General features: G+C 37.6%; 1 pseudogene; it reads right to left on the reverse strand.

The window, feature by feature from the left end:
* Positions 1-9,960: 9,960 nt before the first annotated feature.
* Positions 9,961-49,993, reverse strand: LOC122300244 (annotated as a pseudogene).
* Positions 49,994-72,089: the final 22,096 nt, after the last annotated feature.

Raw genomic sequence — 72,089 nt, forward strand, 5'->3', positions numbered from 1 at the left:
GGCTAACAACTAGATTTTGACATGTATCAGTCCTGAATTCCATTGGAAATAATATCAACCTCCATTTCCCTGGGCAATGCTGCCCATTATTTCAAAATAAATAAAAATAGTTAAGTTTATTGGACATATTAAACTTTGTAAGGACAAAAAGAACTTCCCGGACATAGTTTTTATTGGTAGGGGTTCTATTGAGTCTTATTGAGAGTTTCCTACCTCATACAGTCAACAATACATTCTTTTGGTGTCCTATTTTTTTAGTTTACCATATATAATTGAAAATTGAATGAGATCTGAAAAAATAGGATTTTGTTAAATAAGTTTTTGATATTCAGTAACTTCTGTTAAAAAATAATTGCAGAAATCCGACATTTATCTATGCATCCGCCTAGGACTTAGATCTGAAGTTCTTTTGTTTAACACAAGTTTGTGAATTAGAGCTTTAATTTCATAATTTTTTTTTAATCAAGCTTAAATCCATAATTAATTCTCACTATTTGTCTAATTTTTATGATATTAGTTAATTTTATGATGGGTACAATTTTAAATACAGTTTATTCAAACTAACACACACACACACACACACATATATATATATTATGTCTCTCACACCTATCAAAAAAATTGTCTCACTTAATTTTTTTTATTAAAAGTCATTATTTTTATTAAAAATTTTATCTCACCCAACTAGGTAAACGTGTGCAACACGTTGTCCTGACCTAGTATATATATAACTATGTATAACTAGTGATAAAAAAAGTTGACTTTCTAGAAGTTTGATGATAATGGAGTTCACTTATAAGGGCGGCACCAATAATTTCTATAAGCCAGTTGCCAAATTCGGAAGGTTTTCTGGGTTGTCATTTTATGAATGAGTAATGTTACATATAGTTAATTTTATATATTTTTTACGCACTCTATTGATATGATTGACTGGATCAATTTTTTTAATATACAATCAATCATATCAGTGAAATGCACAAAAGAGTATGCAAAAGTGACTGCACATAATTTTTTTTTTTATGAATTGAAAATCATATAGTCACACCCCAATTTTTTTAAATATTAGAGGTGATTCACAATGTTAACTTAAACAATAATTAAAAAAAAAAATTGACATAAAAAAATTCATATATAAATTGAGTTCTAAACATTTATACACCAGCTCAAATTGTTCATTCATGTATAAAAACTTCCAAAAAAATTCTAATCATTCGATTGCTCTCATTCTAACCCTCCACATGTCCTCTAAGCCTCTTTTTTGGCATGCTCCTCTTTAACATTCGTAAAATATAAATTTTTATAGGTAGAAAGTAAGTCCACAGTCCAATAAGTAGGATTGATATTTAAGTTGGGTGTAACATATGAGCCTCATTTATTAAAAAATAAAAATAAACTGATAAGTAAAAATAAATGATAACTGAAATTATGATACTTATTATATAAAATAAAATTCATGTACCATGTAAAGACACTTCTAAAAATTCTTTCTCATAAACTCCTCTTCATTGAGATCTACACATTTTCAATGTCATTCGGTGTACTTATCATTCCTCTTTACTTTTTCGTTTAAGATCTACATTTTCTCAATATCCTCTAGTATTGCAGTTGTCATCCTCATACATTCCTCATTGAATGGGTTTACATATTCTCAAAGTTCTTCAGAATAGTTATCCTTTGTCAAAGCAATAAGCAACACTCATGCATGCAAGACCGATATAGAGAAATCACCATCACACCACACTGTTGCAGCTATTGGAGATTCTCCACACACCACCATACAAGAGCACTCACTACAACCTGTAAGAGCAGCCTCCACAAATAATCATCCTTTGGAGCACATGCATCACTCATGTACTGACTGTACATTCTGTTAGGATAAGAATATTCTTTCATACCTTGAATATAAATGGAGGCACTACCTTAGTGTAATAGTTGGCTTGGAAAATATATACAATACCATTTTCAACATGGTATCAAAGTAGTAAAAAGGACTCACTATCCATCATGTCTGCTCAGTCTTCTTCTTCCTCTACTTCTTCTTCTTCTTCTTCTTCTTCTTCTTCTTCTCCTTATCTCTGAGGACAACCTTTATTTAAATATGTTGATGGCAGCTGCCCACCTCCCCCAGCCAAGCTTCCTAATAACTCACTAAACCCTGATCATGAAATCTGGCTACAACATGATCAATTTGACCTGTCTGTTTTGATTTCTTCACTTTTCGAATCCATCATTGCTCAAGTTATTGGATGCTCCTCTGCTCGTGATGTATGGTTGTCTATGGAATCAATGATGCTTCAGCATCTCAAGCTCGTGTGATTCAGACACAGCTACAACTTGCATCCCTGAAAAGGGTGCAGACTCTATTCAAGCATATTATCAAAGAGCCAAAATCCTTGCCGACACCATGTCTACTGCTGGGCATCCCTTGCCCTCCTACTAGTTTGTTCCTTTTTTTTTAGTTGGTCTTGGACCATATTATGATGCACTGGTCTCATCTGTAATTGTTCAGCTAGATCCCATTTCCACAAAGGAGTTGCTTGGACACCTCCTTGCATGTGAAGCTTGACTGCAACACCACACAACAAATGCAGCTCTCTTTTCCCCACTGGAACCAACTGCAAACTTCTTTGCTCGTGGTTTACCTGGTCATGGTAGTCGTGGCTTCCGTAGACGCAACAATGGAAATCATAACCGTGGAAATCGAACGTCTGCTAATCGAGGTTGTAGTACATCTGGGTACTCAGGTAACAACTCATCTGCCTCTCCTAATCACTTTACTAACAATTGACCTATTTTTCAAGTGTGCAACAGAGTGGGTCACATTGCTCTTATTGGCTTAAATCAGTTCAACCAAGCACACACTGCTCAAGCCCCTCCCTCAGCCAACTACAGCTCATCCACTCCATCCTATAATGGTGCCTGGTATCCTGACACGGCAACTACTAACCATGTTACCAGCAAGTGAGCCAATCTGAATTTATAGGCTGTTGAACATCACGATGATGAACACCTCAAAGTTGGCAATGGCTCCCTAGCACAAATATCTCACACTAGTTCTGCCACCTTCCCTTCTACCTCACCTAAATTTCTTTTATCCAAGTTATTATGTGTTCCATCATTTACCAAAAATCTCATCTTCATTCAACAATTTTGTGCTAACGAAAATGCTTACTTTCAATTCTTTTCCCATGGTTTTTCTGTAAAGGATTGCACAACTGGGACAACTCTACTTCAAGGGACAACTAACAATGGCCACTACACGTTCTCTCTGCCAACTCCACAAGCCCACTCCAGCACCATCTTATCTCTCTCACTTTGGCATTCAAGACTCACTCATCCCTCCTTTAAAGTCATCCAATCTGTTCTTCTTCAACACAGACTTCCGCATGATAAAATCTCCTCAACTTTTTTTGTAATGCTTGTGCCATGGCTAAACACCATCGTGCACCTGCTCTCACTAGAGTTACTAAGTCGTCTTTTCCTTTTGAACTTGTATTCAGTGATCTTTGGGGACCTTCACCCCATATTTCATCGAAAGGTTTTAAGTATTATGTGTCTTTTGTTGATGGCTATTCAAGTTATACTTGGTTGTTCCCTTTGTCCCAAGCACTGTCTGTCTTTGTCAAATTCAAAGCATGCGTTGAGCTACAATTCCATAGTAAAATCAAACAATTTCAAATAGCTTGGGGAGGGCGGTTCAAGTCCTTTGCTGAGCTTCTCTCCACCTTGGGCATTAATCATAGAATTACTTGCCCTCACACTCATACTCAAAACGACATTGTAGAGAGAAAGCACAGACATATTGTTGGTTATGGGTTAGCTCTCCTAGCACATTCCTCTGCTCCTCTTCATCTCTGGCCTTATGCTTTACAACATGCAGTTCACATAATCAATATTCTACCATCTCCTTCTTTAAAACATCGATATCTTTTTTTCCTTTTACACAACACTGAACTAGATGTTTAAAATCTTCGCGTGTTTGGTTTGGCCTGCTGGCCATTAACCACACCTTTTAATCGTCACAAGTTTGACTACAGGTCACTTGAGTGTGTGTACCTTGGTTCAAGTCCAGCTCACAAAGGCTTAATTTGCTACCATATACCTACACACCGTGTTTATGTCTCTAAAGATATCAAGTTCAATGAGCATCATTTTCCTTTTGCTCATTCCACCAAGCCCACTCACATCTCCTCCTCTGCATCATCTCATGTTCCACTCCCCCTCATTGATTCACACATGGGCTCACTAAATTCCTCACAATCTATTCTCGGTCCCATTCCTTCCTCTCGTCCTTCCTTTCCAAGCTCTTCTCCAACTAACTCTCCCATATGCCATGTTCAATAGCCTACATGTTCAATATTGACTCGCTCACAAATTGGTTCAGCTCCCCATGACATTTTACTGATGGCACCATCATCTAGCCCCCATCCCGTGCCCATCTCTCTCCTACTCCTGAAAGCCCCTCATGCTTCTCTGTTGCTCAAAAATTTATAGAATGGGGATATGCACATGAAGAACCAAATGTTATTTCTTGTAAATGGGTTTTCCAAACTAAGTATCTTGCAGATGGTACAATTGAGCGTAGGAAGGCTCATTTGGTAGCTCGCAGTTTTCTACAACAATCAGGGATCGACTATGATGAAACCTACAGCCCTGTCATCAAGGCTACAACCATCCAACTAGTCTTAACACTTGTAGTCACAAATAATTGGCTAATTCATCAGTATGACTTCCAGAATGCTTTTCTTCACGGACCACTCACTAAGACTGTATAAATGGCCCAACCTCCAGGATTTGCTCATCCACAATTTTTCAACCTTGTGTGCAATCTTCGCAAAGCAATTTACGGACTTAAGCAGTCCCCTCGAGCTTGGTATTCTCGTCTCAGTGAAAAGCTTCTTGATCTTGGGTTCACAATTTCTCTTGCTGATGCCTCGATGTTTGTTCGTAAATCTAGCGATACTGCACTACATGTGCTTGTCTATGTTGATGCTTTATTAGTTACTGGTTCAAACATGCACCTCATAACTCAGCTATTCATGCACTCTGCATAGAGTTTCCCATAACTAATCTTGGTCAATTGCACTTCTTCTTAGGCATCAAAGCCAACTACACTCCAAAAGGTTTGGTACTAACTCAAAAGAAATACATTGAATATCTTCTTCAACGCACCAACATGCAATTCGCTAAACCCGTGAAGACTCCCATGGCCACTACAGAAAAACTTAGTCTACATAATGGTAGTCCATTTGAAGATCCATCTATGTACCCAAGCATGGTGGGATCATTGCAATACCTTTCCTTTATGAGACCTGACCTTGCATTTATTGTAAGCAAGATATTTCAATACATGCATTCACCTCGGGTTCCCTATTGGCAAGCCGTAAAAAGGATACTCAGGTACCTAAAAAACACAGCTAATCTCAATCTGCTCTTCTCCAAATCTTCCTCACATAACCTCAATGCCTTCTTGGATGCCTTGACAATCGAAGGTCTACAAGTGCATATCTAATATACTTTCGATCCAATCTCATTTCTTGGTCATCTAAGAAACAACATACAATTGCAAGGTCCTCAACAGAAGCTGAGTTCAAGTTAATTGCAAATGCTACAATCGAAATTATCTAGATAAAACATTTGTGTAAAGATCTTGGCATCACATTGACCTCACCTCCCAAACTCCACTGTGATAATCTCGGCGCAATGTATCTTTCATCGAATCCCATATTCCACGCATGGACCAAACACATGGAAATCGATTTCCACTTCGTGAGGAGCTGAGTTCTAAACAAGTCACTTGCAGTTGCATTTATTTCTGGGCAGGACTAATTAGCTGATGTACTCACCAAGCCATTATTTGTTGCAAGATTTAATCTCCTATGTTCAAGTCTGAGCTTATGTCAACTGCTGCTTGACTTGAGGCGGCCTGTTAAAACAATAAGCAATACTCATGCATGCAATACTGATATAGAGAAATCACCATCATGCCACGCTGGTGCAACTGTTGCAAATTCTCCATGCACCACCATGCAAGAGCACTCACTACAACCTGTCAGAGCAGCCTCCACAAATCATCCTTTGTAGCACACGCATCACTCATGTACTAGCTATACATTCTGTTAGGATAAAAATATTCTTTCATACCTTGTATATAAATAGAGGCACTGCCTCAGTGTAATAGTCGGCTTGGAAAATATATACAATACCATTTTCAGCATCCTTCCAAACATAATTTAGTAACGGTAATGTACTAACGTAAATTTCATATACATTTCATGAAACCATACTATAATTCACATGAAGTTTTAAAGATAAGCGTCTATAAATATGCCATAGCATGGAGTGTGATTACTAGTGAGATATCAAACGTCAAAAGGCTGTCTCTTGCTGACTTATGGGTTCTAAAGAGTATGGACATTTCAGTTGTGAAGTAGAGGCCGTTGAAGGTGAAGATCGTTCGCTGGTTAAAGCCGTCTACAAGCAGCTTAAAATTAGATTTAGACGGTAGTTGCCTTGGGAATCCTGGGTCTAGAGAAGGTAGAATTCTTCAAAATCAGGAAGGGAACTTATTGTTTGTTTTTTTCAAAATATTTTAATACATGCTTGAATAATGAAGCTGAGCTTTGGGCAGTCGTAGAGGGAATAAAAATCTGTCGGCAAATGGGTTATTTTTCAATTGATATAGAATGTGATTATTTGATTGTGGTTTATTGGTTGATGGATAGAGCCTACACAGTATGGTATCTTTGGGATTTTTGGGTAAGTTGATGGGTTTGTTGGTTGATTTTGATTTCACTCTCAAGCATATTTATTTAGAGAAAGGTACAAAGTTGCCAATGAATTGGCTAGGCTTGGTGCGCTGGGGTAGGGATTTACTTTCTTAGATGCTCCTCAGCTTCCACGTTGTTTGAGAGGCTTGTATAGGTTAGATAAATTGGGTACGGCCTATGTTAGGCGTAGAGTGTGATGTTTCTTTGATTTGGTTATAATGTTTTGTTTGGTGGGAAGATTGGGTTTGTAGGGTCTGTTTGGTTGTTTTCAAGTTTTTCTTCACTATAAAAGAGGATTTAATAAGTTATAAAGGTGCCGTCCTTATTAACCCAAAAAAAAGAAGAAAGAATCAAATTTATACATAAAATATAATAAATAATTTAATTTTTTTAAATTTAAAAAAAAAATATTTTAATAATATTTTATTTAATTTTTAATTTTTTTTATTAATTCATCTCATTTTAATTCACTATCCAAATTTCATGTAAGTGTCACCGTTTCACTTAGGCGCAACAACCACTATATATTTATATATATATATATATATATATATATATTTTAATGTTTTAACATGGACTAAAGAATCGATGCTGGGCTTGGGGCAATAAAACCATGCTTTGAGACCTCATCCAAACATGCACCATTCCTTTGACTTAATGACTTGGTCTAGGTTGGATAGAAGGGTTGCGTATTGCATACTTATTGGGAAGTATAATCTTCTATAATATGTATATTTATTAAGAATATAATATAAATAATTAAATTTATCTTTTATTATAATCTTAAATTTTTAAGATAAGTGATAATTTCACATAGTCTTAAAAAAAAAAAAAATCTTAAGTTCAAATCCTAACTCTACAATCTACCTTACTAACTGTAGAGTTATTATATGAAACAATACATGTTACTATACTAAAATATTACATATTATTATACTAGACTATGATACTATTTTTTAAATTACATGTTATTATACTAGACTATTACATATTACTCACTATTACATGTTCTTAAGTATACTTTTTCTATACTTCATTATATATGATAATAATACTATGATGTGTACATATATTAGACTATTAGTGTATTTCTATTATAATATAAGTATATTATTATATAATAATTAACACATGTTAGTATAATATTAAATTTAACTATATAAGTTCTAGATATATATATATATTTTTATCAAAAAAAAAGATATATATATATATATATATATGATCAATATACAAATAATACATCTTTTTATAACTTATGTATACTAATATCGGAATTCGAAGTATAAATCAGAGGCGAATATTGGTGCAGAGTCGGAGACGGTCAAAAAACAAATCCAACTCGGATTCCAACGAAAATAACAAAGAAACCTCCAACTCGCAACTCGGTTTTATCATACCTCCAAGGTGTGGAGTCAGATTTTTTAATTTTTGTACATCCCTTTTCTCGGTTTGTCTATTGCTCCTGTTTTCAGACAGTTTAGTTATTCTCAGTTTCATTTTCTAGATCACACACAACATAAATTCACCTTTATATACCAGTGAGAACAAGTACAGAACGCAGGCCAGGAAAATATTACTTCAATTGCTTAGTATGACTCAAGTGGAAGAGAGACATAGGCCAAGTTCTTCTATCTTCTATATATAAAAATTGTGTATGAAACGGAAAATCTTGTTTTAACGGTTTTTCTTGTTTTTCCGTTAAAGTTAACACCGTTTGTTTTAACGGTTTGACACATAAAATGAAGACATAAATGTTAAGAGAGATAGCATTCAATGTTGTTATATGATTTATTAATCTCAATAATTATAATACTTAATAGTGTATATAATAATGAGTAATTAAAGATTAGTTATTATATTTTTCTCTTTCTCCTTAACATATACACGTGTATTAGGTGTATAAGATGTGAATCTCTAAGTATAATATACGTGTATTATACGTTTCATTAACTCAGATTATTGAGTATTCCAAATTTAAAAATCTCATATAATATATAATACAAGTGTGTTTAATTAAAATTTTTTTTTTTCCCATGGTAGTAGGACGTAGCTTCCGCTAAGTTATATTCCATAAATGGGCTTGCTATGATAGGCATGTGACAAAGGCCGTGATCCTTGAGCTAATCAAGAAAGAGTAAATTCGGCCAACAATTTCAAAATATATTTTATGATTTATATATATGTTATATATAGAAAATATTATACCACAAATTTTATAAAAAGATTATGTTTTAACTTTATGTTGTCCCTGATCGACTCAACCAACAGCAAAATAAGAATTTCAATGTTGTCTCTATTGATTGTCTACAGGATGATATAAATTGATGAATTATAATACAAATATCAAACGACACATATTTTGAACTACCGTTTGTGTTAGACTTTTATTAAATTTTTCGTATACATCTTTGCTAAAATTATAGATGTTATAAACATGTATTGGATTATATGATACTTTGAACTAATTTTTTTTATTTTCTCTAATATGCCTTAAATTATTAAGTGACATCAATAATTTTTATAAAATATATATTATTTTTTACAAATAATCATTTCATAAAATTAGACAAACGTGCTTTGCACGTTACTCCCACCTAGTAATATTTATTAAGCATTTATGTGTGCAGATTTTCGTACAATATTAAATATTTAACGCTGTACTAAAAGTGTGAAAACCCATCTTGAAAATAATCTTTATAAAAAATTGGCACGTATGAATTACAACATGATCATGCCACTTCAAGATGACAAGAACCATACGTTTCTCAACTCTGGACAAAGGGTCAGCCTGACATAACCCCAAAGAACAATACTAACATGTTCACAATGTGCGACATGACATTCATGTAGCCCGTCCGGTGATACAGAGTGAAAGAAAGCAGAGAGAGAAGTCTGAAATATCAAATAAAATGAACTAAAACTGAACTTTATTCATTCGTACTTATGTTTGCAATCTAAATCGTTTGTATTTATAACCAGAGAATAAAAGGAGGGAAGTAATAGAAATAACAGAAAGTAAACTAACTACTACATGCATCAAATGAAATTATTACACGTGTTGCAGTATATCATCTATCTATTATCTATGATATCCGGCAGATATCTTTTTTTGTTAAGATCGCAAACTTTATATTATTTTCTTAAAAAGGCAATGTCAACTATATAAGATTTGTCGTTGAGAACAAAATCAAGATGCTGAAGGGAATGTTTGATATGGATTGCTAAACGCAGCAGCATTGCCAGGCCTGGAGAATACAATCTGCATCGCATCAGGCAAAAACATGAATGTAATATAATTGGTGTTGGTTTTTTTTTTAGTAAATAATATTTATTAGTAACGTTTTTGTTTAAGAGGTTATTATCGTTACTTAATTTCCTTAATTCAGTCTTTATTTCTCTTCTTTCGGGTGCATGTACGTATATAGAAGGTGATTTTATAGCTGTTTGCCATCTTTTACTATTTTGCCGTTGATGTGTGAGAGCTCATTAAAATATCCATTGGTGGTGGCTGATTTTTTTTCTTTCAGTTTAGAGTTTTAAATGTTGGCTTTTTATTTCTTTCTTTCAATTGTCCTTCCGTTGAAAAACATGATTGTTTTTTATCTTTTCATTCAATAGCCCAACTGAACCTTTCAAAAATAAACAACAGTCAGTTAACCTTTTCTTTTATGGCTCTTTACTACACTACACATTACCAAATGCAATAAATTAAGTTTTTGTTTAAATTTTGATGAACGTGAGCGTTCGTCGGTGATATGTGTTCGTCCTAGCTAGTGTGGTGTGTCTTTCTTTCATGTAGGGGAAGTACGTAGATATATTTTTAGACTATTTTTCAGATAAAAGAGAGGTGTTCTTTGAGTGGAGCTTTGAGCTCAACCACTTGTGCAGAGTTGGTTCGGGCTATACGACGATCAGTTGGCTGTTGTATCCTGGAGGAGTCAAGTCAAAAAGAATTCTGCTGCACCGGTGAATTTGAGACTTTGTACACCGCAGAGGGCTTAAATCTCCTTAAAGAAAGCAAGATTTCCTGCCTCAGTCCAAACTGGTTTCGTTTATATTTTAACTTTATTGTAATTTTTATTATATTATTGTGTAATTTCACCAACAATTTTAAGGAGATTCAAACATGGAGCCTACAACTGAAAAATCCACGGAAAGTATTGGAGATCTTAACAAGCTCTTCCACTTCAAATGAGCCAATTTCAAGAGATGGAAGTGCAAAGTGCTCTTCTATCTAAGCCTTCTGAATGTCTCTTATATTCTCACTGCAAAGAATCCTAGAAAGATCACCACCGAGAACATGACTGAAGTACAAGTGAAAGCTCATGAAGAAAAGATTGAAAAATATACCAAAGATGAGTATAACTATCGATGCTATCTTTTAAATTGTCTTGCTGATCAATTTTATGATTACTACAATACTACTTACACTTCTGCAAAGAAAATTTGGAAAGCTTTACAGAGTAAATATGATACGGAAGAAGCCTAAGCGAAGAAATATGCAGCAAGTCGCTTCTTTCGATATCAAATGATTGATGGAAACTCCGTCGCAGAGCAAGCTCAGGATTTTCAAATGGTTGTAGCAGAAGTTAGATCTGAAGGCATCAAGATTGGAGATAATCTAATTGTTTGTGGCATCATCGACAAGCTACCACCTTTATGGAGAGAGTTTCAAAAGTCGATGCGCCATAAACAAAAGGAGACTTCCTTAGAGACATTAATTACACGTATTCGCGTAGAAGAGGAAGCTAGAGGCCAAGATGCATTGGTGTTTCAAAATGGTAATGAGGATTTCATGACAAAGGTAAATTTAATTTCTGAAAATGATAGCTTGCCCAAGAGTCAAAATATGAGAAATAGTTATTTGAAGCCGCAAAGAAAAGATTTCAAAAAAATTTGGTAGACCTCACAAAAAGGGCTTTCAAAGCCAATATGATAAGAACCAAGGACCCCCTTCACAAAATCAAGCTTGTTTTGTCTGTGGCAAAAGTAGGCATTTTGCTCGAATTTGCAAGTTTTGGAAGCGAGAAAATAATCCTCAAGTTAACGTAACTGAGGAGCCGTTTGTAGCAATGATTACAGACATTAACGTGGTTGAATTTGTTGAAGGGTGGTGGGTAGATTCTGGTGCCAATAGGCATGTCTGCTATGATAAAGATTGGTTCAAAAATTTTACTCCCTTTGAAGAAGAGAAGACTATCATGCTTGGTGATTCAAGTAAAACCAAGGTGATTGGGAGTGGTGAGGTCGAGCTGAAATTCACCTCGGGACGTATATTGATGCTCAAAGATGTACTCTATACACCGTCCGTGAGGAAGAATTTGATGTCGAGTTTTTTACTCAACAAAGCGGGTTTCAAACAAACTATAGAATCTGATCAATATGTGATTACAAAAAATAGAGTTTTTGTGGGCAAAGGCTATGCTTGTGATGGAATGTTTAAATTGAGTAATGAGAATAAAGTATATAACGTTTCTCTTTATATGTATTATTTTTTATATGAAAAGATTTTTTTTTTTAAATCCAAAAATTAGTGGGGGCCTGTCAAGTTTTTAGAATTTTTTTTAAAGGATTTTGGCTTGTACGTCGTTCTTCAGTTTATTTTAAGCTTTTTTGAATAAAGCCGATTGTTATTAATTTTTTTTTGGTGTTATACGTTTTTGTGCATTTAGATTCAACTTACTCAAACAGTTTAATATTTGTGTGGGTACATCTATTATCTTTATTGGATTTGTTTAAAACGTATATGGTGTTTATGGTCGAACTATTTTGGCTATTTTGTTTTTGTTTAAGCCGTTTTAAAATGTAAGAGATTCATTGCATGTTTTGGCTGCCGTATTTTTTTTCCCATGTCAACTATGGAGTTTAACTATTTTGGCTTCAATAAAGAAGCAAATTAGTTGACAGATTTATTCTTTCATGGGAAAAATCAGATTTAACCATATCAATTTGTTGCGATAGTACTACTACAGTTGGTAGAGTACAAAACCGTTATTATAACGGTAAATCCAGATCTTTAGAGGAAAAACACAGTACTGTGAGATTTTTTTTATTGATGGTGTTATTAAAGTGGATCCACTATAGAAAGCTTTGACAAGAAAAATTGATCTGGAATACATCGAGGGGAATGTGATTAAAACCCATAATTCAAGAGCCATGTATGAGGATACCCAACCTGAGGACCAAAGATCCTGAGAACTGAGTTCAATGGGAAAAACGAATCATATGATGGTCGTAAAAAATGCACTATTTATTTTATTTTTCATTCCTATGATGCGAGTGCATTTATCCTGTAATGTTGTGGAGGATGAGTTTTTAAATAAACTTTTAATGAAATTCTGTAGCTCTTATGAGTAGGGTGTAAGAATTATAGGAGCACCCTTGACAGATTTCACCTATGTGAGTGTGAGAGTGGGGCCGCTCTCTATGAGAATCGGGTTTATTCTCAAATACACTCATGAAACCGGGATTAGCACAAGGCCGTAATGTGCTCGCTAATAAAGCTCATGTCAACACCTGGGTTATTATGTGTGAGTAATAATTCTTTATTTCCCTTAAGCAGTCATAGTTCAAGTCTGAGACCACTACTGACTCTGGAGTAAAGGTTGTTATTTCACTAAGTGAAGGTTCAATGCAGAGCACACCTTCATGATACATAATAATCATTCTTTATCTGGAAATATCTCTCTTATTTATATTTGATAAAGGGTTAGAATTGCATAATTAAGTTGTTTAAATGAGTGATTTATTTTATCAAATAAGGATTGAACACTTAATTATGCATCAAATTCTAATATTGAATGTCAAATTAATTGATGCCAATATTTTTGCACATCAAAGTCTCATATTTGCCCTTGAAATACTTAAACTATAATATCATTTCATTTATATATTGTAGGGCATTTATGGAAGGAAAGAAAGAATGGGACGTATGAGAAAATAGAGAAATTGATTATGGTTTTATGGAATCTCATCTAATAGAGATCAAATGCAACATCATTCGGATCACACCAACTCACACATGCAGAAAGAAAATCATTCGGACAGCAACCACTCACTCGGGCACCACATGGACAGCAGCCACTCACACTAGCTCACACAAGCTGCTACAGCAGGAGAAGAGAACTTACACATGCAGCAACAAACCCACTCGGCCAGCACGTTACAGTAGATTCACACATGCAGAAAAGTGCAAAGACAGCAGCCTTCGGATAGCACTAATTCAAAATGCACACATGCAGAAAACATGGGATCAGCTCACACATGCAGACCAGCATGCAATACACATGCAGACCAGCAGAGCATTCGGATTCACACATGCAGGAACACAGCACGTTGCAGAAAAAAGAGCAGCCACTCACACCAGCTCACACATGCTGTACAGCAGCAGAAAGACACCCATTCACACATACAGCAGAACACTCATTCGGACAGCAGCAGAATTATTCTTCTTTTCGGATGTTTGAACGTGCAGCTGCAGGAGATCACATGGGAAGACAGATGGGCTCTTTACTTTTCAACTTGTTTTTATTCGGCTGGAGGTTTTCATTTCCTGGAGTTCGGTAGCTCAGTTTTTGGGGTATTCTTGCTTTGACAGTGCAGTAGCTTAGCTTGTTTTTATTGTTTCTTTCATTTTCATTCGGCTACACCAGAACCTAGCTTAGCTTAGAGTTGTTATTTTCCTTCATTTTGCTTATTTTTTTGTTTAAGCTGGAAAACAGCAGAGGGGGAGGCAGAGACAGTTGAGTAGCTTAGTTTGGAATTTTTTTTACTTTTCGTTTAGACCTTGCAGTAGCTGGTTTTGGATTTTCTTCTTCGTTTCATTTTCATTCGATAGAGCAGCAGCAGAGTGAGCTTTGAGTTTCATTTCCGTTCTCTTCCGATTAGTAGCAGGCGGCTAGTTTTTTTTGTTTCTTTCGTTTAAGCTGGACGCATTATTTTTCTTCTTTTTTTACGTTGCAAACGGGAGGTTTATGCATTTTTTTTCTTCTTTTTCATCCTTCGAACAGTTCAGTAGCTGAGATGAGAGTTCTTAGTTTTTCTTTTCTTTCGAATAGCTTCACTTTGCTTTTCATTTTTTTAGATGCTAGCAGCTGTTTTTTTGGTCTTACACACATTTATTTACTTTGTTTCTTTTGGTTTAGACGCTAGGGGTAGCAGGAGTAGAGAAGTCTTTTGAGTTTTAACTTCTTTTCACTTTGCATTTTTGTTAAAGACGCCGAGCGGCTTAATATAACATTTTTTCTGCTTCGTTTGGTTTTCGTTCGGCGTAGCAGGAGTAGTCTTGAGTTTTTCTTTTTCTTTTCTCTTCGTTTGATAGGGAGACGGTATCTTTATTTTTATTCGGCTGCTTCTTCATTTTTTTTCTGGCTTGCTCTTCATTCTATTTTCTGCACTTTACGTTTCAGTTTTCATTTTAGTGTTTGTTCTCCTGCGGGTAGTGACAGCATCTTTAGGATTTATCTCATTCGGATATTTTCTCAGATTTTGTCATGACTCAACTTAGATTTATTTTTATCGCTAGAAACATCATGAGTAGCTAATTTCTAAAACTTGGGTTGTGGAATGGGACGTGATTTGTTTTGGATTCTAGATCGATGCAATATTTTGTTGATAATTGTTGATTTCACTATGTTACTAGTCGGATTTAAATTGAAAATAGATTGCGACTCTTGCTCTTGTTTTGTTGTTGACGTAAGGCATAACAAAAGCTTGAAAACTATCAAGGCCTCTCTCAGTTGTTTGTTAATGTGTGTTCGGCTAGCAAAGTAGAAAATCCCTTAGGAAAATATTGTAAAACTTGAGCTTATCTTTTTATCTTCCGATTATCAATGCCTTGATTGGGTTGTTAGTCGAGAAAATTATCTAAAATCCAAAATAAAGAGTCTCATGCCCAACCCAAGTGTTCGTTAATTTGTTTTTTTTAGAAACTCTAATTTCAATTTCGATTATCTTTTTGCATTGCATTTGAATTTTATTTTCATCACTCATACTTGATTCATTTGTTACTCACAAATCTCCTATACGCTTTGATAACCCATTGTCCCTGTGGAATACGATTTTGGACTTATCCTTGATACAACTTGACACTTCTACACTTGGAAGCACATTCGACCACGAGTCAATATTATTTTAAAACATAGTGGGGGAATGTTGGTTTTTTTTTAGTAAATAATATTTATTGGTAACGTTTTTGTTTAAGAGGTTATTATCGTTACTTAATTTCCTTAATTCAGTCTTTATTTCTCTTCTTTCGGGTGCATGTACGTATATAGAAGGTGATTTTATAGCTATTTGCCATCTTTTACTATTTTGCCGTTGATGTGTGAGAGCTCATTAAAATATCCATTGGTGGTGGCTGATTTTTTTTCTTTCAGTTTAGAGTTTTAAATGTTGGCTTTTTATTTCTTTCTTTCAATTGTCCTTCCGTTGAAAAACATGATTGTTTTTTATCTTTTCATTCAATAGCCCAACTGAACCATTCAAAAATAAACAACCGTCAGTTAACCTTTTCTTTTATGGCTCTTTACTACACTACACGTTACCAAATGCAATAAATTAAGTTTTTGTTTAAATTTTGATGAACGTGAGTGTTCGTCGGTGATATGTGTTCGTCCTAGTGTGGTGTGTCTTTCTTTCATGTAGAGGAAGTACATAGATATATTTTTAGACTATTTTTCAAATAAAAGAGAGGTGTTCTTTGAGTGGAGCTTTGAGTTCAACCACTTGTACAGAGTTGGTTCGGGTTATACGACGATCAGTTGGGCTGTTGTATCCTGAAAGAGTCAAGTCAAAAAGAATTCTGCTGCACCGGTGAATTTAAAACTTTGTACACCGTAAAGGGCTTGAATCTCCTTAAAAAAAGCGAGATTTCCGTGCCTCAGTCCAAAGTTCAAACTGGCTTCGTTTATATTTTAACTTTATTGTAATTTTTATTACATTATTGTGTAATTTCACCAACAATTGGCATTTTAGATGAGTTGATGATCAGAACCGCTTCAAAATGGGATTTGGCCAAATATAAATCTTTCAGCAAGTACCTGATAATTTCCTAGTGTGGGTGTCTTAAAACCAGCTGCACGGTAGTCGAAGTAATATTCCCATGTCCGAATGAAATTTTCATTGAACCTGAGAGTCAAGATTTTGCTGAAAGAACAAGAATTAATGCCGCAGATCCTATATTATATCTGATATCGGCGTTGCATGGGAAGCTTGAGATAAATAACTTGCTTTTTCTAGCCGTGATTTTTCTTACCTCTGCTTCTCCAGTAAGTTTTTTCTCCAATATCTGAGTGTTTTGTAGTAATGAATTCCTATGTTCTCCACATCCTCCACACTGCTTTACCAAAAATCTATTAACATTTTGGAGGATAAATATCAGAAATAAATGACAATACAGAGTAGATTTTGTACCAGAATCTAGATGCAGCAGCCATAGCTGATGTTACCCTACTCAATGAAGGTACGCATCCACCGGGAAATATATGCTCCTTTATGAAATCAGAACTTTGCCTGTACTCCTCGTAACTTTCATCTGGTATTGATATCAACTAAGAAAAGATCAACCGCCTTTAATGGTTAGCATGATTAATTTAAACCCATGAGAGAGCTAAAAAGAACAAGGCAAAATACACTTTGCAACCATGGCAGTAAAATCAAATTGGGAATATGGGACACTAGTTCTCTCGTCTCCACCATTACCTGCAGAACAAGAAGCCCGTCTTCTCGTAATACTGATTCGCAGCAACAAAAAAAACTCTTCCATGAATTCATGGCCAACAGCTTCTAGCATCTCACTGGAAAAATACCATCATGTTATTTGATGGGAATGTTATGGTCAGATATAAATTGACTGCCAAAGGAACTTACCATGATATTATTCTGTCATATTTGTTGGTATAAGGTAACTGGCGGTAGTCACAAAGAATAAATTTAATGTGGTCCTGGTAACAGGGTTGATCAGAATTAATTTCAATTAGGTGTTCTCATGATGAGAGAAGGACCAGATAATGGCATTTGCAACTCGCAACTAGACAGCAACAGATTCAGACATCTTCTTCTATGAAGCACAGGTAATAAATTTATATAGTTCTTTATGCTGCTTTTTTCACTAACTATTCCTCGCAGGTTCCAACTTCCAATTCTTTCATATTTCTTGAAAAAGGGGAGGCAAGTTGGTCAAACACAAACTATGAAAAACATATCTTATAAGGTTATTGGAGTGAAGTTAAATATATACAATAGTATAAAATAAAGATCACAAACAACTTTTTGTTTCACTCGGCCACAAACAGCACATTTCACCTTCCAACATTTTCTACTTGTATTCAATACTCATGATATAGACTATATATAAGCAAAGTTGCATTCATCAAGTTAATACCTAAAGCCCAACTTCTCTCACTTTCTTTTCTGCAAATTTCAGCTGCTCCTTTGAGAGGGTGATGCTAGTGTACTTGCATCCTCCTAACATGAGAAACTTCACACTTTGCAAAATATTTGAGACAAGATCTTGCTTCACACATGAACATACTAGAGTTGCTCCAAGCTTCCTTATCTTCTTGTAATGCCTTTGTAACTTGCAAGGAGTCCCCTTCAGGTACAATCTTTGGTAGTCCCAAGTCCAGTTCTAGTTGAGCAGCTACAAGTGCTCCATATGATTTTGCCAGAAGGGGGTCAAGAAACATCTGTTTCTTATCACGCATGGTGGCTATGACCTGACCCTTGGAATCCCTGATGACTACACCTATGCCAATCAGTCCATTTAATTTATCCACAACACCATCCCAGTTTACTTTGAACCATGTCGATTGGGGGAGGGGGGGGGGGGCTTCCAAACTTCACCTGAGGGACAGAATTGGTTGTCTCTCCTATTGCTTTGAAGCAGCAGCTCCCCTTCAGCCATCATATCCATCATGATTCTAGTGTCTTGGATAATTATAGTAGGGTGAGAGAATTCCTTCTTAAAAATAAAAGAGTTCCTTCTCCACCACAACTTCCTGGCTACAACAGCAAATTCTGGTAGTTCCTCTTCAGATAAAGCCATAGTTAGAGCTTTAAAAAACGGCAACATAGGGGCCTGGGAGAGGCTGCACTTCTGAAGCCTTTTCGAGTATTGATCCCACACATCCTTAACTGCCTCATAGGTCCACAAAACATGAATGACCGTTTCTTCCTCCCTACAGCAGATGGGGCATAAAGGGTCACTCACCACTTTCCTTTTGAGAAGGTTGGAATGAGTAGGGAGAGCTTCTTGACATGCTCTCCATGGGAATACTTTATCTCCAGGGGTGATATGGAGCTGCCAGATTTTCTTCCAGACCTCTTGGAATCTATTGCTTGTTGAGGCTTGGCCTTCAGCTTGCATTTCCTTTGTTTTCTCCATATGGTAAGTACTCCTTACTGAGAAGGAGCCCTCTCTAGTCCCCAGCCATATTACTCTGTCCCTAGTATTCATAGAGCTAATAGGGGTATGCAAGATCAAGTTGGCTTCTTCCACCTTAAAAATTTCCTGAACTAATTATGTCTTCCACCTTTTCATATCTGAATCAATTAGTTCTACAATTGTTGCATTTGCATCTAGCACCTTAACTGAACTTGTGACCTTGCTAGGGATAGGGTGGCCAAGCCATTTGTCCTTCCAAATTCGTATATTGGCTCCTGTGCCCAACCTCCAGCTAGTCCTTACCTCTACTACATGTCTGGTAGCAAGGAGACTTCTCCACACAAAGGATAATTTGCTCCACCTTGGCTGTTTGGAAACTCGACTTTGGAAAATACTTGGCCCTGAATCAAGCGCCAACATTGCTTGGAAAGCATTGCTTTGTTAAAAGTTTCAAGATCCCCAAAGCCCAAACCCCCAGCTAATTTGGCTTACCCCATTCTTTTCTAGGAGATCCAATGAATTTTGTGTCCCTTCTCTTGTTGGCCCCACCAAAAATCTATATGACACTATTAATGGACTATAATAAGTTGATAGGCAGTTTGAAGACACTCATTGTGTAGGTTGGGAGTGCTTGTATTACAGCTTTAAGGTAAATTTCTTTCCCAGCCTGAGATAGGGTCTTTACTCTTTGATTGCCAAACCTAGTTCTTATGTTGTCCAGGATGCTGTTGAAGGATTTAATCTTACTTTGACCCACCACAAAAGGCAGGCCAAGATACTTCTCATATGGCATGGCTATCCTCATCCCAGAGAATATAGTCTTGGGTGAGTCTTACAATATTCTTACTAAAGATAATTGAGGTCTTTTCCAAGTTGAGTCTTTGTCCTTATGCCATTTCATAGACCCTTAGTATCCCTCCCAACCTACTCCACTCCTCAACTTTTGCCTTATAGAATAACAGGCTGTCGTCTACAAAGAACAAATGAGAGATCCTTAGCAGGCTTCTTGCAACAAGTACCCCATGTATGAGCCTTCCTTCTTTAGCTTTGTGTATTAAATTGCTCAAGGCTTCTACACACAGAATGAAGAGGTATGGAGACAAGGGATCACCTTGTCTAATGCCTCGAGTGGGTAGAAATGTTGCTTGAGGTTCACCATTTACTAGAAGGGCATATGAAACCGTCTCAATGCAATTCATCACAAGCTCCACTCAATTATTGCTGAAACCCAGCTTGTAAAGGACAGCTCTTTGAAAACTTCATTCCACCCTATCATAGGCTTTGCTCATATCTAACTTTAAAGCCACGTAGCCCTCTTTGCTTGCCATTTTACACTTCATTGTATGCAAAGCCTCAAAGGCCACAATAATGTTATCAGAAATTAGTCTATTAGGGACAAAGCCAGATTGAAAGGGTGAGATGATAAAAGGAAGCACTTTTTTTAATCTATTTGCAATAACTTTAGAGATGAGTTTGTAGAGTACATTACATAGAGAAATTGGTCTGAATTCTATCACTTTTGTGAGTACCTTCTTCTCTGGAATAAATACAAAGTGCTGTTAATGTCTCCCATACTGCCCCTTGAATTTAGCACATTCAGCATAGCTGTACACACTTGAGGCCCCACTATTGACCAGTGTTTTTGGTAGAAAATTGCAAGGAAACCATCTGGTCTTAGAGAGCTTAGACCATTCATGTGGAAAAGAGCTTCTTCAACCCCCTGCTAGCAGTAAGGCTTGGTCAACATTTTGTTGTGGGAGGCAGTCACTTGAGTCTCTAAGGAGGAAAGGCAAGTTGTAGGGTTGTTGGGATTTGAGGAGGAGAACAAGTCAGTATAGTATTCATTAAAGAGGTCACTGATTCTCCCTCTCGAGCTTATAACTTGGCCATTGTTGTCAACTAGTTTCTTGATAGTATTGATTTTCCTCCTGTGAGAAGCCATATGGTGAAAATACTTGGTGTTCTTATCACCCTTCGTCAACCACCTTTATTTGGCCTTTTGCTTCCACCTGAGATTCTCAGCTTCCAATATCCCATCCACCCTTGTTTGCACCTTTTTTATCTCCTCATTGAGATGACCTGTGCTCCCTGCCTGCAATCCAAAGAGGAGTGCCATTTGTTCATTGATCACCCTCTTTGAATTACCAAATGTTTGCTTGTTCCACTTTTGTAGCTTTTGTTTGCATTGTTTCAAACCGTCTGAGGTGTACTGCATTTTATGGCTTGCCCATCTGGGTGCATGCCATGCTTCCTCTACGTACTGTTTTAAGGCACTCTTCATGTAGTAACCAGCTGGCTTCAAATCTGAAGGGCTTGGTGTGTCTATAGTCATTAGTCTGTAGCTGCAGCTAGTCTAAGGAAACCCAAATAAGATTATGGTATGAATTAAGGGTAGGGAAGGTGAAGACTCTTGATTCATTAAAGAAGTCTGACCAGACAGCATTGTAGAAGGCTTTATCAAGCCTTTCTTTAGTGAAAGCCCCTCCTGGTCTACCATTGAACCAGGTGAACTTGTTGCCTAAGAAACCCATGTCACTAAGGCCACACATGTTCACAGCTTCTCGAAACATCTCCATTTGTTTATGAGGTCTCAAAGGCCCCTCACTTTTCTCTCCATAACTCGGTATTTTATTAAAATCACCCACACACAACCAACTTATTACTGCAGTAGGTGTCAATGCTTGTAGAAGTTGCCAACTCTCATATCTTTTTGTTGTGTTTGGGTTCCCATAGAAACCAGTTAGATGCCAAGCCACATCCTCCTTCAAACCCTAACTAATAGTGAGATATGGGACTGAGTGTAAGAAATGACCTCTGCCTCTATCCCTTCTTTCCACAGAAAAGCAAGGCATCCCCTTGCCCCTTTCAAATTAACCACAAAGCTATGTTCATACCACAAACATCTCTTCATAGAATCTATTTTGATCTTTTGCACTTTGTTTCCATTAAGAAAACAAAGGATGTGGACTTATTTTACCCCATAAGGCGCACATTATTCATTGTTTGGGAGTTCTCAAGCTCCAAGCAGTTTCAACTGAAGCAACTCATGGCATTGGGTGGGGCTGTACACCAGCAACCACCTCATCTGTATTGTTAGCATGTAAATCATACACCTGCTAAGTCTTTGGCTTCTTGTAGTCTTTTGTTACATCTTTTGTCATCAACTGGATCACCTCTCTTTTGAGCCCAATGGGCCTGTTTTCTTTGTCTTCCTCTAGGCCAATTAGATGGTGGTCCATGATTCTCTTGGGCACAGTAGCACCAACCTTGGCCTTTTATAAATGTGCTAATATATAGTTCTATTAGTGGAGCTTTCATTACAAGCCATACCTTTATGCGATTGAGTATAAGAGAAAAAATATTAAGGACTTGTTTGGTTACATAGTACCGATGAGATAAAATGAGATGAGATATTTTATTGAAAGTTGAAAAAATATTATTATAATATAATTTTTTAATATTAATTTTGTTTGGGGATTTGATAAAGTTAAATTATTTATTATATTTTATGTGAAAATTTAAAAAAATTATAATAATCATATGAGATAAGATGAGATGAGATAGTTTTGTTAATCAAACCAACCCTAAAAATGTAAAAGAAAGTTTCACACTACTCGACGGAAGTAGTGAAAATTTATATTCACTGAATGCAGATATTCATTGGGTCCCAACCAGATGAGTTGTCCACGTGGATGGTGGAAATTCAGTCTCATAACCTCATAATCAAAGGAGATCAGCCTATCACGGAGCTAGCAATCTGCTCCATCATCTTTTAGTGCAGTGGCTGCTCAAGCTCTCAACAATATATAGGACAATACAAGATAGGAATTATGCTTTGCTTCAGAGGACTAATGCTTGTTTCAACATGGACGTCGGACGAGCTTTCTGGGGTCCCCCAAACAGTCTCCAAAATTATAGCATCCGTGAACGATGCGTCTCGAAGCCTATAAAGCATTTTGGCAAGTAGTCATCACATTTACATGTTGCATGCATTCCACCAAAAAGATGGTGCAATATATATATAAATAGTAAATACAACTTAGATGGCCCCCACTCCCAACGCAATGTTCCCAAACGTGCTGGATTAATTAATGTGCTTGTCCATGCATATGCCAAGAAATAAAATTTTTCATACTAATAATGGCTACTTCTCATTAAAAATGCCAAATTTTCTATTAATTTCTCAAATACATGCAATCCTCTTGTCCCACAAATAATTCTTGGGTTATGTATGATACTAAGTTACTGGTACTGATCGATCATCGAATTTACAAATAGAGTTTCAAAGTGCTCGATCTCATTTTACAAGTCATGAAAGAGTTATATGTATATCATTATTATAAGAGAAAACCTTGAGGCCGGTCGGGTGTAAGTTTTATTTTCACACCCACCGATGAAAAATAAACACGTATGCGACTTACAGAGATTACAATAAACACACCTATAAGTAAACGGAAAAATATAATTACAAGCACAATTGTGCACTAATCTGTGCACCAATGTGATGTGATTAGTCAAAAAGTAGATTTTATTGAAAACAATATTAATTTAAATTTTAAGTATGAATGAATCAATATTGGTACACAGATTAATACGCGACTATGCTTATATATAGTAAAACTCTAAGTAAACCCTCTCTCTTTCCCTTTTTTCCTCCTTTCTTTCCTCTTTTCCCCCCATAACCCATCTTCTCCCCCAAATTTCTTCTTCTCTTCTCCTCTCTAATTAGAACCCAACTTATTCCCACGAAGCCCTTCTTCTCCTCTTCTCTCTAATTCGAACCCATCTTCTTCCCCTTCAAGAAAACCTATTAAAGAGCCATCATCTTTTCTCCTTGGACACTGCTACAGGAATAGACGTGAATCAGAACAGTGGCACCAAACCTCTTGCGCACGGATGAGTGAGAGCCAGCAACTTTTTTACCTTCATTGAAACCCAACTCGATTCAGAAGGTGAGTTCAACACCATTCGGGATAGCCATATAAATTTTCTATATGACTGATTCCAATACCTGAGCATCAAAGATTATGTTTCAATGCAGCGTGTCACTATTTGTAAATAATGGTGTGGATCTTTTTTTTTTTTTTTTTTGGTTAATTATGGTGCAGATCTTCTTTTTTTTTTTTCTTTTTTTTTTTTATAATTTATCATCATTTGGGCGGTGTGAGGCCTTGTTTGGCCAAAGCTTCTGGAACATTGGGAGTACTTCAATAAAAGTTTCTTAGGTGTTATGTTATTGCAATGTAAAAGAATTTTTCAGAAACAGTTCGCATGTAAAACATCGGATTTTCCAATTCATATCCTGTTGTATTGGCTCAACTATGAAAATATGCCTTAGCATCCTTTCACAATTTTCTTGTCAAATAGATCTATAGCCGCAGTCTCAGAGAGAGAATAAAAACTTTTTCTGTTTGACCCCCAATTTTCCTATTGTTATCCAATTTTTTGGCAATAGATCGGCGAAAACCTGTAGCTAATGCATTTTAACTTACTCAGGTGAAGTTCAGAATATGTTTTCAGTCATCATGAAGTATAGAGTGAACAAGGGTGGCTTTGAGATTTCTATGCTTCTCTCTTATTGATTTGTTCTGTCGGGGGTTCTTCGAGGAGCAGGGATGTTCATCGACTAGAACTTTGGGGAGCCAGGGTATTCGTCTATTCGAATTTCAGAGAGCAGGGCGTTCTTTGATTGGAACTCAGGGGTGCAGTGACTTTTTTTTGGGCGTTGTTGGTCGATTCAGTGCAGTTGGAGGAGGGAGATGGAGAGAAAGAAGGAGAGGGAGATAAAGGAGAGGGCGATTCAGTGTATATGGGTGCAACTCGAAACTTGTTAGGATGCCTACGTGGCTCTTCATTATTGGCATGTGTGAAAACAAAATTCACACCCGTCCAACAGGGAACGCCTCTCTTATTATAATCATTCATATCAATTTAAATGACTGACAATAAATCTTCTTGAGTTTAATGATACATTTTGAAATTTTGTTATAGACACTGGAGGGACCATCCCAACTGAAGGGCCCTGGAACATATAAGAAAGCCCATAGTATAATAAAAACCATGAAGCCCAGAGTATGGGCTTAGAAGTCATAGAGGGATAGTCAATAAAAATTTGAAAAGAGATATGCATGGCACCACCCTTAACGGAAGGATAAAAATAGTAAGAAGTGATAGGATTATTCAAAATTCTAAGTAGTGATCCGTTCTGATAAATCCTGAATGAGATTTACAGAAAACGAGCCTATATATATATAGGTAATCTTTGATAATTAAGGCTTTCTTAGATACAATCATCTCTTAACTGACTTAAGTATTAGAGTGTTTGCAGGAGGAGTCCCCCTCAAGTTACATCAACGAAGATCGGTTGCACAGTGGAAGATTGAAAGTGAGAAACGTCCCTAACATTTGGCTTATGCACAGAAGGCAAGGTATGAAGAGGTGTTCGTGGCGGATAGAGCACACAAATAACCAAAGCTTAACAATGAGCGAATGGTGATATTCTTTGAAGAGGCAGACATGGAAGGAGTCATATATCCGCATGAAGATGCTCTAGTGATAACCCTCGTAATAGCCAATAGTACAACTAGGCGGGTACTAGTAGACAATGGGAGCTCGACTGATATACTGTTATAGGAAGCATTTGTCAAAATGGGGATAGATGTTGGCAAACTGAGGCTCTCCCCTATGCCATTAAAGGGTTTCTCAGGGGATACTATCCAGCCTGTAGGGGCAATCACGCTCCCAATAACTGCAGGCACTGGGGCGCCGACAACAACCACCATGACCGACTTTTTAGTAGTAAAAGCTTCTTCCTCTTACAATGCTATATTGGAAAGACCGACACTCAACTATTTGAGGGTAGTAACATCCACCTACCATCTCAAGATGAAGTTTCCAATAGATGGTGGCATGGGAGAGGCGAGAGTCGAGCAGGCCCTGGCTCGAGAATGTTATGTGCAAGAATTAAAGAAAGTCAAGAAGGAAGTCTACATGATGGCAAGACAGGATGGGGCCTTACCACTCCTATCACCACCTGTAGCGGTAACTTATGAGAGAGATATAGAAGTCAAGGATGACCGGGTTCAGCAACATGTAGAAGTCAACGAACCTCTGAAACTCGTGGCATTATACACTGACTGCCCTGGGACCACTACCCGTATCGGGACACAGGTCCCACCAGTAGATAGGGAAGCCCTGATATAGTTGTTGGTAGAACACAGAGATGTCTTCGCATGGAGCCATGAAGAGATGCCCGATATCGACAACAAGGTCATTGAGCATTGCTTAGGCGTAGACCCAACGCACAAGGCAGTGCGACAAAAGAGGAGATCATTCAATATAGAAAAGTACTATGCTGCCATTAATGAAGAAGTTGAAAGGTTGCTCACGGCCAGCTTCATCAGAGAGGCCAACTACCCAGAGTGGTTATCCAACATTGTCATGGTGAAAAAGGTGAATGGGAAGTGGAGAATATGCGTAGACTTCACAGATTTAAACAAAGCTTGCCCGAAAGATAGCTTCCCCTTACCACGCATCAACGTCATTGTAGATGCTACATCGAGATATCATATGTTGAGCTTCATGGACACATACTCGGGTTACAACCAGATACGTATGAATGCAATGGATGAAGAAAAAACATCTTTCATCACAGACCAAGGGCTATATTGCTACCATGTCATACCCTTCGGACTGAAGAATGCAAGTGCGACCTACCAGAGGCTGGTGAATCGGATGTTCAGCGAACAGATTGGAAACTCCATAGACATATATGTGGATGACCTGTTGGAAAGAGCAAAGAGCCTGCCCAGCACGTTTTGGATTTGCGAACGGCGTTTGGAGTTTTACACCATTACAAAATGAGGCTGAACCCGTCGAAATTTGCTTTCGGGGTCCAGTCTGGGAAATTCTTGGGCTTCATCGTGTCTAAAAGAGGAATTAAAACTTCTCCAGATAAGATAGAGGCCATTATCAATATGAAATCGCCAAAGAATCTGAATGAGATTCAATGACTAGCGGGGAGAGTGGCCGCCCTGGGAAGGTTCATAGCCCGGTCAACCGATAAGTGCCTCCCATTTTTTCAAGTATTGCGGAAGGTACATCCTTGGAATGAATAGTACAATGAAGTGTTCAAAAATTTAAAGCAATATCTGACCAATCCACCCCTTTTAAAATGACCAGAGAAGAGTGACGTACTCTATGCGTATCTAGCAGTCTCCCCACACACTGTATCCGCTGTTCTCATAAAAGAAGAAGGAGCCGTACAACATCCGGTATATTATGTGAGTCGAGCACTCAGAGGAGCATAAACAAGGAATCCTCAAATTGAATTATTAGCATTCGCCTTGGTAGTGGCGGCTAGGAAGCTCCGTCCTTATTTTCAAGCCCACATAGTGAGGGTACTAACGGAGGTTCCATTGGCAAAAATTCTAAGGAAACCGGATAGCATAGGGAGGTTGATAGGTTGGTTAATCGAGTTGAGTGAGTTTGATGTAGAGTATGAGCCTAGAAAAGCAATTAAAGGGCAAGCGATGGTGGATTTTGTGATAGAGTTCTCAGACTTTCCCCGAGAGGAGGTAGTAGCACCATCAGGGAAGCCGTGGATATTGTTTATAGACGGGTTGTCCTACCGGATAGGCGGGGGCTTGGGGATACATTTGCTGAGACCTGATGGCCAAGAGTGGTATTACATGGCCACTCTAGTGTTCAAAGTAACGAATAATGAAGCTGAATATTAAGCGCTTATAGTGGGGTTGTCCGTGGCCGCCCAAATAGTTGCAACTAAAGTAGATGCCAGGTCGGATTCACAAATGGTAGTAAATTAGGTTTTAGGCTTGTATGCTACTAAGGGCGAAAAGTTAAAGAGGTACCTGGCACGAGTTTTCGAAATGCACAATCTCTTCTCATATTTCGCTATAACTCAAATATCAAGGGCGGACAACGAGGTCACAGACAAATTGGCACGAGCGACATCAGGTAGGAAGGAAATCCCCCTACCATGGCAAGTCGAGAGAAGGGTCATCGAGGTCCCAGCTATTGGCATAGAGGTCGGAGTCCTGGGGTCAAGCATCCCAGATTGGGAGAATAGGGTAGTGGAGTACTTGGAAGAAGGAAAACTTCCAAAAGCAAAAGAAGAGGCAAGAAAGATAAAGAAAAGGGCGGCAAGATTCCTACTCGTCGATGGAATCCTTTATAAAAGGGGCTTCTCTTTTCCTTTACTATGATGCATCTTCACACAAGAAGCACAGTATGTCCTAGTTGAGATACACGAAGGGATATGTGAAAATCACAATGGGGGAAGAACCTTGGCTAGAAAAGCGGTTCGGGCAGGATATTACTGGCCTAATGCTCTAAGGGATGCATGGGAGTTCACCAAGAAATGCGTGAAATGCCAGACTTACGCACCCGTACCACATGCCCCTTCGGAGGAGTTAACATCGATAATAGCACCATGACCTTTCGCCTAGTGGGGGGTAGACTTGGTGGGACCCTTCCAGCTAGGAAAAGGTGGTGTTAAATTCATGATAGTCGCCATCGATTATTTTACAAAGTGGGCAGAAGCAGAGCCATTAGCAACAATTAGGGTTGAGCAGAAATCTGAAAATCCGACTCCAGCTCTGACTCGGACGAGTCGGAGTCGGAGTTCTTTTCCCACTAAAAGTCAGAGTCGGAGTCGGAGGTGGAGGTGTCTCGACTCCGAATCCGCTCCGATCCGACTCCGACACACCGACTTCGACTCCGATTAATCCTCCGACTCCGATATTGTGCATATTTTATAAAAATATGTGTTATCAATATATTAACATCTAATAAATAATAATATATAAACATTATAATGAATAATATAAGTTAATATAGTTACTATAAGTTAATTTACATTACTAATTTACTATAAGTTACTACAAGTTAATATAGTTACACTATAAGTTACTAATTACTATACCTTATATAGTTAATTTACATTACTAATTTACTATAAGTTACTATATAAGTTACTATACCTTATTTTATATTTTACATTACTAGTTTACTATAAGTCAATATATAATATATAGTTATATTATATATAATTATAGATTATATATATACTATATATATTAAGGGCTTATATAGTATATAGTTACTATACTATGTATTTTTTATGCATTAATCATATATATTTATATGTTTTATATAACTATACCTTATATAGTTAATTTACATTACTAATTTACTATAAGTTACTATATATATATACTGTATAGTATTAGAGTCATTAGACTATATATATTTATACTTATATAATATATATAGTTATATAATATATAGTTATATTATATGTAATAGTATAGTTAATATATATAGTATTAAAACAAAATTAATATTTGATTTAGAGTTTAAAAAAAAGGGGGGGTTGAAAATACCAAAACAGAGCCCAAACGACGTCGTTGGACTCTGTTTTGGTTGCTAAAACAGAGTTAATTGTAGTAAAATGACGCCGTTTTGGAGGTAAACGGAGTCGTTTACTTCAGTCAGAACTCCCGACTCAAGACCAGTTTAATTATTCCCCCCCCCCCCCCCCCCACACGACACTAAAGTCTGATAGTGTTTGATTAGGGTTTACTTCAAAAGTTCAGTCACTCAGCCCCCACGAAATGGTGCAGCCCCAGCCTTCGACTCCCTCTGCCCCCACGAAACGGCGCAGCCCCAGCCTCCGACGGCTTCTCCGGTATCTCCTCTCTCTCTCTCTCTCTCTCTCTCTCTCTCTCTCTCTCTCTCTCTCTCTCTCTCTCTCTCTCTCTCTAGTGTTTGATTCATGGATATGGGTTTGAAATCGTAATCGGTGCCCCACTTATTCTCTTCGTTCTCCGGCGCCACGGTATTATTTTTGATCATATTATCTGTCTTAGTTGTTTTGATTTCTCTTTTATCTATTATGGGTTTGGTTGTTGATTTGTTTGTTGGGTTTTTGAAGCTCTGTTTTCAGGTGCCCCAGTCGGCACTCGGCAGTCCTCGTCGACTGTCGCCCCGAGTTCCAACTTGGCCGAGTCCCTACGCCGTCGCAGATTTGGGTCATTGCACGGTGCCCACTGCCCTCCCACGGTCTCACCGACTCCGTCCCGACTCCGCTTCGACAAGTCAGATTCGGAGCAGGAGCGGAGCATATAGCCTTCGGAGCCGGAGTCGGAGGTCGGACTCGGCCTCCGACAAAGTCGGAGTTGGAGTTGGAGGACCTAGATACCGACTCTGATCTATCAGTGCTCAGCCCTAGGAACAATCACAAAATTCTTGTGAAAAAATGTCATTTGCAGGTTCATAATTCCCTAGAGTATTATAACTGACAATGGGCGCCAGTTAGACTCAGATCACTACAGAGAATGATGTGCTAACTCAGATCCCCAGGCCACCCCTAAGCAAATGGTCAAGCTGAGGCGACAAACAAGCGTTACTCTCAATCCTCAAGAAAAAGGTCATGGAGAAGAAAGGAGATTGGGCGAACGAGCTGCCAAGGGTGCTCTAGGCGTACAAAACTATAGCAAAAACTCCGACAAGGGAATCCTTCTTTACGTTGGCATACGGATGCGAGGCGGTTACACCAGTGGAAATAGGACTGCCAACCTACAGAACGAGCCATTTCTCGGGTGCCCAGAATGACAAAAAGATATAAGAATACCTCAACTTACTTGAAGAAGAAAGAGAGATAGCCGAGGCTCGGATGCTGCAAGAAAAAAAGGAAAGCCACGAGGTACTTCAATAAAAGAGTAAGGCCCAAAACCTTTAAAGTGGGCGACCTAGTTTTGAAGAAAGCGGGGTGACTACCCAAGGCGGGGGAAAAATGGGACCTTGATGGGAAGGTCCTTATCTAGTAGTAGTCAACAACGAGCCTAGATCGTACCCTTTGAAAGACAGCGAGGGCAAAGAACTACTGCACCCATGGAACGTAGAGCACTTAAAGAAATTTTATCAATAACTTTCGTAGTATTTGTTGGTTTAAGCATTTCCTTTCTTTATTTTTATTCGATGTTGGCGTTATCACTATTTATGAATAAACTTCGTTTTGATTCATTGAGAATTCTGTACAAAGGAAAAAACTCTCAGGGGTATATATAGATTTCATGAAAAAAGGGCAAGAAAGATCAGGGACTGCTCGACCCTAAACACCAAAGACAAGCCTTAGTAGCTTGTGGTGCCATGAAAAAAAGGCGCGTAGATTCTCAGACCACGCCTACTCTAAAAACCAAAGACAAGTCTTAGCAGCTTGTGGTGTTGTGAAAAAAGAGCAAGAAAGGTCAGAGACTGCTCGACCCTAAACACAAAAAACAAGCCTTAACAGCTTGTGGTACCATGAAAAAAGCACACATAGGTCCTCAAACCACGCCGACCCTAAACACCAAAGACAAGCCTTAGCAGCTTGTGGTGCCATGAAAAAAGGGTGAGAAACGTTAAGGACCGCTAGATCCTAAACACCAAAGATAAGCCTTAGCAGCTTGTGGTGCCGTGAAAAAATGGCGCATAGGTCCTCAGACCACGCCAACATTAAATACCAAAGACAAGCCTTAGCTGCTTGTGGTACCATGAAAAACTGGGGCGTAGGTCCTCAGACCACGCCGACCCTAAATACCAAAGACAAGTCTTAGCAGCTTGTGGTGCCATGAAAAAAGGGCAAGAAAGATCAGGAACCGCTCGATCCTAAACACCAAAGACAAGCCTTAGCAACTTGTGGTACCATGAAAAAAGGGCGCGTAGGTCCCCAGACCACGCCGACCTTAAACACCAAAGACATGCCTTAGCAACTTGTGGCACCATGAAAAAAATGGTGCGTTAGTCCTCAGACCACACCCACCCTAAACAACAAATACAAGCCTTAGCAGCTTGTGGTGCCATGAAAAAATGGCGCGTAGGTCCCTAGACCACACCGACCCTAAACACCAAAGACAAGCCTTAGCAGCTTGTGGTGCCATGAAAAAAAGGTGTGTAGGTCCTCAGACCACGCCAACCCTAAACACCAAAGACAAGCATTAGCAACTTGTAGTGCCTTGAAAAAATGGCGCCTAGGTCCTCAAACCATGCCGACCCTAAACACCCAAGACAAGCCTTAACAGCTTGTGGTGCCGTGAAAAAAAGGTGTATAGGTCCTCAAACCACGCTAACCCTAAACACCAAAGACAAGCCCTAGCAGCTTGTAGTGCCTTGAGAAAAGGGCGCTTAGGTCCTCAGACCATGCCAACCCTAAACACCAAAGACAAGCCTTAGCAGCTTGTGGTGCCATGGAAAAAGGGCGCGTAGGTCCCTAGTCCATGCCAGCCCTAAACACTAAAGACAAGCCTTAGTAGCTTGTGGTGCCATGAAAAAAGGGAGTGTAGGTCCCATACAACGCGGCCCTAAACACTAAAGACAAGCCTTAGCAGCTTGTAGTGCCATGAAAAAAAGGGCGTGTAGGTCCTTAGACCACGCCCACCCTAAACATCAAAGACAAGCCTTAGCAGCTTGTGGTGCCATGAAAAAATGGCGCGTAGGTCCTTAGACCACACCGACCCTAAACACTAAAGACAAGCCTTAGCAGCTTGTATTGCCTTAAAAAAAGGGTGCGTAGGTCCTCAGACCATGCCGACCCTAAACACCAAAGACAAGCCTTAACAGCTTGTGGTTCCATGAAAAGAAGGGCGTGTAGGTCCTCAGACCATGCCAACATTAAACACCAAAGACAAGCCTTAGCAGCTTGTGGTGCCATGAAAAATTGGCGCGTAGGTCCTCATACCACACCGACCCTAAACACCAAAGACAAGTCTTAGCAACTTGTGGTGCCATGAAAAAATGGCGAGAAAGGTCAAGGACCCCTCCACCCTAAACACCAAAGACAAGCCTTAGCAGCTTGTGGTGCCATGAAAAAAGGGAGCGTAGGTACCCAGACCACGCCGGCCTTAAACACTAAAGACAAGCCTTAGCAGCTTGTGGTGCCATGAAAAAAAAGGTGTGTAGGTCCTGAGACCACACTCACCCTAAACATTAAAGACAAGCCTTAGCAGCTTGTGGTGCCATGAAAAAATGGCGCATAGGTCCTCAGACCACACCAACCCTAAACACCAAAGACAAGCCTTAACAGTTTGTGGTGCCATGAAAAAAAGGCGAGTAGGGCCTCAAACCACGCCAACCCTAAACACCAAAGACAAGTCTTAGCAGCTTGTGGTGCCGTGAAAAAAAGGTGCATAGATCCTCAAACCACGCTAACCCTAAACACCAAAGACAAGCCTTAGCAGCTTGTAGTGCCTTGAGAAAAGGGCGCGTAGGTCCTTAGACCATGCTAACCCTAAACACCAAAGACAAGCCTTAGCAGCTTGTGGTGCCATGAAAAAAAGGGCGCGTAGGTCCTCAGACCACGCCAACCCTAAACACCAAAGACAAACCTTAGCAGCTTGTGGTGCTATGAAAAAAAGGGCGTGTAAGTCTTTAGACCACGCCAACCCTAAAACGCCAAAAGCAAGCCTTATCAGCTTGTGGTGCCATGAAAAATATAAGAATTAAAAGAACACAGTAGCTAAAGCATTTAACAGCACAAATCAAAGTCCATTGTTACAAATGTACAAAACATAGAAATACCAAAGAAAAAAATTATCCATAGTCAAATACACAAAGGGCAAAATTAGTCAAGGGGCATCCTTAGGCAGGAAGGCTCGGGGCATGTTTGCAAAAGCATCAGGCATCTCTTTCCGCCCAAACTCATCAACCGTGTGGTAGGAAATTTCCTCAGGATAGAACAATTCCCGATCGAAAATCTTAAGGTTGGTGGTAGGATCAACCAGAAGACGGTTCCTACGCGTCAAAATGCCGCGGCCATGCCCACAAGCAAAAGCATCGTCTCTTGTAGCAGGGACGTGGGCCAACTAGGCGCGAAGCCGTGCGACCTCCTCCTGAGTAGCAGTTAGCTCCCCCACCTTCTCAGATGGACTCCATTGGCAGACTCCAAGGGTCAAGTTTGCCTCCCGAAGACACTTCTCAGAGGACCTGCAGCTGTCTTGAGAACGGGCCAAGTCTCCACGAAGAGAGGACAGTGCTTCATCATGGACAGCAAGCTTGGAGTTCAAATGAAAGCTCTCAGCCTTAAGGCTCTCCTGAGCCTCTGAAAGTTTTTGCTTGGCTGAGTCCCTCTCCGAACGGAGAATTGACGAGGCGAAGTCGTTATTAGTCTTGGCCTCGTTTGCTAGGCGGACTACTTCGCACAGTGCAAGGAGTTCAACCTCACGTATCTCAACATCGCCTTACAAAGAATGGGAATAACCCTCAGATTGCTCTAGTAGGATCTTCAGCTCCTCCCTAGCCTCAGCTAAGGCTGCCAACTTAGCCCTATCAACCTGCCATCTCTCGGAGGCAAGTTTGGCTATATAGAACAATTGGCAACGCTCTTTAACCTCCTCCTCAAGACGGGAACGGTCAGCCACTATCCACGAAACCAAATCATTGATGCCCTACAAGAAGAAAAAACAAGCAACCAATATGAAGAAAGGCTAAGGTACAAAAGGAGCATATGCAAAAGAGGACATAAAGCATAATACCTTAGAGAGCCAACTTCTCAAACGGGTAGCCATCTAGGCAATGGCCTCAACCTAAGAATTGGTAGTCGTGGAGGAACCGCCCCCGCCGGCTTCCCCCCTCACAATCTCGCCAGGGGCTGGAAGGGTTTCTCCCACAGGCCTCACAGACGAAGCCATCGTCTTCCCCAATGAATCACCCAAGCGTACGGGGGACAGAGGAGGTGGCAAGAAGGCCAAATCAAGCCCACAAAGACGAGCGTCTTCCTTTAAGAAATTCGCCCACTCTTCCTTAAGGAAGGAGTCAGTGTCCCCACCAAAAGAGGAGGCATGGGTAGGAGGAAGAGAGAGTCCAGGCCCGCTACCAATTGCCGAATGGGTTTTTCCCCAAGAGGTGGTGTCCGATAAACTCTCTGGAGAAGTTTGGGGTGAACCAACCTCGTTGCCTGTTTCAATCGGGCGTGGAGGGACACTCCTTGTTGCACCTTCAGCCTCAATATTGGCAATGGTGGAAGAAGGGGGCGAGCAAGCTCCCGCCACAGTGACTGAGTCAAGATTAAGGACGACAACAACTCTTGCGCCCAGCTCGACCTAACTCGCCTGCCCCTCCAGCACAGGAAACTCAAACGCAAAGGCAAGAGTCGTGGCAGGCTCTTGTGTCCTAGGCATGACCTGGAGGGAGACAACTAGGCCAAAAAGGGCCAGGTCGGCTAGACTCTCCATGTCCCTCAGGCTACGAGAACGTGGCAGTGACGGGGAGAACAAAGGCGAGGAAGGCTTAGTGGTATTGGGCAGGGTAAAATCCTGGCTGTGGCTTTCCCCTGATGTTACGACAAGGACCTCAGGTTGGGGCAATGGAGGCTCAGTGGCAGCCAGCTGCTAAGACTCTTGAGAAGGAGTGTCCTCCTGCGGCACCAAGCCCTGGATGCCCCTTGAGGGCGCTAGGGTCTCCTATTGAATAGAAGAAGGCGGAGAGGGATCTCTAGAGTGAGCTTTTTTCGATGACCGCCAGACTCATTCTTTTTCTTGCTCCTCTTCTCCCTCTTCTCTACGGCCTCTTCCTTCTTCTCTCCCTCAATTTTTTTTTTTTTTTTGCTCCTCTTCTCCCTTTTTTTAGCGGCCTCCTCCTTCTCCCCCTCTTCCGAACGTATCTTCCACTTGGAGGATTCAGACCTTGTAGTTTTCTCAGTGGGCTTCTCCAGGAGAGGGGGAATGGTGGCTGAAATCATGAAGTCACGCCCTTGAACATAAGACCGGTTGGGAGACTTCAAGAACCGATCAATATGGGCGGAGGTCATCAAGTTGTCAATCCAAAGCACATCTGGATTAGCTTTGGCCCAAGAATGAACTGTCTCGATTCAAGCCAGTTCACAACGCGACAGAGGTGCCATTTTAAGCCACAATTTCTTTTCATCGAGAATAGGGCGCTAGATCGATTTGATGGGAAATTCATGGAAGACATCTTCCATGCCAGGGTATTCCCAACCTTGACCAGAGATATAAAAGAACTTGGAGGTCCATGCCTTAGCATTGGAGTGGCGAGTCTCAAACCGGGCCAATGTTTGCCCATCGTCTTTCTTACGGAAGCTAAGAATGTTGCCTTTGGAAGCTTCCCTCAAGTTATAGAACGCCAAAAATTTTCGAGCAGTCAGATCAGGATAAGGGTGCCCAAGAGGTTCCAAAAACATACGGAATACAATGCAGGCGCAGAGGTATGCCCTCAGTGCGAAAGGATGTAATTGAGCAGGAGCAAGGTTGAGAAGATCCAAAAGGTCGGGGAGAGGGTGGCAGAAGGGGAGCCTCAACCCGTTCTGTATAAGAGAAACAACAATAGCCACTTTAGTAGCAAAGCCCTCGTCATCACAACCGTATTCAGGAACGCTTAAGATAATGGTTTTAGGAATATGAAAGTCTTCCCGAATCTTGGAGAAATGTATCTCTCGAATGGCTGAACGCCATCGGTATCCAGCAAAGACTGTGCCCTCAGGGACCTCAAAGGGGTTTTCAGAAACCTCGCCCTCACTATAGGGAGCCATTGAAATCAGTAGTAAGAGAATAGCAAAAAAGAGCAAGATAAGCGAAGAACAAAGATAGGAATGGAAGGGCAGAGAGAGTAACAGGGGTAGGAACGAAAGACAACGGAAAAAGTGAAGTTTTGAATGGTAGTGAAATATGAAGTGTCAAACGGACAGAAAAGGTAACTTTGCACTAAAGAAGAAGACTAACTGACGCAAGAAAGCCTTTCTTCTTCTTTGCCATAATAATGGGAAATGATATCAAATTTTCGATTCTTTGAAGTAAAATCTTTCTGGGGGAAAACGAAGTAGTATGAAGTGGCAAGAAAAGCCGCAGGCCTAAAGACACCAAAAACCTGTGGGTGATTTGGGCTCGCGTCCGTGCCAACTTATTTTCCAAGCACTCAAGCCCCTGTGATCACACCCAGCACTTTCGTAGCAACGAGATTGATCAAAAATAAATTCCATCCGCCAGAAAGCGAATGAAATTGGCGGGGTAGCTAGAGGGATCATCCCAACCGAAGGGCCCTGGAACGTATAAGAAGGCCCATAGTACAATAAAAACCAAAGTCCAGAGTATGGGCCTAGAAGTCATAGAGGGATAGTCAATAAGAATTCAAAAAGAGATATGCATGGCACCACCCTTAACGGAAGGATAAAAACAGTAAGAAATGATATGATTATTCAAAATCCTAAGCAGTGATCCATTTCGATAAATCCTGTATGAGATACGTACAGCAAACGAGCCTATATATACAGGTAATCATTGATAATTAAGGCTCTCTTGGATACAATCATCTCTTAATTGACTTAAGCATCAGAGTGTTTACAGAAGGAGTCCCCCTCAAATTTCATCAACGAAGATCGGTTGCACAATAGAAGATTAGAAGTGAGACACATCCCTAACAATAGACACACAAAATAACAAGCCTCAAGGTAGCTAAATAGAGATCTAAAGCATAGACTGTTGCGCACTCCGGCCTGTCCAAAAATCACACAAGACGATAGAGAGACAATATTTAAGTGGTTCGGCAACTTGCGTACGTCCACTGAAGCGAAAAATAAATATTTTCAATATGTTTGTACAATTTTACAAACACTCATAAACAACTCTCTATCTCTCTCAAATGGCTTCTGTTCTGGGTTTCCCTAGAACCTATTTTCGCCCAGCCCTCTGCCTTGATCTCTCACCGTAGTGAGGATGATTTTAATGTTCAACAAATAACCTCCTTTTATAGGAGGAGCCATGGGGGACAAACTCCCACACTTATTGACCAAGAGGGAAGCTTCTTTCGGTGCACAAATATTGGTCAATATTTACTGCTAGAAAATTACGGTGGGTGGCTTGGCTGGCTGCATATTCAAGTGATTTTTCACACTTGGGGGGTTTTCAACAATCACCCCCTCCACCCAAGTGTGCCATACTAGGATGCTACAAACGGTTACATCCTTCAAATGATTGCATTCCCTCATTGGAATGCTTGTTAGCCATGAGAGATTTTTGCTATCAAATGCATCTGCAGGTACGTCTTCAAATGGATGTCCAAATGCCTCTCCAAATGCATTTTCAGATGCATCAGCATCATCTACATCCACAAAACTTGCACGGGATTTTCTTCAGATGAGATTTACAAGTGCTTTACTGCACAATCTCAACTCTCTAGGATTCTTCTTTCACTCGAATCCATGAGTCCGCACTCATGTACACCTTGAGCAAACTGAGTTTCGCTCTAGCCACAACAGAGTGAACAATCTACCTGGTGCCTTTACAGCTTTCAAACCAGGCTCCATAATCCTACAATCACACCAATCTCCAACTTGGAGACTGGTTCTCAACATGATAGCCACTATCTCTAGCATGATCCCTTATCATCTTTGCAATTTTACAACTCATGTCTTCAAATTAGAAGACTAACTAAAGTGATGCATAACTTTAGTTCATCACATACAGTGCCCTTAATCAACACATCTATATAGGGCAACATATCTCCCACTGCACTGGGAATCAATGGTCTCGCACGGACCTTGACACATATCAGAGAACCTGTTGCTGAGGTCTCCATCTCTGATCTGGGTGACTGACTCCACATCCTGCTGCTAACATATCCTATCTTCAGTCGATGTGCCCATCTTGTGTGCAATCTCTGCTAACTTCGACTTGCATAATCTCCACTCTTGCAAGATTTTTCTTCATACCGTAGTTCACTACCTTCATTCAGCAGGATATAGTTTAAGGTGGTAACCACCATGGAGGTTTGATCGTCTTGGCAGTTATGCGATCATCAACTTTAGGTGTAGATATCCCTAGAACATCTGACGTTTTGTTCCCATCTCTCACACCTTTGCTTTATGTCGTGTTCTAGGAGATTTCTTCAGGTTTAGATGAGGAAAAGTAAAACTGAATTCCTTTTACTTCCTCATCTAATTCACACGACCATTACCACGAGCCAAGACCAATGAATCATTCATGACCTTCCACGTCTTTTTGAGAAAACTCTACTAAATGACTGCTGTCTTCAAGTTGTCTTTAACAGCATTGTGCACTGCAAGAAATGCAACGCCATGTATTTCTTCAGTCACCATAGTTACAGCATCATTCTCAATTTTCTCCTGATTTTAGCAGTCTCTTGTGGTCTGTCTTGCCACAATTTCTAGCGAGTCATCTGTTGTCCAAATCTTGACTTGCCTCTATCCTTACTATCAACATTCAGGACTAACAACTCGAGATTTTGCCAGAATCTCTTCTGCGCACCTCTTCATCTAGGATAAGATCTCTTCAACTTCGTCTTCTTTACAGAATTACTCATAGCCATTCTCATGACCTCCCAACTTTTTGACCACAACGTCAAATACTATTAGGCAACAATAGTACCTTCTGCCTTTTTTGAAGATGAACTGTTTCTTCATCTGTACTTTGTTATTTGCAATTGACTTTTCAAAGAAAGCCACAATGAGATCCGCTGCGGTTCTCCTCTTAATAACATTATGCTCCATGAGTTGTATGACTGCAAAAAACTTACTGATATAACAAATTAATCAGCATCGTCTAATGATCTGAAGTTTGCTCCTCAAACTTCATGATCCCAACTGGCTTAAATCAAGCCCAAACGAATTGAGTCCGGCAACATTGGACTCCAACTGGCTGACATCAAGTCCCAAAACTAAAGAGTCTGGCACTACTCTAACTGGCTACGATCAATCCCAAAACAAATGAGTCTGTCACGACTCCAACTGGCTGCGATCAAGTCCAAAACAAATGAGTCCGTCACGACTCTGACTGGCTACGATCAAGCCCACAACTGATCTGCAACTATGAACGGTTCAGATCGAAAGTACCGATGGTGAATCTCAACATTCGCACCGTACTGATGAGTCCAGAATGATCCAAATAGTTTGTCAGCACTATTTGATCATCGCGATGGAACTCCAACTGGCGTAGATCTAGGCCAAAATGATCTGCAACACGTGGACGGTTCAAATCGAATGTATCGATGGCGAATCTCAACATTCCCACCATACGGATGAGTCTGGAATGATCCAAATAGTTTGTCACCACTATTTGATCATCGTAATTGAACTCCAATTGGCGTAGATCTAGCCCAAAATGATCTGCAACTTGTGGACGGTTCAGATTGAATGTATCGACGGCGAATCTCAACATTCCCACTATATGTATGAGTCCAGAATGATCCAAATAGTTTGTCAACACTATTTGATCATCACAATGGAACTCCAACTGGCGTAGATCTAGCCCAAAATGATCTGCAACACGTGGACGGTTCAGATCGAATGTACCAATGGTGAATCTCAACATTTCCACCATACGGATGAGTCTGAAATGATCCAAATATTTTGTCATCACTATTTGATCATTGAAATCGGACTCTGAATGGCTTAGATCTAGCCCAACATGATCTGCAACTCATGGACGGTTCAGATCGAAAGTACCAGTGACGAATCTCAATATTCCCACCGTACGGATGAGTCTGAAATGATCTAAATAGTTGGAAAGCACTATTTGATCGTTGAAATCGGACTCCGGATTGCTTAGATCTAGAACAACAAAGATCTAAAAAAACGGACGGTCCAGATCATCTAGCACATGAGATGCACGCGCGGCAGTGGGGTCTATGGCACGTGTGGTACATGCGCTGTTGCAGTTGGGCACGTGGGTACGCGTCTGGCACGTGAATAACACAAGCGAAACACTCAATGGCGCGTGGGGGCGTGTGGGGTACGTGATATGCACTCTCCTTCAACCTCCGAGCACGTGGAGGCACGTAGCTGAGAGTGGGGGCGTGTGGAGCATGGGAGGCACTCGTCTTCAACCTCCAGATGCACGCGCCTTTCTTCTAGGTGCGCCTTTAGACTCCTCCAACCTCCGTTTTCGATTCCGTTTGCGGCAACGGATTCGTCTCGACGTGAAGAACATCCTGGAGTTGTCAAAAATTGATTTCGACCAACTTGAATTTTTGGACAGTACGAAACCAAAGCTCTGATACCAATTGTTGCGCACTCCGGCCTGTTCAAAAATCACACAAGATGATAGAGAGACAATATTTAAGTGGTTCGGCAACTTGCCTACGTCCACTGAAGTGGAAAATCAATATTTCCAATATGTTTGTACAATTTTACAAACACTCATAAATAACTCTCTATCTCTCTCAAATGGCCTCTGTTCTGGGTTTTCCCAGAACCTATTTTCGCCCAGCCCTCTGCCTTGACCTCTCACCGTAGTGAGGATGATTTTAATGTTCAACAAATAACCTCCTTTTATAAGAGGAGCCATGGGGGACAAACTCGCACACTTATTGACCAAGAGGGAGGCTTCTTTTGGTGCACAAATATTGGTCAATATTTGCTGTTAGAAACTTACGGTGGGTGGCTTGGCTGGCTGCATACTCAAGTGATTTTTCACACTTGGGGGGTTTTCAACATAGACAACCCTTCATAGAGAATATATATATATATATATATATATATATATTAAAAGTAGAAGAAAGAGGAAAACAGACGCTTTCACGCTAGAAGAAAAGATGGATTGTTCATGGCCACCGTTAATAATAATAGTTGTGTTACAAATGCCAAGCACCAGTACTAACTCCGAGCTCCAACCTCCAAAACAGGCAAAGATGCATTGCCATCTTAATTTCATGATCTAGTTGGGGAAAGGGTTCAACTCGCATTAATACGAAGGTTCGGTACTTTCTCCATCGGGAACATGAGGATCATGATCAACTTCCGAAGGCACCCTTTGATATGGATTGCCGAATGCAGCAACATTGCCAGGACGTGTGAATACAATCTACATTAATATTTGTAAACATAAGCCAAATAATAATTAATAATAATATTAATACAAATTAACATTGAGTGTAAAATAAATGATCGCATTGAATATTCTCACCAATTATTAACGTTTGATCAGGACAAACCTGTGTCTAATCAAGAATTTCCCTAACATATAGCTAGGCCTAGTTTGTATATATGTATGATCATTACCTGAACGTACAGTTTTTGTAATGCATCCTTTTGCTGTTTTTTTTTTTAAACGAAGCTTGCATTAATATCTATGAAATCATAGCTTGAATACAAGGAGGGATGTGTACAAAAGTTGTGGTACTACCACTGAAATTAAAAGCATCCCTACTCAAGGCATGAGCAACTTCATTGGTTGCTCTTACAACATGCCTCACTGACCACGAACTAAACGTGCTGAGAATCTCCCTGGCATCTGCCACAATCTGGCCCACGTAATTGAGAGCAACTGACTGAGATTTTAGGCCTTCTACCACCAGCAAAGAGTCGCCTTCCAGAACCACATCCCGGTGACCAAGAGAACTACACAACATAACTGCCTGTAAAGCTGCGTATGCTTCTGCCATGTGAGGGTCAGGGAACAACTCCTGCACCATACGCAAAGAAGCTACCACTTTGCCATTCCAGTCACGAAGAATGACCCCCACTCCAACTTTGCCCGATGCTTTATCTACTGATGCATCCCAATTCGCTTTAATTTTGCCTTGAGGGGGAGCCTCCCACGCTTGGTTGGTTTGTTGTTTCAGCACCCCTGCCTTCTTGCTCACTGACAGCTTGTGTAAGTCGTCTACCATTAGCTTTGATTGGCTTGCTACTACAGATGGATTAGTGAGGTGACCCTGGAAGATCACTTTATTCCTCCTCTTCCATATGTTCCAGGCTGTTACTGCAAACACTTGAAGCTCTTCTGGCTCCTTAGCTTCTATTAAGCCCTCTAATTTCTCTGCAAAGGAAGGGGAGTCCATGCTGGTTTTTTGAAGCTTCCTACTGCTCATGGACCACACATCCCTTGCTGAGGGGCATTCCCACAGCACATGCTCAGTGGTTTCAGATGTTTGGAAGCAAATGGGACAAGCTGAATCTGCCACTACCTTCCTTGCCTTTAAATTTGCTCGGGTGGGGAGTGCATTAAGACATGCCCTCCACAGGAAAACTTTTGTGGCATTTGGGATGTTTAAACGCCAAATACCAGACCACAGGCCCTGTTGAATGGTGGCTCTTGATGTCTGTCCCCTTTCTCTGTCTTCCATATCATTCTTCAGGTGGTAAGCTGACTTTACTGAAAAGGTGCCTGTAGATGAGCATCTCCAAAAAAAGCTGTCTGGCTTTAGCAGTGGGCTGATGGGGATTTTCAGAATAGCCTCTGCCTCCCTTTTGGAAAACATGGTGGTTACTAGGTCCCTCTTCCACTGAGCAGTATGCTCATTTATCAGGATAGATACTTTGGTACTCTCATGCATGAACCTTACTGAATCTTGAGGCTTGAATGTTGAAGGAATGGGAAGCCATCTGTCCTTCCATATCTCAGTTGATTTTCCATTCCCAATTCGGCTTACCATCCCTTCCCTTAACAATGGTCTAGCAGCCAAGAAACTTTGCCATGTGAAAGAAGAGTTGTGACCTTTTTTTGCCGTGAGGAACGAGCCACCTGGAAAATACTTTTCTTTTAGTACTTGTGCTGCTAATGAACATGGATTGGAGACAATCTTCCAGCCTTGCTTGGCTAATAGTGCCAAGTTGAAATTTGAGAAGTCTCTGAAGCCGAGCCCCCCACTGCTCTTACCCTTCTTCATCTGTTTCCAGCTCACCCAGTTTATCTTGGATTCCTGATTTTGTTGCCCCCACCAGTAATTCCTGACCAGTTTGCTTAGTTCTTGATCCTTTTGCTGTTTTGGTTCTGCTTTTGCAATAATATATATAATAAGTTGTACAGTTAAAATTGCTTATGCATGTGTTTCATTTCCGTCATTTTTATCTACTTCAATTTTATTGAGCACATCGAAAACACAAAAAAATTATAAAGAGTATATATATAATTTTAGTTAAATAATATTTTTCATGTTAAATTTTATTATTTTGAATCATATACATTTATGTGACCCCAGGGCCCAGGTTAAGTATTTCAAATTCTAGTAATTGATACATAAAGTTTTTTTTTTTTTCAAAGAAGAGATGGGGTCATATGTCTTAGAGTGATCACCCTCCACATTTATTAAGAATTCTCGCTTATAGCAAATGAATACCGTGAAAATAATCAAGGGACTAGGGACATTCTTCCCATGCCAATTATAAAACTTTAACCAACAAATCAAAACACTAAAAAGAAATTCCTAAGCAAAAACCTCATAGGTATAATTCATACATAAAGTTACTTAAATATACTGTATTAACATATATGATTAATTAGAAATTGCGAGATTTAAGCCTTGTTTATTTTACAAAATTTTTTATTTTATTTCATTTTATCTCGTTTAATTATTATAAAATTTTTAATTTTTATTTTATTTTATCTTATTTCATTTGTAAAAACAAAGGAAGTATTAAAATAAGATGCATGGATATTTATAGAATCAGTATACCCTCATTCCGCCCCGACACATTTATTTTACATGAAACATTAATTACCTGATAGTCTCCGAGTGTACGCCACTTAAAACCCGCTGCACAATATTCAAAGTAATATTCCCATGTCCTTATAAATTTTTCATCAAAGCCAAGACCTACGATTTTGCTGCAAATTAAAGGAAATAGCATTAGCTCCTCAACATCAAAATACAACAACGTCTTGTTAATTAGCTTAATTCTTATAATCATGTTCAGTTTTACAACCAACGTAAAGAAACATTATTTTCCCCATAATATTTTCAGTCAGAATAACAATATCAAGTCGTAATTTCTTTTATTTGAAGTATGACAATAACAATATTACATGATTATTTTCTAACGTACGTACCTTTGGTTCTCCATAAAGTTTTTTCTCCAACATCCTAGTGTTTTGTAGTAATGATTCCCCATGTTCTCCAGGTGCTCCACACTTCAATTTCAGAATTAATTTTTATTGGTTTTTACTTTTTAGAGAGAGAGAAAAAAATATTAAAATAAGAGGCAATAAAATTATATACCAGAGTTCGGATGCAGAAGTCATGGTTGATGTTATCCTATGTAATGAGGGCAGGCCGGCATCCGCCGGGATATATATATTCCTTCATAAAACTTGAATTTAGCTTGTTCTCGTCATAATATTGATCTGGTAAGAATATGAACTAAGAACAGATAAATAGTTTTAATGGTTAGCATTATATTAAAAAATAAAGAAATGTTTAATTTAGCCAAATTTCACAAAATTTTTATGATATGTATATTTGATTAACTGGCAGATCAACCTGTGGTATTTAAAAGAGCTATAAATGCCATAGCATTTTGCAACCATGATATTAATATCAAACCGAAAGTAAGAGAGAGACCATGACCACCTTGGGCTTTTTACCCAGTCATTACCTGCAGAACACGAATACCGTCTTCGGCCAATAATTATTCGCAGCAACCAAATAAGTCTTCTATAAATTCATGGCCAACATGTTCTATCATCCCGCTGACAATTAAATGGATCAAATTAATATCATGGTTTTATTGGAATTATCAGTCAGATTGGAGATCAGTTTTAATTTGGAAAAAATAACTGACCATGATATGATCCTGTTATATTTTTGGGTATCAGGCACTTGGCAGTAGTCGCAAAGAAGAAGTCTAATGTGATCCTGAAAGAAAAGTAACTTAAACTTGGTAAAGAACTCTAATGTGGGATTCTGTTAATTAGTAACGATAAGAGGAAAAACGAAGTAAAATAAAAAGTGGAATCAATCCACACGACACGAGATTTACGTCATTCGGCAACGAACGTCCACGCAAATTATTTAGTCAGTTTATTATAAAAAAATACAGTAATAGCCTACAAATGTTTAATACAATATATAGTAAATCTTAATTAGCGGGTCTAGTTAGATTAAGAGCCAAAACAAGTAATAAGTTTGGACCCCCACGAGGCTTGTCCATGATCGCTTCAGCTTGGACCGATAAATAGGCCCAAGCCACGACTTCATCCGGCAAGTCTCATTGAAAATCCAAAATGGATCTTTTTTGAATTGGATCATTAAATCAGACTGCCAAAAACACAACCGTGCTTCACACATAGAAAAAGCCCAACAAATTCACTAGATGTTCACATGCTGAGAAGCATCATCCTATAAAACATGCATATTTTTTAATTAAAAAGCTTAAACTACATCACGCATAGCTAGAACATGCCTATGACTACTGTAAGATCTACTTTAAAATAAAAATTACTTTATAATCTAATGTTTTATATCTAACCATGTCAATTTATAAATTTATTTTTATAAAATCTCTTTGTAGTTAAAACATTTCTCATTCAATATTGATAATCTAAATGCTTTCATGGAAAAGTTCATCATATATATTACCTAGAGGCCAACATCTTTCACTTTCTTTACTGCAAATTCCAACTACGCTTCAGAGAGAGTGATGCCAGTGTATTTGTATCATGTTCTTTTGACAACTTCAATAGCAAAGCTTCCCCAACCACACCCAATTTCAAGAATTTCATGCTTCCTACCAATTCTTGCCTTGTTATTTGAAAGTAAACACAAATTAGAATTGCGGAGTGCAAGAAAAACCCGTAAGAATTTGAGATGATCCAACAGATATAAAGAGACACCTTTTCAATCAAAATGGAGATTTTTCTCAGTTGTGCAACTTTCAAGTCTTCATCTTCATTCTAAGCAATATTGTAATACATATGAATAAGTTAAATTTAAAGCTTAGATGAAAGATGACAAGAACTTGATGCATTTTTAGCAGGAAATTAATCATTAGAAGGTTAAGAACCTGACCTTAAATACAGCACACAAGTATGTCGTTGTTTCATCCAAGAACAGAGCAAATAGTTCATTACTCTGGAAACATACCCAAATACAAATTATTACCTTTTGTTTGTTGTATACAAAACCAGTAATCAGGTGTAATTTCAGTAATATCACTCTAAACACTTTTTATATATACAATTTCTACATGCATAGATACGTCGATACATGCATACATTTATAGTTTCAGCTCTTGAATTCTAATATCGATTGAACCCAGATCTAAAATTAAGTTTTGCGCTATATATGCGTGCATGATAGTAAACACGCACACATGTTAATTTCATACTTCTCACAATTCAATTTATGTGCACACAAACATGTTTACTAAAATACATGTTGAAACCATATTTTTACTAACCATGAATAAATTAGCTTGTCACGTTGGTCGTCCTTTTAAAATTTACCCAAAGACATCAAATAACAAATTAAGATGGAGTGTTTTAGATGTAATAATTTTATACCAAGTCGTAATGACAAGAGATGTTCCTGCAAGCGTTTGTAAGAGTGTTTTGCCGTGAAAAATGATTGAAAAAGTTGATTGCAGATGCTATGCTGGCTGTGAATAGCAATGGCATCCACCATCCCCTAAAACCAACAAAAGATGAATGCTCAAATTAACTAGTACTACAATTGAGGAGATCGTGCCTGACTAATTGCAATATCATCGACAAAGTTCTGCCAGTTGCTATATATATATATATATATATGTACCTTGTCTTCTTCATTTTTGTTGCGTGAGAATTTACATTAATTGCTGCTGGCAATAAGAATCTGCAAAACAAAATCAGAAAGGCAGATGCTGAGGATGTAAAAATACCAGAAAAGATAACTTGGAATCAAGACTCAGATCAATTATCTTACCATAAAAAGATTTAGAAGGCCATCTTTCTTATCTGTGAAAGAAAAATCACCAGTAATATATGCATCTACTAGGCCTAAATCAGCTCTTGTCATGACCTGCTCATAACAACCAACTGCTACTCATCACTACACCAGTACTACTGGTGAGAAAAATTGCATTAAGATTAAAAAATGATATGAACTTTTGAATGCCAAGAACCCGCGTGGCCCATCCTATTAATTTCCTCACTCTGTGGCCCATCCTATTATGAGTACATACCTTCCAGTAAAACTGGGGACTATGAACTCTAAGAACAGTTTTCAGAGGACATATTCTCATGTGTCCTTTGAAGGTGAATTTCGTACCCCCTTCCTCCAATAATCTGCAATATTACCACAAGTAACAATACATTAATCGTTACAGCGCGGATCGAAGTATCTACCATTGATTATATTTTATTATGATATATCATCAAATTTTATTTTTTCTATTTTGACTAATAACTTTTACAATATATATGCATTAGCTTATCTGTTTATTTTTATATTAATATCATTTAAATATTATTTTTTAAATACTTTATTAATTTCAAATATTTTTCTAGGTATCAATCAACTTACAATATTTTCTTATCTTTTATATTTTGCACAAATTAACCAAAACCCAGAATTCATGCCTTTAAGGCAAACAATTAAGGGTAGTTTGGATTGAGAAATTATTTTATTTCATCATTATAATTTTTTCAAATTCTCACACAAAATATAATAAACAATTTAACTTTTTAAAAATTCAGTTTAATTTTTCTCAATTTCAAAATAATAATAATATTAAAAAATAATATTCAAATGATATTTTATTTAATTTTTAATTTTCATCTAAAATTATATCATATCATGTATTCTCAATATCTAAACAATCCCTAAGAAAAAGGTAGGAGCCAGCTACGGAATTCGGAGAAATGCTTCTTTTTATTTCTTTTTTTTTTTTTTTTGAAGAAGCTTGTTCGTGTAAATTCCTCCACATGTTTCAACGGATTCTTGGCTTATTCCCTCTCAAGGGAATTATCGTGATCCTTGTCGACAGAATTACGTAGACAAAAATATGAAAATAAATATTAACAAAAATCTTCACGTCAGAATAAGAGAGAAGAGGGAGAATGGAGAAGAGAGACTTTGTTCTGTCAAGTGTAAATGATGTTTGACCGAGCATTGGCAAACTCGCCGTTGCTCAATGCAAGTCTAAATTAAAGAGAAATACTTCAAAAAATATCTACATTGATATTTATGTTAAAGTAAATGTTAGCTCTTTTCAAAAAAAAAAAGTAAATGTTAGCTCCTCTTTATGTTTGGTGAGCTCATGTAGACGGGCCAAAAGAATATTTTATCATTTATCTATCTCACACTAGCTCTTTCCCTTGGTTTGTCCCTACTGGAACACACTTTTTTTTTTCTCTTTTCTAGTTCTTCATCGTGATGTTTTGTCCCACCTGCTTCTGTCACTTCCAGGTTCTTTTCCTTTCTCATCACTGTTTAGTTATTTTTTATTGAATAATTAAGTTAAGGGAAAAAATAATTGAAAAATAATAATTTTATTTTTTAATGATTAATATATGAAATGTATTTATAAAATATGAAAATAATTATCAAATATTATTAAAATAAATAATATTATATTATTATTTAAAATTTAAGATAGTTAGTCTAACGTAAACTAATCTATTTAAAAGTCTATCTTATAGCTAAAAGACAATATTAAAATTCTATTTTAAACTTAACAATGACTAACCCATTACTAATGCTCCAGAACTTTATCTCTATTTCCTCCTACGAAGATGTCGATCGAGCGTGTGTGTATAACTTTTTGACACATGGCCTACGTTCACCTATATACAGCATGGAGGTGAGATGGTCCCGGTCTTGTCTCATGAGTATCAGACGTACGTTGGAGAAGAGGATATATGTCGCACTGCATTAACTAATAAAGAAGGAAGCAACAATCTGCGCGCGGAATCATAGGAGAAAGGTGGATGTCTTTATAGCAGGGAGGAAATTAAGATCAGTAGACTCACAGTAAACATCCGCAGGAGATGTATGTTTGAAGGAACCTCGTAACAAAGAGGCGCGCCACAGCTTCTATCAGAGAAGGCACCATGCGTTTTGGGTTGCTTGGCAGAGCACCACTTTCACCGGCCAAACTATGTGCAGCAGCCATGCCAGCCCTCCAAGATGTCTAGCTACTTTTTCTTTTTTTTCAGCTCTCGGTAAATGAAAGTGATATCACTGGTATGGGTTGGAATTTGGGAAGCAAACGAAGGTTTATATAGATAATATCCGTTGTGCAACCAAATAAAAAATGGAAAAAATATCCTTTTGAAGTGAGTCCTATGTTTTTGACTTTTTGTCCGTACAAATATTTTAGATAATATCAAAAACACAATACATATTATATGATCAATTTGTTTCTGTTTTAGTTAGAGTGTTGTCTCTTAAAGAATTAAGAGACAGTTTACCAGTAGAAAACTACAACAGTAGTTAAAACTATATCAGTCTTAAAAGAATTTATGTATTAGTAGAGCTCCAAATGTAGTAGTTAACTTATGATTTGATAATTTCTCTATAGGTATCCGGTTATAAATGTAACTTTTCTCTAATGTATGAATCACAAAGTCAATTTTTCATAAAAAAAAATATTATATAATCAATTTTATTGATCTTTAAACTTTTGCTCTCACTTGATAGTCTCACGTTTGACTAAAGCTTCGTTTGGATAATGAAAATGTTTCATCTTATCTCATCTCATCATTACAACTTTTTTAAATTCTCATACAAAATAAAATAAACAATTTCACCTTTTCAAATCTCAAAATAATAATAATATTAAAAAAATATTTTAAAAATATTTTTTTTAATTTTTAATTTTTTTTATCTCATTTTATCTCATCTTAAAAAACAAACAAGACATACTCATAATCTTGGCTGAAAGGGGAATTGAGTGATGTTAAATTAGGGCCTATAAATATATATTTAAAGCTATGACCTAATTATATAACAGTTGGCCGGCCAATTTGTGTGCCAAATTAATTACTTGGGAATGGTTATTAGGGTAGGTTTGGCAAGTGGAATGAGAGATAAAATTCTCATTCTATCTCATTTTATTATTATAATTTTTTTAAAATTTTTATCTAAAATATAATAAATAATTCAATTTTTTTAAATTTCAAAATAATAATAATATTAAAAAATAACATTTTTAAACTTTCATCTAAAAACAAATTCGTCTCACTATCCAAACCTACTGTCTAATATTTCGACTCATTTGTAAAAACAAGTGAGACAATATTCGTAATATGGATGAAAGGTGAATTTGGTAATATATAATATTAACAAAAATTATATGTGCAATTATTATTTTTTTTTTTTTGTATTTTTTTGTACATTCTACTTATATAATTGATTGTATATTAAAAAAATTAATACAACTAATTTTATCAATAAAATTTATAAAAAAATTAATACGTAACATTACTAAATTATGGCCGATACATATTTAAAGCTGTTTGACCCAATTGGTGAGCCATATTAATTACTTGGGACTGGTATGGGTCGAATTTGGAAGCCCTCATACAGAGGCCCTATTTTTCTTATTTTTTCTCCACGTGTACATTGAACGTGTTGAGGTAAAATAAAAATTTATAGATTTCAAATCTGATTTTAAAATAGCGCAAGTTGTCAACATCGTGAAATTATTAGCCTGCATTTCATGAGTTAGATAATTTGAATTAATATGTAAATAATAGTGTTTTAATTATATATAAATCTTATTAAGATGTGATGTTCGAATGTAAATTAGTTAAAATATATATTTAAATATATTAAATAAATTGAGATGAATTTAATTTTTTTATAAAAAATTAAAAGATAGGACCGGAATTTTATTAATGATTAGTTTGATATGGATTAATATCACTTTAACAATCAAACATATATAGCTGGCCTAGAGAGTGCGTTTTATTTGAATAAAAAAAGAAAAAAATTATATATTTATGAGATTTTATTTTTTACACACCTAACACAACTTTGATATAGAAGCTTAATTTTGATCACATAATCAATTATACTAAAGCATTATTAGTAGTTTAGTTTTTTTTTTAAGTTATAATGAGAGATTAGTGCGTTAAATTCCAATTTATGTATAACAAAATTCATATAAAAATATTATTAAAAAAATAAAATATCCTCAGAGATATCTCCTAGGCTAATCCCCAGTGTTTTTATATTATAAATAAAAGGAAAAAGAAAAATCTAGGGGATATATATAAATGCTCGAAGAATTACGAGTTGGGTGTATACTTTACTTTCCCATGCAGTTTCCCCCTCCATATCCAATACGTTGAAAAAAAAGATACAAAGAAATATGGTGCTGAATTTAATCTTTTCTACTAAGGGTGCTCGTGCTTCCATAGAAATATCACATTTACGCGACTTGATATCTTATATGCTAAGTATAACATATAAGCCTTTAAGATTTGGTACTAGATCAAGTTCTGGTTCTTAAGGGTACTTTTATATTTGAAAAATGAATTTATATTTTCAGTTATTTTCTTTTAAACTTTGTCAATTATATTAATTTATGTGAGCATGATCGAGTAATTAACATCTTATATTATTTTATAATTGTTCAACGTGCTTAAATTTTTGTGTATTTATTTCATTTCATATTATATATAGCTAGCGAACTCAAGGATGACTTTCTAGAAGCCTCGTGATGATGGAGCTTATGATTTTGTAAGGGCGGCTCCAATAATTTCTACATAGAAATGACATTTGTGGTATAGTGTACAAGTTTTGATCACTTAAAAAAAAAATAAAAAATAAAAAATTGATAAATTCAAGATCTATATTAAATAAAAATTATTTTTTAATAGTGGACTTTACCTTTTTCAAATGAAATGCTTATAGCTTACATACTCTAAACTTATATCTATCATTACTCTTTCTATCGAGTGCCAAGTTGGGAGTGTTTGCGGATTGTCATTGTTTAGAAGAGAGAAGCATATATGTGTTTGTATGTGTGTATGTGTGAGTACTACTACATCTACAAAGTACAAAGTAATTACACAAAACAATCATGTAAATTGACGTGATTTCATCTGATCTATTATATCTATTTTACAATAAAAATAATTTTACAATTTGATAAAAGACATGATCAAACCACATTAGTTCGTGAGATTGCTTTAGTGTAATCCTTTTATGTTTAGAATATTTTTCTATATAATATACACACACACACAAACCACGTGATCAAGCCACATCTAATCCGTTATATCCCTTTTGTGCGTTTTGTGAAAGCATAAATATTCTATACGGTGCGTAAGAAACATTAATACAAAAATATGAATCTCATATTTTTAAAAGTCCTCTCAAATTTGTAATCATTTTGAGTTAAAACTATAACTCAAATCGAATTCAGATTTTCAAGCAATAGATTCATGAACATGGATTTTCCGAAGATAGAAAGTACTAATAATTCGCATGAGATCCGAGGTTTAATTGTTTATTGAAACAATAAAACAATTCCAATTAGATCAAACATTTTTTTTTTCTCATTTGTTTAATCTTACTTCTACTCTTAAATCGCAAATGATCATCATGAAACCTGTTGATCACAAAAGCTTACCTAGAAGATTTGTCATTTATATTGTATGAGCTTTCAATAAAGAAAGTTATTAGATCTCCTAATTCAAGAAAAAACTTCCACAAATTTATTTTCACTATTAATATCTCTCCCCTTCTAGTTAAGAATTTTTTTAGATCACATACCATGCATGCACGTCATGAATTCACCTTAATTTATATACCAGTGAGGACAAGTATGCATAGGACGCAGGCAGGAAAATATGAGACATAGAAGTCCTATATATAATATTTATTAAACATTTATGTGTGTGGATTTTTTTACAATATTAAACATCTAATACTGCCCAAAAAGGTGAAAACCCATCTTGAAAATCATCTTTATAAAAAGTTCGCTGGTATATATGAATTATAACATCATGCATGCCATACGTTTCTCAACTCCGGAAAAGGGGCAGCGCGCCTAAAACAGTACTAGGACAAGTTCAGCACGTGAGACATGATATTTGTAGCAAGCACGCCCGCCCGCCCGCCCGGCGTGAATTTTTTTTTTTTTTTTTTCAAGACCGCAAACTTTATATTATTTTCTCTTGGCTTTCATCGTATGTTGGAAAATGATCACATAAAAAAGCAACGTCATGGATTTCTAAACGGCAAAAAAGAATATATATATATATATATATATCCCGGATTAAGTACTTAGAATATTTCAGTATATTTTTAAATAGTAATAAAATGATTTGAGTTAAGATGTTTATTAGATTTTAAGAAATGAGATAAAGAATTAGATAAAATATTATAAAGTTAAAAAATTATTTGAATATAAATTTTTAATGTTACTTTTGTTTTGAAACTTAAAAAATTTATATTGTTTTTTATATTTTGTTTAAGACTAATTTGGGAAAGTTGTGTTGATTAGATTAAAAAATTAAAAATTTGAAATTGAAAAATGTCTTATGTTTGAGTGGTTTTTGGAAATGAAATATTTGAGAATAGTTGTATTGTCAAATGGAGTACCCTAATTGGCATCATGGATGAGTTGATGCAGACTGCTTCAAAATGGGATTAGGCCAAATATAAACTTTCAACAAGGGAAAATACTTTACTCACAAAAAGATTATACAAAAGTACACCCACAAACTGATGTAGCTTGATATGATATGTTTTGTAAAACTATTTTTATTCTAAAGTAAATCTAACATATCATATAAAGTTAGGAAAAATACTATGACGAATCTAGTTAGGAGGGCATCCCATGCATGGTACTTCCCTTCCCAACAAAAGACTGGAGAAAAACAAAATTACAATGGGTTTTTATGAATTTGGGAAACATAAATTAATTCTCGTTCGAAAATTTGAAAACTATTAATTTTCTTTTCTTTAATAAGTTTTTAAGAGTGGCCCTAGCTAGCTTCTATATAAGAAATTTCTCATTTGAAAATGGCTCTTCAATAAAAATTTTCTTATAATTACACACGTATACATAATGAAATGATAGTCTTTTTGGGAAGAACTGTCCAAAACGATATTGTTTTATCTTAAATTGTATTTTTTAAACTAAAGAGACGTTGTTTTAGATTAGATTTTGTTTTAAAAGCATCCCCCGTGGTCTCCCTCTCTTCAAACGTCATTTTATATTAGAATTATTTTAAAAAATAAATAAAGAGATGTCGTTTTAGATTAGATTTTGTTTTAAAAGCATCCCTGTGGTCTCCCTCTCTTTCGAGGTCGTTTTATATTAGATTTCTTTTAAAATAAAGAGACATTGTTTTAGATTAAATTTTGTTTTAAAAGCATGCCTCGTGGTCTGCCTCTCTTTCGAGGTCGTTTTATATTAAATTTATTTTAAAATAAAGAGACATTATTTTATATAAGATTTTGTTTTAAAAGCATCCCCCGTCACTACAACAGATTGGAGTTTTCCGGTGAGTACAAATCGCCAACAAAACTAGAAAAATCCCCGCTATATATATATGCCGGCGATTACAGACTCGCCGCTCAATCACCGGTACTATTCAGCCATTTCTAATATATTTGCGGCGTAAAATAAATATCGCCGCCAAATATAGCATATTTCCCAGCGATTATGTAATCGCTGGCAAATGAATTCAAAAACGTAAAGCCATTTGCCATCGATTAAGAAATCGCTACAAAATAACATCCCAGCGCATTTTTAAACGCTGGCAAAGGAATTCCATGATCGAATTTTTTTCCAGCGATTATTTAATCGCTGGGATATAAAATGCCAGCGAATTCTCAAACATTGGCAAAGAAGATTGAGAACCGAAAATCAAATAGCAGCGATATTTTAATCGCTGCCATTTTGTATCCCAACGATTTAATAATCGCTGGAAAAAAAAAATTGACGTTATGGAATACCTTTGCCAGCGTTTCAAAAAATGTTGGTATATTAAATGGCAGCGATTTGTTAATCGCTGGCAACTTAATTTATCAACCGAGGAGAAATGGCAGCGCTTACTAAATCGCTACCTTTGAATATACCAGCATTTTTTTAAATGCTGCGAAATGAAAGCGCAACGATTTATACAACGCTGGTAAATGAATTTCAAAAAGAAAATCCTTTGCCAGCGTTTTCTAAATCGCTGGAATATAATATACCAGCGATTTAGATAATGCTGGCAAAGGAGAAATTATATACCAGCGATTTATATACCAGCGATTCAAAAATCGCTGGCTTATTAAATAGCCAGCGAGTTAAGAACCGCTAGCATATAAATTCTGAAACGTGAATTTAATTGCCAGCGATTCAAAAATCGCTGCTATTTAATAAGCCAGCGATTTTTGAATCGCTGGTATATAAATTCAAGGCTTGAAATTGTTTTAGCAACTATTAAAAAATCGCTGCTAAATGAATATTACAGCCCATAACCGTTTATTTCGTGGTTTTTAACGTTTTTAAATGGCGAGTTTTCAATCGCCGCCAAAACAATTGCATCGAATTTTAATAACCCATTATTCTTACGGGGTCTCATGAGACCCAATAAGAATAATGGGTCTCATTAATAGTTCCCAAGCATAAAAATTCACCTAATTTTCTCCCTTTCATACAATTGTACCTAATTGACATGATCAATTAACATTTCCATACATCATTTCAATATAGCTGAGACCATTCTATCAAATTCAATAATTTCACACAATAATTCAATTCAATTAACTATCATTGGGTGGAAATTCTTACTAATCATATCTCGAATAGAAGCTGAGCTATTAATTACATGATAAACTATTTGCAATATTATATAATTGATTTGAAGACTATAGTATCACTAAAATAATCTGTACCAAGTTACACATTGACTTATGTTTCAACAGTTCCACCCACACTTGGGCACTTTGGACCCTTGATTAACAAATGTGGCAAGCACGAATATAGAAAATTGATGCCTATTTCTGTGATTGCCCAAGGGTACATCCGTATTTTCTACTGATCATAAAAACAGTGAAACCCAATCATAATGTATTCAAGTAATTGGAAGATGAACCCTCAAAACTAATATTTAGGTAGTTACCTAAGTCTTTGTATTAAGTGCATCCCAGGCCCATCATTGCTCCCTGGTTGGAGTTAGTAGAATTGCTCATTTGCTATGCAGTAGGAAGATCCACCCCCATATGTTGCATGTATACGCTTTAAATCCCTTTAAAGCACTCATCAAGTAGCAATCAGATCCAACACGAATGCAACGTATGTCTTGGAAACACAAAATGAATCAACAGCAGTGCACCGGTACTATTCAGCCCCAAGAGTGAAGTGCAACCTGAACAAGGAGGAAAGGACAAATAAATGTTCCTAACTTGTAGTCAGTTAAATGACCAGGCAATTATTTAGCAATGACTCCATCAAATTTATATCTATGGATCAACAAAGCATTCTAAAAACAGTTGCCATATATGACACAAATCTATTACACCCAACCTATGTATGATGATATAAACATATCTGCCTTTTCATAAACATACATTGTGCTAAATGTATGTACCATTAATTCATGTTTATTCTTCTTTTTTTTGGAATCTTTCATTTTTTAATTGGATAAAATAGAAGTAATTTATGAAATGCAATGCTTGTGCGAATCAGAACTTGTCCTCTTGTGCTTACAAAAGAGAACCCCTCAATACATTCTAGGAAAGAGATATTAAACAAGGCAAAATGTCTCATATATGCAGAAGTTCATACAATAATTACACATTCAGTGATTATAACCGAACATATCAAGGCTAAATAATCTAGATATGTTCTTATGGACATCACATCAATATATAATGGTATCACCGAAGTTTTTAGGAGCTCTGTTAATAATTACATGGGAATACAATGTGGTTGTGTTTCTATATTGGTATATTTCTACTTCCTCTCTACATTACCCTACTGCCAAGAAATACAACACCTGTGACCATCATATAGTTATTATAGTCATAGAATTGGCTTGGTGGGGGTTCGCTATTTGTTTCCTTCAAAGTGATTTCTATAAAATATATGAATGCTTTCCACTTTCTGAACCCGAAATATCTCTAAAAGCCATTATTATTGTCCCTTGGGATATTTTCATGAAAATAATTGTCACTTTGAACAGATGCAGCGAGAAAACATTTCAAAATATTTCGTTATTCCAACAAAGCGTTCTATCATGTTGTCTGGCTGCTCAGCATGCATCCATACGTGGCCTTTTACTCAGGAGTAGTAATGTGCAGTTGTTTTTAGCATCATCTAGTTGTTCTAGGTTTAAGGCAGATAGGGCATAATGGTTCCTCAGTCAAATGAGTTAAGTTAGTTTCAATCCCCAAAAGGATGTATGAATCATGGTTTCAGCTGGCAGTCTCTGTCACCTTAGCCTTCTTGGAGCAATGCGCAAGTTATTATTTCTCATTGCTGCGCATGTAATGTGCGAGATTTCTGTGATCTCTCTATCTTTTTTTAATTGCTTGCAGGAGTTTTTTAATAGCCATTTCTGGGAAAGCTCTATATTGTAATTTGGCACATCCACTAAACTTGCTGGTAAAGGGATCCCAGCGTATAACCTAATGGGTAGCTTATTTAATCCCCCTTTTGGCTTCTAAAATCTGACGTGCATAATGCCTTGTGTAAGACATGATTGGCAACTTACCTTAAAGTAATTACATAACTATAGTTTCATATAGAAGAAGCATGGAAAATCAAATTATGGGTGAAAAACCCACCATGTCCATCAAAATGGTTTTAGTTCATAATCTACCAAGAAACATGTGAAATTTGAGGAATAACAACTGAATTAAAGTGACCAAACCTGGCAGGCAGTAACAGTACTACAACCACATTCCATCTGTCCATTCATTCTATCAGTACCCCCACCTGTGCCTCCTCCATCACTCCCCTGCAATATGTTTTTATCACAGTTACATATTTTTACATGGAATATATATTCAGTTCTGACCAATCCACAAAATTAAATCTCCATTACCATGTAAAAGTTGACAGCCAAGAATTTAGGCATCAACTTCCCTACTACTTTGTAACAGGTACCAACCATCTCAGCCAGTGGAGTTGAATGCTCCTTGCAAGCTTCAGCCTCAACTGGAATTGTTGGGAAGTAATTCTGATAGAACAGCTATGTAGGCCTATTCTTGAATTCAGCCTCAACAGACTCTTTTCTCTTAGGACATGAACCTCTTACCACCCCAGGATCTCCATCTGAAACCAAATCCATTAATAGACCAAGTCAGCGATTGTGGATAAAGTCATAACAACATTACATTCTTCACCAGCCCACCTTCATTTTCCACCATGTACTTCCACTTCCTTCAAAGTGTTAGTGTCATGTTGCTGAAAGATTTCAATGGATACATTATTAAATTTTTTTATGACACTTGTGAAAAGATAACATTTTTTTTTTTTTAGCACCAAGTAGTCTAAAATGATTTCTTATAGATCCCCTGAAACGAGTAGTCTGAATGGCAACTTCACAATCCAGATGACATAGATATACACCAACCTCCAAGGAGCATGCATGGTTTTCCTCTTACTCTAGAATTCAAATAGTAGATCTCCCACACGGTAAATGTTGGTTATAATAGTAGCAACCCAAAACTATCCCAAATCTAATTCCTACTACTACTCCAACATTTATTTTTTAAGTAAAATTTGGTTTATCCAAATCATCGTTACCTTTTTGGGTCAGCTCATTCGTTCATCATTGCTGAGCACATTGGACTCTCTGTGAGCCACCGGGCACATCCTCATCCTCATCTTATGCCTCTTGGGCATTTGCTTGCTTGTGTCTCATTTCTTCCTCTATGTTCACATCATGCAGTGTAGTCTCTTCGCATTCATCCAGCTCAATGTCTGTTAGCTGCACCGAACTCCTTGGAGGCAGCACTGTCTCCAGTGTGTTGCACTGCTTTGGGCTGAGGGTGTTTGGAAATTCGACTGCAAAGTGAACGTACAATTTCCCTTTCATGAATGACCTCAGGTACATTGGAGTACAATCATTTATACCCTTGTATTGGTCAGGCTTGACTACTTCTCCAGCTTCAGATTTGATGAGGAGCTGCCTACCATCCAAATGGGTGAATATGAATTAGAAGCCATAGTGTGCTTCTAGTTGGTACAAGGTGTGCTCAACAAATATGATAGTTTCACCTTTATCCTTACACTTCAGCAAACATGCTACATTTGCTGAATCATAGAAGGACCAAGGTGCCTAATGGAGACTTTGATTCAAGAACCTTGACAACCAGAACAATTGTTTGAAGCACCTGACTTGGAGCCTTTACCCTTGCACTTGGAGCAGATTGCATTGCGAGAGAGGGACAGCTTCTTGGATGTTCCATTGTAGAGGTCCTCCAAAGAAACATTGAGGGGATGGACCACATCCTCTCCCCTCCTCTGCCTGTGGCCTCTGCTGCTTCCACCACCACCAAAAGGGTTGCCACCAAAGAACGACCGGAATATGTCAAACGCATCATCATGTCCGCTCTGAGATATGAATCAAAAATTAACTCATGAATTTCAAGGAACAAAGTGGACGAAGAACAAACGTTTTTAAATGATCAGATGAATAAAGCTAGCAGCATATCTCCTTTCAGTCACCCACTTTATGATCTCAACCAGCCATAAACAAGATATTGAAATGGGCATTCCCAACTAGATATAAAACAAACAATACTAGCCTCCTAGAGTTTGAATAAGAATATCAAAATAAACTCTACCAAAAAAACTCAGGAGAAAAGACTCATAACAGCCTTAAAAAAAATGATTTGATATGTAAATTTACAATATAATGAACAGAATAAAAAAATACATTTGTTGAATATAAACAAAAAGTGGAAAAACAGAAATTGCTACAATAGAACTCATTGTTCCATTGTATAACAGAATAAAAAAAACCATAGAGAAGAAATCCTCATATTTGTGCAATAAAACTCATAATGTCATCAAATCTTGCTGACAACCAATACCATGGAGAAATACAATTGAAGTGTATTCTAACAGAAATAAAGACAAACACTACTGGGCAGAGTAAGCATCTCAGAGAAAACCAATTATCAATTTAATTTTTTACAAGTCAGTCATCTCAGCTAAAATAAGTGCTACAACCAACTCTAAAATGGTGAAAGGGGTCGGTGCAGTACAATTCCAAAAAGGTACACGTTGTTTACTATATTATTTTTTAAAATGCATAATAAACACTTGACAGATACATCCAGGGGTTTTTACATTCAACCATAACAGCATACCTTAGGAATGCGTTTGATAGTAGGTTTGACTGGAACTGCTGCTAAATAAACAACAAGAAGGAAGAAAGAGCCTCAGAAAGAGTCTCAAAGTGAGAAGCATATAAGAGAGTGTCTCGATCAAAAAAGCATAGAAGAGATTATTAACATAGGTCATACTAAAAGAAGTTGTGGAGAACACTAATAATCATACAATGGGAAAGTGACAAACGACTGCTGAATATTGTGTGTGATCTACTACTACGAACATTCATATTAGTCTCACCAAAGTGCCTATTACGTGCGGAAAAAAAAAAACACGCATGTAACAAGTCGGACAAACTAAAATTAACATGTAAGAAGCCTGTGTACAATAAGTTGTGCATTTAAGTCAAACCTTCTCCTGATTCTATGAGTTTCAACACTTTCTCGGCGTTGCTAACAATTTCCGCCCTTAGACCTGCAACAAATTTCCCACGCTAAAAGGCAAGAAAAATCAGTGATTCTATACATCTAAACGAACTATAATAAACTCTAAAACTGTCAATACCAACCTCCAAACTCTCATGTATTTGCAATTTCTAGTTCTCTACAGCTAAAAGATCATTAATTTCTGGGAAGTTCAAAATTTCCGTAAAGGAAACCCGAATCAAAAGCATGACAGTCAGATATCTGAATTTATTACGCACCAACAGAAATCCTATTAGATTTGAAAAGATCATTATAAATAAATACAACATCAGGAACATTCATGGACCTACTTACCATATGAATTTCTGCAAATATATCTTTAACTGCCCAGCGAATAATCCCTGGATCAGTTTTATAGCCATTCATGGTGAAAGTCTTGCCACTGCTAGTTTGTCCATATGCAAATGCTGTTCAGAAATAAAAGTGCTCCTTAATCAGCTTCAATGCTAATATCTAAATGACATGTCTAATTAAAAAAGAAAATCACTACATTCTTCTTTTCACATTCCGCATTAAATAGACATAGAAGATATTCTGGTTAAGCCCCAATACTATTGTTGTGGTCACCTTGACCACTTGAAGAGTGGTCGTTAGAGAGTACTTACCTCTTGGTTTTGAAGTATTCCAAGTTTGGCATGGCAAAGAAGCAGCGAAACCCTTGTATAAGTTTCCCAGCAATTTAGAAGCAAAATACATGCTAAACAAATTCCTAAAAAAAGATGACATCGGGCCGAGCCTTGCGTCTTCTCCCCGGTGTTGACATAGTATGTTTTAAGCACATATATATATAGTAATATATATATATTGCCCAACTGTGATGGCGACTACCAAAAAACCACCCAAACATCCAAAAAACGTAGGACCCCCCCTTATGGGTCGAGGGTCTCATTACACTGAGTCTGTCGATATGACTCAATGAATGACGGATGATCCTTAAAAAAGGACTGAAGCATTCTGTCAATCGCAAATTGATGCTCCCTAAGAGCCTGCATCTCTGATCTCATTTCTTCCAATTGGCTCTTATAGTCATTAGCATCTTTCTTATATTGTTCAGCATCTTTCTTGTATCTTCAATCTCAGATAGGTAGCATTGCATTTTAAGTTGGTCACGTTGTCGCAAGGACTCAGGGATGACTATCTCCCCGAGTCCTCGCACATATCCAGGTCAATGGCCAAGGACCTCCCTAAAGACAATCACAGCTGCCTCATCACAACGTTGCTTTGGTTCTAGGCCATCCAATCTACCTTGCATCTCCTTCTGCACAACGGTAAAACAATAATTATTAACAATCTCAGCATGTGCTATGTATGCAATATATTATTTTCAAAAAGAAACATAGAAGGACTGGGACTATTCCAATGTACTACTCACGTAAGCATCTTCCATAGCTTCTGTCACAAACTTATTTGACTTCTTCGACCAGCGCGTCTCCTTATAGAAGTCAACCAAATTCTCATTCTCAGCGCGCTACATTTTTTAGCATTAAATATAAGATTTCAATTTTTCCCGTTTGAAAATTGTATTGGCAACCACATTTAATTTTAAGCTCAACATATGCTTAATGTACCACTACCCAACACTTAGTTAATCATATCACCCAATCACAAAACACACCTTTAAGTTCACATGTAGAGGGCAATATTTATTAATACTTAGAGGATACTTAAAAGTTATTGGTATGAATCCTCATACCTTTTGCTTAAGTATTCGGACGAATGATTTACGTTCTGATGTGTGATTAATTGCCTGCTTTTTTCGATTTTCCCGATTTTGAGATGAAATTTTCTGCCATGCACATAAGTCATGTTAGCTTAGTTAAACAAACTATAATTTGCCACAACAACAATGGAACATGACTAAATGGAAGAATATCTGGTTTAATTTGAATACTTACATATATACCTTAAAGGCATCACTGCCCCACCTGCCACACAACTTGACCCATACAAGGGGGTCCACTAAGCTTGTCCCATGAGCTAACGCTTCTTCATGGCTTCCAAAGGATTCGTAAATCTTGTGTAAGTCATGATGGAAGCTGTTGAAGCACTTACGAAGTGCCTTTGTCACCGTCAATCGGTGGTTTTCATGTTCCCAGTCGAGCACGAAGTCAGACTACAAGTCATAGCAAACTAGTATTAATGTGACGGTTACCAACACATAAACCACTTCCAACTAATAATTTGAAATTAACCAACCCGATAACTTACCCGAACGCAGTCAATTAGCTCCTCTTTCATGGCTTGTGGGACATCAGTCCATCGCGCATAACTCATGTCACAAAATTGTCTAACAATCCATGATACTTGTGTTGTGAACATAGAAGCGTGTTCACAACACGGGACAGTCTCACCATCGTTAATCTTTAAAAGCACTTTACCATGCTTCCTCACTTTCTCAAGCTCGATGCATCTAGCAGGCCCACGAGATCTTTTTCTCTGTTGCTGCATTACTTCAGGCTCCGTGGGGGCGTCCGCAACTGTATATCAAAATATACACTAGATTAGTGTATGTAATCAAAAAATGTATCTTTACACTTACAAGCACATATGGAAGGGTCAACGCATTCATATTGAAAAATCACACACCAGTTTGTGGTATACAGATTTCTTCCATTCTTGCGTCTTCTCTAGGAGGCGATTGTTCCCGCACTGCTTCGGGTTCTCGAATAGGCGCAGGTGTGGGAATTGGGTTGGTTGATGGTGGGGGACTTGGAGGTTGTGTCGAGTCATCCGAGGAGGATTGATTACACTCCTCAGGGCTATGATATGAGGCGATTTTTGCTCCCCGTGGTCGATTGTGGCGAGCCGAGTACGGTACATGGCGCCTAGCATGAATACCCCGGAGTCTCCCTCCACCTCTAGAACTAGGTCCCGCTCGGTCACCTGCGTGTGTATGAGTTAATATCATTGTGTTTAAATGTCAGGTCCATTCCACAAAATGGATAAAAGTCCCAGAAAACAATAGAAATGAATTGATCAGTTATCTATCGTTTTCGATTACTTCATGGGTAGCCTAACCCATGAAGTAATCGAAAACGTGTATTTGAGTGACAATAACTTAACAATCTGCCTTATATACCTTGATAATTGATAGTGCTCCTCATGCCTCCAACTTGAAGATGAGATTGCATGATAACCCAAAAGAATATGTGAAAGCAAATCCAACCCAAACTTTGTCCACTTCAGCCTGAATGCAACGTAATAATGTTTTCCCCTCACCTGAGCAAGAATAATATGATACACATTAGAAGTCAAAAAAATTCAGAAGAAATAAATATGTGATAACATAAATGTTAAGAACTACATATTAGTTCAATCCTAGTATTCAAAAATTATACTTCAGATGGTTTTAATAAATCAATCAAAAAATGAATGTCATACTTAATGGTTTTAATCTGCTGTGGTCACCTTCCGATCATATTTTTGTTTCTGGCTTGTAATTATAAATCTGAAGCATACTTTTCGTCTGTGGATAGATCATTCTCATCTAAATATTCCCTCTCACTATACGCATCTCCAGAACCAGAAGGAATCATGTCATCATTAATAAACCCAGATTCTTCTATAACTTGACCATCCACATGCATGACTTCTCGTGCATCAATATGACTAGGTGGTATATCAATCCTATCCAGTGGAGTTGACACTGGATCTGCATTATCGCATTGAACTGGTTCATAATAATATGATGACTCACTTTCTTGATCGGCTTCATTAGTACTTGGAAAACCCACATTAATATCTTCCTGAGTGCTCGACACGGACGGAATGTTGAATACATTCCTATTTGTATAGTTCTGCACAACACCCCAATTCCCTTTCGACCTTAAATCTCTTATGTAGAAACATTGATCAGCCTGACTCGCCAACACGAATGGTTCGTCCTTATACCAAGTCCTGTTCATGCTGACACTAATCATATGGTCATCCACCCGCACTCCTCGTTTTTTATCACCAACGTCAAACCAAGCACATTCAAATAGGTACACCCGACGCCACTCCATGTAGCGTAACTCGATGAGATTTTTAAGACAACCATAAAAGTCTGCGTTATTTGTGGCATCATCCCCAGTTACCAACACTCCAGAATTTTGTGTACGTCGGCGCGTTTCACGATGCTTCGTATGAAACCTTTTTTCATTTATTATGCAAGCATCATATGATGCAACCAACCGGTCAGGCCCGCAAGCCAATGCATACAGATTAGCAGATGCATCAAGCGGATTCTAGGTACGATGTTCCTGGATCTATAAGAAAAAAAGAATTGAAATTTTACAATGTATATTTTCATCATTCCAAAACATGTCAAAAAATCTATAATATTTGACATGTGATAAGGATGGAGAAGAACTTATAAGTTGCTTGACCCAAGTTGGAAAGTCAATTTGATGCGTGTGATCGATGGAACTTGGGTGTTGCACCTTACATTTCTCGTAGTGTTCCCTACATTTGGAGTACGGAATCGCAAACCAACAATGGCAAGACGTTATTTTTGCATATATAAAAACTGGTTAAAATTGAATGTAAGTAGAATTTGTAGTAAACTCATCGATGCTTACTGTATATAGGGTGCAATCTCCGAACAATTGTTGAGCACATACCAGATGGCTGCCTTAAAGAGTTTATCTTCTAATTGCACATTGGAAGCTATATCCAAGGGATGAACTTTCTGGTTAAAAATTCTAAATCCATCTATAGTTTTCTCTTCATCAGCATCAATATTGCGGTCCGCTCGATTGAACTTCATCTGTACATCTTGGAGGTATATGGAGCAAAATGTCAGGCATTCAGTGTGAATGTAGGCCTCGGCTATTGAACCCTCTGGTCGGGTTTTATTCTTAACATACCGCTTGAATTTACCAAGATATCTCTCAAATGGGTACATCCACCTATATTGTACTGGTCCCCCAAGTATGGCCTCACGAGGCAAATGAACAACTACGTGGACCATGATATCAAAAAAGGAGGGAGGGAATATCATCTCCAGTTTGCAAAGAATTGTGACAATATCTGTTTAGAGCTGGGATAGGCGATTCACATCCAGTGTTCGAGCACACAACTCTTTGAAGAAAGTGCTAAGTTCAGTCAAAGCCAAGGCAATGTCACTTCTTAAAAAATCCCCAGCAACGATTGGGAGTAGTCTTTGAAGGAAAACATGACAGTCGTGGCTTTTCAACCCAGTGATTTTGCAATCGCGTAGAGAAACACAGTTTGAGATATTGGAAGAGAACCCGTCTGGAAATTTTAGTTCGGCCAGCCACTCACAAAATTTATTTCTTTCGAAGGTGTAATGTGTACAGTGCATTTGGCATTGTTACACGATCACCTTCATGCCTCAAATGTAACTCTTTTTTATAGCCCAATATCTCCAGGTTACGCCTTGAATTGATATTATCCTTAGTTTTTCCTGAACAGTTCATTAAAGTGAATAAGATGTTTTCGACAATATTCTTCTCAATATGCATAACATCTAAATTATGCTGAAGTCAAAGTGTTGACCAATAAGGTAACGTGAAGAATATGCTGCACTTTATCCAATTCAGCTCTTCAGCAATACGTTTTCTCTTCCTACGAGATTTGCCAAACATCACATCCCCAATCATTTGCAATTGAGTTAATATATCGTATCCTCCTATATCTCTTGGTGGCATGCAATGATCTTCTTTACCACATGTGACCCGGCTGTAAGAAATGTTGTGTCCCATATAACAATGTTTTCGGCCATATTTCAACCAATTGGAGTCTGTGTTGGCATTACAAGTCGGACAAGCTAATTTTTCCTTTATTGACCAGCCAGAGAGATTCCTGCAGGCAAGAAAGTCATTGATTGTCCACAATAATGCAGCATGCAACCTAAATGTCTCCTTAGTTGAGGCATCATAGGTAGGTATCCCATATTTCCAAAATTCAAGTAATTCATTGATCAACGGCTGCAAGTAAATATCGATCTCATTCCCCGGTGACCTTGGGCCTAGAATAATCAAAGATGTTATAAAGAATTAGTCTTTCATGCATGACCACAGCGGCAAGTTATACGGGATAAGGATCACAGGCCAAATGCTATGAGGTTTAGCCAAGTTGTTGAATGGAGTGAAGTCGTCACTTGCTAGTCCGAGCCTAACATTGCGAGGATCCGCAGCGAACCAACTATGATGTTCATCAAATTTCTGTCAACACTCAGAGTCAGCTGGATGTCTCATACTGGTATCTTCTATCGACCGTTGGTCTTTATGCCATCTCATTTCACCTGCTATCTTTGCAGACATAAAGAGATGCTGCAATCTCGATTTCAACGAAAAATAGCGCAACACTTTTTGAGGTATAACGCGTGATCTATGCGTATTTGGAATCCACCTCGAAGCCTTACATACAGGGCATTCATTAAGAGCGGCATTTTCCTTCCAAAATAAAATGCAGTCGTTGGGGCATGCATGGATTTTTTTGTAATTGAATCCCAACCCGCGCTCCAAAGACTTTGACTCCTCATATGATAATGGCAAAAGCGCATCAGGAAAGGAAGACCATGACAAATGACTTAATTGACCATCCACCGATTGATTTGATATGTAATAACTTGACAATGAATGACAACTTTGTAAATTTAGTACACCCGTCAAAAAGAGGACATCGGGCATCCTCCAGTAGCTGGTTAAACGTAGTTGATGGTGAGCCTTCTGCTATTGGTGGCCTATTTGGCGCAGTAGTGTTGTCTTCGAGCACATCAACAAGGGTGCTTGACCGGATGTCATCCAACATATGCTGCATGTCATCGATATAATCATCTTCTGGTAAAAACTCGTCACCAACATCATCGTCACTGACGTTCAATATTGCCTCCTCCTCCCCATGAAATATCCACTGTGTGTAATTTGGATTGATCCCTTTGATAAACAAATGGGATTCCACCTCATTTGTTAGTAGCCACAGATTGTTAAGGCATGTACAACATGGACAACGAATGCGATCCCGTCTAGAAGCATGCCTTCGTGCTTGTGTGAGGAAATTTTTAGCCCTTTCGGCATATACAGGCGATAAAAGTCTATCGGCCTCATTCATCCAACTTTGTCCATCTAAAAAAAATAAAGAAGGGAAAAAGAGTTAAATCAACAGAGACCGTTTTGGCACAGTAGTTGATGAAGTCACATTTTGCTATTAGCACGGGAAAAAAGGGGGAATACTAATATATGGTCGATGGATAGTATGGCGGGGGCAAAATGAAGTATGAACAGTAATGTTTCATGCAAAAGTCGAAGAATCGTCTCATGCCAGTTGTTGATATAAAGTGTATAATTCATCCTTATCATTCCTCTGCAAGTGTATCATATTTGATTTCATGTCATATGAGAAAGGTGGGCATGTTACGCTATTAGCATGAGTCTACTATGAGTTGAAGGACTGAGTGATGTTGCACAGTTGTAAGTTAGGAATCGAGTATTGGAGAAGCCTAAAACCTGATGGTACTCCAATATTGATTGAGTGAACATGCAGAATCGTTATCAATTAGACACGTCAACTACCCATATACCGTTAGTTGTGCCTAGAGGAAGAATGTTTAAATTGAAGAGCATTTATTTTCAGGGCAAACTAACTATCGCTAGACCTTTCTGGTCATGTATGGTTGAAGGATAATTGGTTGTATGGACATATATGTACTAGATGAAGATCATGATGCAAATGGGCAGATATTAATATAATTTGCATCTTGTTTATGACATTAAGTGAGTTGCTCATTTTTGGGAATTTTTCCCGGATAAGTCGTCATCTACATTAAGGTGATGACAAACGTGGAAATGATGCTAGCTCCGTCGTCTCTAGTTGTCTATATAGGAAATGACACGAAATGGATAAAAACCCCTATATAGTATATTTGTTGCTGGTCTATACATCTATTGTATTGGCCAACCCAATCATGTCTACACACTATAATTAGTAATAGATAACTAGTATTAAAGCATTCACACATGACAAATTAGATCGGGCCATTCATTAAGTTAATTCACCTTGAGCCATTACTGGGAAAAAATACAAAAAACATGTGATAGTATTAACTAAATGTAGCGTAACAACATGTCAGCCACCCTGACTCTCATATAGACATGGGAAAAAATCAAGAGCAAGAAGTAGTCATGTGAAACTATCAAAGTGAAAGAAAAGCTATACCTCAATTAAATCATACATTGAGGTATAGTCAAAATAGGGTTTGAATTACTCGAAGATCAGACAACATAGATATCCAATTAAAGGTCTACAATTCATGCCAAAAATATATTTATTAAACAAAGACATAAAGCTGAACCATTAACAACAAGAGATTTCTTGAAACGAAGTAAAAACATCATATTGAATACAATGAATGCAGTAGTTACCTTCAATACCCAACTAAGAAAAGTTCGGATGTGCCCTGCCTGAAATGACGCCCTAAAACAATTCGCTCAACCTTAGTCAACACAGATTTAACTCAATGCCACTCGATGTCCATCCTATTACTCTACACTGGAAAATCCAAGTGATTTTCAGTTTCAAATCAAAAGTAGCATATAACACTAACAAGCCACGGGGGAAAAAATGTATGAAAAAATAAATAGGAGTAGTGGTTTTAAGCACACCATTAACTACAGAAACCATCAAGGCTACATTTTAATACAAAGCACATTTGAAGGGTAAAATCAACTACAAAGAACAACTTTAACCCATTTAACTTCTCTCCATACATTTGAGCACACAGCCAAACCTTTAAAACTCCTAAGTACCGCAAAACTGCGCATGTAAATGAATCCATGAACATGACTAATAGCATGCATGCTATTGAATAAAGGCCATTGAGTTTTATACATTTCAGATAAATGATGAACGTGCGTTCAGACCTCACAAATGATAGCAACCCACTCTTGAAAGGGAAGTGAACAAGTTAGTGTCAGCATCATTTGAATATATTTGTGGGGAGGTTGGTGATCTACTATTTGAAGTGGAGCAAATGGGGTGAGTTTGTGGAAATTTATTACAAAAGGTCCTGGTTTTTTCTCTACTATATTTAGATTGAAGGTGGGAGATGGAAAGAGAATCCCCCTTTTGGCAGGATTTGTGGTGTGGGGATGCTGCGTGCAAGTTGGAATTTCCTCATACTATAATTTATGATGTAATTGGGCAAAAGCTAATGTAAATATGTATACGTCTGCATTCTGAACCTGTTGTAGTTTTCTGGGTTGCTATCTATATTTGTTTCAAAAAGAAAATGTAGGTTAATAAAAGTATACTCCTATGTACTTGGGCTAATGCCTATTAAGCATTATAAAATGAGTACTTATCAACCATTAAAAAAAAAAAAACTTGTAGCCAGTAAATGTAAAGAACACTTAACATTTTCAAGTACTCAGAGAGTGCGCATGGAAAACACATAGCATCTACCCACTCTTTATTATAAAATGTGTAGTTATCCTTTTCAAATGGTAAACGATTACATTATGATATTTTCTAGGTATAAGTGCGTACTTCTCTGTGCGTTGGGTTGCTCACATATGCTAAATGGTTTTATTCTTAGGTGGTTTCCTTGTTCTATAGTCAGCTGCCTTCTCATATTGATTAAGGAAGTACATAAAGGTATGTGTGCAGGCCAAAGTAGTTTTTTGGGGTGTTCAATATATTTATCTGCAAAGATAAATTCAACCCAATAGTTGTATGTTGAAATATGATACATACACATTCCAGTTTCGGGCCACATAGCGAGCATTAGACCCTTTGCCCTTTAACGTTCCTACTTCAACTTGATGTTTTTAGGATAATGCTTGCTAGACATGAATATATCTTGTGCCAATACATACTTTGAACAAGGTCCTGGAATTTATCGACTATTTTCTAGGCGATATGATTTTCTGCTTTAGTGATTAACGGAGCATGGGTAGCAAAATGAGTTTCTAATGTTTCACCCAAACATAAGGAATGTAAAGAGAGGTTTTCTTTTTTATACTTCCAATCAATCCATGTGGCTTCGACTAAACATTTGCTTCTAATTAAATTACTTCTTGCTTATCCAAAAAAATAAATAAAGATTCAACTTTATTTAATGATCTACAACAGGGAAAATGTGGGATTATCTTTTTTCCCATCTGTTTTGGAGCAAATATATAGGTTGTATACGCAAGTTTTGTGTCATATGAATTGGAAATTGTGCTGGTCTAGTTTTATAATGGGTTTTGCATCATGTTGTTACATTCAAACATTAGATGTTGATTGCAAATTTTGGGGGGCATTTGTGAACCTCTATAATTATTTTCCAAAGAATCTGACAAAGGCAATGGCAAGCATCCTTACATTGCTCACTGTTTTAAAACAAATAGAATGCTGGCCTAAAAGACTAAATCCAATGACAGAGATGAAGATCATAAAAAAGTGAATCTCCATTAACAATGTTTCATTCAACTGTGATGACTGAAACTAATATGGTTAAATCAACAAATTCACATTTACTTACAATGCCTTAAAGAGCTGGAGAA

This window comes from Carya illinoinensis, chromosome 1, assembly GCF_018687715.1.
Source record: "Carya illinoinensis cultivar Pawnee chromosome 1, C.illinoinensisPawnee_v1, whole genome shotgun sequence".
NCBI lineage: Eukaryota > Viridiplantae > Streptophyta > Magnoliopsida > Fagales > Juglandaceae > Carya > Carya illinoinensis.